Source organism: Ictalurus punctatus, chromosome 23, assembly GCF_001660625.3.
Source record: "Ictalurus punctatus breed USDA103 chromosome 23, Coco_2.0, whole genome shotgun sequence".
Lineage (NCBI taxonomy): Eukaryota > Metazoa > Chordata > Actinopteri > Siluriformes > Ictaluridae > Ictalurus > Ictalurus punctatus.
This window is the reverse complement of record NC_030438.2, coordinates 4,827,479-4,898,630: the sequence shown is the minus strand read 5'-3', so window position 1 is coordinate 4,898,630 and position 71,152 is coordinate 4,827,479. Positions and strand designations below refer to the sequence as shown.

General features: G+C 42.2%; 4 protein-coding genes across 8 annotated transcripts in view; 2 read left to right on the top strand and 2 right to left on the bottom strand.

The window, feature by feature from the left end:
- Positions 1–10,477: 10,477 nt before the first annotated feature.
- On the top strand, positions 10,478–38,704 carry boc (BOC cell adhesion associated, oncogene regulated). 4 transcript variants are annotated; one of them, XM_017453304.3, is made up of 19 exons: positions 10,478–10,764; positions 22,885–23,006; positions 23,132–23,419; positions 29,420–29,566; positions 30,714–30,857; positions 31,411–31,704; positions 32,250–32,522; positions 32,723–32,988; positions 33,294–33,459; positions 33,550–33,615; positions 33,964–34,182; positions 35,255–35,433; positions 35,682–35,781; positions 35,875–35,997; positions 36,125–36,307; positions 36,467–36,672; positions 36,858–36,946; positions 37,092–37,207; positions 37,296–38,704. In XM_017453304.3, exons 2-19 carry the CDS (start codon positions 22,901–22,903, stop codon positions 37,409–37,411), a joined length of 3,081 nt encoding a protein of 1,026 aa, XP_017308793.1. In that variant the 5' UTR covers positions 10,478–10,764; positions 22,885–22,900; the 3' UTR covers positions 37,412–38,704. The 4 variants fall into 4 exon arrangements, with proteins under 4 accessions (XP_017308793.1, XP_017308790.1, XP_017308792.1 ...); XM_017453301.3 differs by lacking the exon at positions 10,478–10,764 and adding an exon at positions 22,109–22,242; XM_017453303.3 differs by lacking the exon at positions 10,478–10,764 and adding an exon at positions 22,110–22,242 and having other exon boundaries at positions 33,294–33,453.
- A 763-nt stretch (positions 38,705–39,467) lies between these two features.
- LOC108256432 (basic helix-loop-helix domain-containing protein USF3) lies at positions 39,468–51,805 on the bottom strand. The gene is made up of 7 exons (XM_017453300.3): positions 51,663–51,805; positions 48,595–48,678; positions 48,418–48,485; positions 47,483–47,514; positions 47,124–47,206; positions 46,946–47,042; positions 39,468–46,691 (listed from the first exon to the last, which is right to left on the bottom strand). The coding sequence occupies exons 3-7, from the start codon at positions 48,465–48,467 to the stop codon at positions 39,970–39,972; spliced, it is 6,984 nt and encodes a 2,327-aa protein (XP_017308789.2). The 5' UTR covers positions 48,468–48,485; positions 48,595–48,678; positions 51,663–51,805; the 3' UTR covers positions 39,468–39,969.
- An 869-nt stretch (positions 51,806–52,674) lies between these two features.
- Positions 52,675–59,844, bottom strand: naa50 (N-alpha-acetyltransferase 50, NatE catalytic subunit). 2 transcript variants are annotated; one of them, XM_017453306.3, is made up of 5 exons: positions 59,682–59,844; positions 56,978–57,111; positions 55,943–56,062; positions 55,640–55,706; positions 52,675–54,496 (listed from the first exon to the last, which is right to left on the bottom strand). In XM_017453306.3, exons 1-5 carry the CDS (start codon positions 59,687–59,689, stop codon positions 54,319–54,321), a joined length of 507 nt encoding a protein of 168 aa, XP_017308795.1. In that variant the 5' UTR covers positions 59,690–59,844; the 3' UTR covers positions 52,675–54,318. The 2 variants fall into 2 exon arrangements, with proteins under 2 accessions (XP_017308795.1, XP_017308794.1); XM_017453305.3 differs by having other exon boundaries at positions 56,978–57,114; positions 59,682–59,842.
- A 977-nt stretch (positions 59,845–60,821) lies between these two features.
- atp6v1ab (ATPase H+ transporting V1 subunit Ab) overlaps positions 60,822–71,152 on the top strand; it is a 14,103-nt gene continuing 3,772 nt past the window's right edge. Inside the window, exons 1-9 of the mRNA XM_017453679.3 lie at positions 60,822–60,967; positions 66,948–67,044; positions 67,248–67,376; positions 67,707–67,921; positions 69,261–69,398; positions 69,499–69,650; positions 70,547–70,709; positions 70,797–70,905; positions 71,001–71,123. Coding sequence (XP_017309168.1) covers positions 66,963–67,044; positions 67,248–67,376; positions 67,707–67,921; positions 69,261–69,398; positions 69,499–69,650; positions 70,547–70,709; positions 70,797–70,905; positions 71,001–71,123 — 1,111 coding nt within the window. The 5' untranslated portion in view covers positions 60,822–60,967; positions 66,948–66,962. The remainder of the gene's footprint in view (positions 60,968–66,947; positions 67,045–67,247; positions 67,377–67,706; positions 67,922–69,260; positions 69,399–69,498; positions 69,651–70,546; positions 70,710–70,796; positions 70,906–71,000; positions 71,124–71,152) is intronic.

The window sequence follows — 71,152 nt, the reverse complement described above, 5'->3', positions numbered from 1 at the left end:
GATTAATTGCTCTTAATGCAATCTGATATCTTTTAATTTTTCCACATTTAGGAAACCCGACATTTTGATCGGGATTACTGAAGTGCATGTCATAAAACCCAGATTATTTTACGTGTGTAAAAATGGCCACTCGAGCAAGGCTTTTAATATACATTTGCTCAAGATCAAATCTACACTTTGGATTGGATTCTGCTTCACTTTACAACATGTGTTTCTGTAGATATGAGAGAGAGAGAGAGAGAGAGAGAGAGAGAGAGAGAGAGAGGAAGAAAGGGTAACAGTGTGGCTTGTGTTTGTTTATTTGTGATAATGTGCTTGTGTCGGTCCATCTGGAACCCTGCCTTTGACTCTGAGTGACAGATAGAGATCAGAGACACTCTTATCAGCTCAGCAGCTCGGGGATCGGCCTGGCTTTTCCATTCTGGGAAAGTTGTGACCAGATGCCATTAAGATGGCATGTTACAGTGGGCATACCAAGTCTTTACCAGCATACAGCATAGATATACGTCCTACTTGCAGATCTTGACCTATGATACTTTGCTATTCTATGAACTGCGCTTTAGTGCTGAAAAGTTTGTTTTGCTGTTACACACTACTGAAAAGTTTATTTCGCTGTTACACACTACTGAAAAGTTTGTTTTGCTGTTACACACTACTGAAAAGTTTGTTTTGTTACACACTACTGAAAAGTTTGTTTTGTTACACACTACTGAAAAGTTTGTTTTGTTACACACTACTGAAAAGTTTGTTTTGTTACACACTACTGAAAAGTTTATTTTGCTGTTACACACTACTGAAAAGTTTATTTTGCTGTTACACACTACTGAAAAGTTTGTTTTGCTGTTACACACTACTGAAAAGTTTATTTTGCTGTTACACACTACTGAAAAGTTTGTTTTGCTGTTACACACTACTGAAAAGTTTGTTTTGCTGTTACACACTACTGAAAAGTTTATTTTGCTGTTACACACTACTGAAAAGTTTGTTTTGCTGTTACACACTACTGAAAAGTTTGTTTTGTTACACACTACTGAAAAGTTTGTTTTGCTGTTACACAGAGCTGAAATTTTTTTTTGCTGTTACACACTACTGAAAGGTTTGTTTTGTTACACACTACTGAAAAGTTTGTTTTGTTACACACTACCGAAAAGTTTGTTTTGCTGTTACACACTACTGAAAAGTTTGTTTTGCTGTTACACACTACTGAAAAGTTTGTTTTCCTGATGTACAGAAGTGTGGCTAGCCAATCAAATCACAGCCATCAAGATTCTGCAGCTTGTGGTTACATAAAATAAAAGTGTACATACAATATCAGATATTCCCTGAGCCATGGACGGCGCGTCTGAGGCTGAGACTAGCCCAACCCTAACCTTTACCACAATAATTATAATTGAGTTACATGAGGAACCACAAGTAAGTCAGGTCATCAATCATTTCAACAGGTAACAGCACGGGAAAATAGCTCGTCTGGATGGACATAACCGTACACACACACACACACACACACACACACACACACACACACACACACACACACACACACACTTATAATACTGAATGGTGAATGTTGTTTGCGTAATTTCCTCAACTTGTATGCTTATGCATAATTAACTCATTTGTCAGAAACAGTTACCCAATCAAAACACAAGTATTTCCAGGCTTGTAGATGCATGTGGTCCATGCTGGTAGATTGAGTGTTTTGTCAAGAAGGTAATTTTCCTTGCGTGTGAGCTATTACTCCCAGGTTGTGTCTCTGTGAGAAGTCATTTTGCGAGAGTGTTATTTGTAGAGGGTGAGATCACGCTCCATTGCTGATGGCGAGAATAAAGAAGTATTGAGGAGAAAGGGAGCCTAGGCCAAGAACATAGGTATATACACATGCACTTGTACATGCACACACACACACACACACACACACACACACACACACATCCTGATGCACAAATGTGCTCTTACACACAGAGGTGCATTTACTCCTATGAATGCACACACAGGCAGTGGACAAGGAGCTTAGTGGAGAGGCAGAGGACCATTGGGACTATCGTTTTCCTTGTTAATTATGACCGTCTGGCAAGGCTCAGAGTGCAGGAAGTATGAAGAGGGGGGAGGAATGGAGGAAAATAGAGGGAAAGAGACACAGGGAGGGAGTATGACTGTAGAAAAAAAAGAGAGAGACAGGAATCAATACAGAGTGCTGAGTGTAGGAGGAGAGAGTTAGTGCGGATGATAAAACCAGGTGTGCAGATGGAACAGGACTTAGGAGCACGTCAAATCCCTGACATATTTCATTTCTTACCTTCTAAGAGCCAATACCTTTTAAAGTCCACCCTAAATCCTCCAGACTGAAGCCTCCCTTCACCCTCCACCCTACAAGCCAGACGGACCATACATCATGCAGAGAGACTGCACAGATCACCCTTTCACCCATGCTCATGGAAACATTGCTGTTTTCCTTTTATATCCATGGGAACATTATCTTTCTCCTAACCATGCAAGCATTGCTATTTTCTGATTGCATCCATGCAGAAGTCAATATTTGAATCACATATCCATGGAAATACTTCAATATATCCATAGAAAATCATTAAACATGAACTGTTCCTGAATATTATTTATTTCTAAATATATTTAAACATGACTGTTTTCCCACTATATCTGTACATTATTTCTACATTTATACAGATATTACCCGTTTCATATTCCATCCATCTTCTATACCGCTTATCCTTCAGGGTCACGGGGAACCTGGAGTCTATCCCAGGGAGCATCGGGCACAAGACGGGGTACACCCTGGACGGGGAGCCAATCCATCAAAGGGCACAATCACATACACACTCACACACCCATTCATACACTACGGACACTTTAGACACCTCAATCAGCCTACCATGCATGTCTTTGGACTGGGGGAGGAAACCGGAGTACCCGGAGGAAACCCCCGCAGCACGGGGCCACACACACAGGGCCACGGTGGGAGTCGAACTGTTACAGCTTTCTTGATTGATCTGTTATCATTTTTCGATCAAATACACAAAATAAAAATACATCTTTCTATTCTGCGTTCACAAAAGGTTATTTCCCCTGCATTTATGTAAATATGACTGTGTTATTTCCATTTAAACTCTGCATGTGTTACATAGTGTTAGATGCTGCTATATTCTTTTAAATCAATTACAATTACCCTAATATATCAATACAAACATTGTCATTTTCCCTACATTTACCTGTATGTGACCTTTTGTCATACTATTTCCACATAACTGTGACGTTTTTCCTGATTAAATGTTATGTTTTTCTGATATACCCGTTCATTAAAATCCATGAAAGCAATTTTTATTATTATATCAATGCTAATGTTACGTTTTGCCCGTTATATCTGCTATCATTTTTTCTGTGAAATATGTTAGACATTAGAATTTTCTGCTTTATAACTTTCATATCCTCTATATTTATGCAATCTTTATTTTATTTATTATTAAATTACCTCCATGAAATCATTTCCCGTGCAGATATGACTCTTTTCTTCCTCTACGGTTTTGCTCATGTATATACGAGCCATGGGTTTGTTTAAAAACTTATTGCGAGAAGTCTCACAAGATCCATTATGTTAAAGTGCAAGTCATGGAAAAAAATCTTCAAGCCCACTGTTTACAAGATAACGTATAAAAGAAAAAATGCAATATCGTCTGCTTAACTATAACACGGCACACCGAAGTGACGTTAATACGTTTTGGCGGGCGATTGCGATTGGAAACACTACCTTCCCATGAAAACCAAGAGGCATCGTTAACCTGGGCTAAGCTCGGGCCAGGCCGGGTCAGAGTCGCTCTGAACCGGGGATTTCAGAGGCTCCAGGATCAATTACCGAGTCAGACGCATCTGGAGCGAGTTACTCACGCCGACCCAATCCAACCCTGCTACGGCTGCACCGCCCCGCTCCTGACGACACAATCTCACAACAATAAAAGCATATTACACACACACACACACACACACACACACACACACACACACACACACACATAAACACACACACATTTCTTTCTGCTGTGCTGAAAAATAATAACATCAATAATACTGCAGGAAATGAAGTGTCCTGGAGTCTAAGGCCCAGGATCAAAGGACTTTTGTGTGTACATAACAGCATGACACTGGGCTTTGTTAAAAATCTGTAGACGTCAAAGTGAGATTTGTGTGTTATTGGTTTAGGAATGGGTTTTATGCTGCTTGTTTACGCAGTCTTCATAAACTTTTTGAATGTGGCAAATCAGTCATTTTCCAAGTCATGTTTTGGCATTTTGGATATGTTTCGTGCTTCTGTATTTCTGTTGTAGGACCACAATAAAAGGATGCAAAAAAGCCCAAACTCATCTGTTCTGAAGACTTTCCACTGGTGGAAAATCTATTGACCGTTACAAAGCTCTGACACTGGAGACTCCTTCCATATGACATAAAGCTCTCCTTAAAGAAAACCTCACAGTATCAATGATCACACATTTGTCTTTGCTAAATAACAACATGTTTTAATTATCAGTTCCTTATTAGGCTTTGATGATGTCTAGCGTCCCAAATACTGTTACTATGGAAAATTAATCAGCCCTTTCTGGCCAATCAGAATTTGAGAATTCAATAGCGCTGTGGTGTAATAGTGGTTGATAAAATAGTACCTACTCTAGAAAATGAGTGAAAACTGTTAGCTCATAAATCCAAAAGGGCTCATGAAAGGCCCTGATAGTGCAGATTCGTGTTGATGACATCATACATGTTCAGCGTTTTCGATTGGCTGGCGTTCATTTGTTGACCCTGGGGTTTCTCCAGAGATGTTGACCTCAGGGTAGTGGCGACTTGGTAAAATCAGGACATGCAGTTGGAGACAACGCAACTGCAACAACTTTTCTCAACTATATATTTTCCAGGTCACAAAAGGGGTGGTGTGTGTTATTTAGCTCTTTTTTTTTGTCAGTACGGAGGGAAAATTTTAGTTTTGCAGTTGTTTCATCCGTCTCGGCTGCTGTCGACCTTAATGTGGAGTTTGATTGGTGAAACGATGAGTAATGTAAAGTCTGAGCCTACAGAGATGTAAGCATGTGAAAGGTAATAAAATTAAATTCCCAACCTAAAAGCTCTGAATAAACATCCTGTCTAGTCAAAATTAAGAAGTAAATGCTAGTCTAGTTTTCATCGTAATGGAAGGAAGGACAAACAGATGATGGTGGGGAAAATAGTTTCCTATATACAACTTGTTTTTTTGTTATTACAGATTAATATACTTATAGACCACTAGTTGCGTAACACACATTTGTGGAAATGTTAGAAAGGCGTCCAATTAGATTAGACTTGTTACCAAACTACCAGACATTAGCAGAGGGAAAGAGGAAAATGAAATGAACATGTGAAGGCAGCATGAGACAGCGAGGGTGACCCATTCCCTACTTTATCACAGCGAGGAAGTGACACAGCTGCTCGGGTCACCAGGAGACACTACACACAGGGGTCGTTGTCATGGCGCTAGTGTCAAATAAAGAGGTTAAGCCTGCTGCAGAGACTCAGTGGTCTGTATATTTCTCCTAAAATCAGACCTAGGGTATATAAAACATACCCTCTTTAAACACAAACATAATGTGCACAAGACGTTTGAATGACACCATACAACATACTACACACACACACACACACACACACACACACACACACACACATACACACACAAAACTAAATAAAACTCTTCATTGACAGACTCACAGCCTGAGGGCTCGTGATTTTACCCACATTTTCCTTCCATCTTCACACTTTTGCAATCTGAGGATCTGCATAACAATCCGGTGGGAACTTAAATGATGCTGCGAGGGTGAAGGGGATACTGCTGAGAGGGAGCAGTGCATGCTGGGAATACTGCATGCTGGGCCAGAGGCATTCTGGGAGGTTGGTCCCCCTGCAGGCCCGGCCTCTGGAGCAGCAGCATGGTTAATGGCCCTTTCATGGCTCGGCCACAAAGCCTTTTGTCCGCGCCTAATTCACTCAATGGTGCGTGGAGGAGAGGGGGAAGGGGCATGGTGAAAGCTCTCTTGCGCTATTTCTCTCTCTCTCTCTCTCTCTCTCTCTCTCTCTCTCTCTCTGTCTTTCTGTCTCTCTGATTCGATTGGAGGAGTGTGATAAGTATCACAGGTATCACAGCGCTTCTGATTGTTCTGGAAACTTTATCCGCACATTATAGCATTTTCTCACAGATATAGTGTATAATTCATTCATAATAACCGATTTTCTGTTGTATAACAATTGTTATAAAATATTCAAATATTCAATTTCATATATTTATTCATTAATGACTCACGAAAGAAATCTACCTGATGTCCCTGTCTCTCTTTTCTTTTAAATATATATTTTTTATATTTGCGCTCATGAAATTGGTGCTTCTGAGCTTTTTGAGCAATATTTTGTTTCTCATATGTTTGAACATTTTGTCATTTTCCTTAAACGTTTTTGCATCCCAATTAAATCCTTATGTCTTGGGTCATGATCAAATTTTGTCGCTTATCAATCGATCTTCTTGCTCTGGGTGTATCTTAGCCGCTGGTGGAAATAAGTCAAGCCCCCTTAAAATCCCACCCAGAAATAAATACATCAACATGTTGACATCATATAACGACACTCAAGCCACTTTAAGGGACATTTTATATCCAACAGTGTGGCTTTCAGTCGTGGGAATTAAAATTCAGAACCTTCCAGACACTAGAAACTTGCAAAATACAGGTGTGTTTGTGAATGTTGTGCATGGACTGAAGCAAACAACTTGAATTATGTGGCTAATGGCTAACAGTGAATGTGGTACGTTGGGTAGCTTTACCTCATCATGACTGAGCAACGATGCTGAGCTCGAGTTACTTTCTGTGTGCGTTTCTCATCTTTTCCTTGTGTCCATGTGGATTTCCTCCGGGTTCTATGGTTTCCTCCCATAGCAGCAGGTTGCTACACTACATGTGTGAATGTGTGTGTACATGGTGTCCACCCAGAGTCTATTCCCACCTCATGTCCAGTGTTCCCGGGATAGACTCCGGCTCCGCCAAAAATATGTCAGACGTGCAATTTATCCAAATTGTCGATTCTTCCTGTAGTGTCTAGCCTTAAAGTTAGCCTCAAACTTTTGCACTCCATTCTACACTCTACACTAACGAAACTAACGTGCCTATCCGGCTCACGTTAGGCTCAGGTTGCATCGGGTTGCACCTGAAACCCCACTAAACCACATGAAGACAAGCCACACCAAGAGTTTATTAATAGAGTCTGTGTTGTGGATCTCTTCATGTGAGAACGGCGCCATAATTACGCGTAGTGCGTATGTCATCTGCAACTTCTCATTAACTCTAACCCTTAAATAAACCCTGTTAAACTGCTGTAGAGTGCACACAGGACCTGCCACTTATTACTCATGATGATGATAATGATGATGATGTACTACGATTACAATCAAGGAGTCAGAAGGTTTAAGAGTTAAACGCCGCAGCCCTAATCATGCAGAGTAACGCTCTGGTTCAAAAGTGCAAAACAGAAAACGCAACAACAAAGAGAAAAATACGACAATAAATTCCAAAACATGTCAACGTTAAGTTAAAACCAAAACGAGGGGGTGGTTATTGAACGATTTCACATACTCGTTGCTGATTGGACACTGCGTCTGACTGTCACAAAGTTACCTTATGAATGACCTGGCAAAGATATCTAAAACAACATCATATGAATACTTTTGATAAAATGAAATCAGCACAAATAAACACATCAGTAGATTCAGTTAGGTTCATATTTCCTCTGAAATTTGTAGGCGTCTTCATCGCTCCGGTCTTTTGTGCTCTCTCTCGGACTCCAGCCAGTTCGGCAACAAGCAACTGATGTGTTTCTGAATTTGCAGTTGTGTTTTTGGTTTTGTCGAAACGTGTTCTGATTTGCTGCTTGGTTTCTGGTTTGATGGTTTGTTTGTGTGAAATTAAAAATGCTTATTCGGGTAAATTGTACAGACGTCCGCTCTGTTCTCAGTCACTCGGCTATGAATTCTTATCCTGTCGTGCTTCTTTACTGTATATACTCGAACTGGTTGCATACAGTCTACACTTGGCCTTCACATAATCATCCTATTTAATTTCAATGCAATTTCAAAGAAAAAAAAATAAATTACACAAGCACAATGTAGTCCAAAACACAGACTTCTCCAAATACAGCTTACTAATTCTTAACTGTCTAGCAATTTTGCTGTCTAGTCATGACAGAGCACCTAATCAGACTGCATCAATTACTGTGTGTGTGTGTGTGTGTGTGTGTGTGTGTGTGTGTGTTCCAGTTGTTGCTGTGTCGTGCGCAGCTGTGTACACATGGGCCAAGAGCCCAAGAAGCTAATGAACATGGAAGTCTAATCCATGCTCCCCAGCAATATCGGCTCTTGTGCCAAGCAAACCAGCAAGGAAAACATGGTGGCTCTGACATGGCATGCGAGGATCAAATGCGGCCAACCACACACAGCGCCGCACAACACACTCGCACAGAAACTCTCGGCCGAGTTGAAGTGAACGCTTTCTTCAGGTGAGGTTTGGGAAGTATTTCTGTGATCTCTACCAGAATGGCTGACAAAGAAGTACTGATTGAATATCAGAAGACCCAAACTGTTGTGCTGTGGTGTGCGCTTCAGTGCTTAATCTCACCTAGATTGTGTACATTTGGACCTAAGGGCTGCTGTAATCATAGAGACTGTCTTGTTGCTCGTCCCAGAGCTCACAATCCGCTCATATTGAACATCCTTAAAACAAGCTGTAATCCTCTACACCCGTGTACTGGAATGATTTATAATCACATTATCTCGAGTCACCTAGAAGACAACATGGGGACATTTTGAAGTTGGTTCCTCTCAAGGTTTCTTCCTCATGTCGTCTCAGGGAGTTTCTTTCCTTACCAGTATCACCTCTGGCTTGTTCAATGTCTACTGTTAAAAGTACCACAGTACTAATATTATTTAAAACTGAATTTAAATTTTGTTCAGAGTACAATTTGATTTCTCTCATTGAACCCACCTGACTCAATATGTTTGACCAAACTGCTGACCAATAGAAAGTCTAATTTAAGTTTCATGCCTGAAATTGTGCTCTACTCTCTTTACTCTCTTTGTTTCCTAGAAAGGAAATCGGAGTCATTTTTGCTCTCTAAGGCACATCATTTGGCTATTATCCCTAAACAGTACAGCATGTGCACAATATTGCGCATTTATCTTTTAGACATGAGCGAAAGTCCCTAAAAAGTGCTCTCATAGTGTTCTCTGTGGTGGATATAGTGTGGTTTCTGCTGGTTCTACAAGTCACGGGCCAAATGCTACATAAAACATCATCGTGACTGGCAATATTCCTGCTTTTAGTCACACTTAGGCCTACTTGGAACATTTCTGGAAATGTTAGAGCTGTGTCTGAAACGGTGTCCAACTCCCTGTTCCCTATAAACGTTCTATGATACATCATCTGGACATGAACCCTAAGTAGTAGTGTATTGTGGGATGACCCAGAATTTTCAAACACACTCTCTGCTCTTTGGGCTTAGAACTAGTAATGGGACAAATTAGTCATAAAAGGGTGGTGGCGGATCCTGGGTCTATCCCGGGAACACTGCGCACTAGGTGGGGATGGGACGCCAGTCTGTTGTAGGGCAACATGCATACAAACACACGTTTACACCTAGGAGCAGTTAACATAAACAGTCCACCTACTCGCATGATTTGGGCAGTAAGAGGAAACCAGAGAACCCTGAGGAAACCCAGATGGACACAAGGAGAACATGCAAAGCTCTGCACAGACAGTAACTCTAGCTTAGGATCCAACAGTGTCTGTGTAGGTTTCTTCTAGGATCTCCGGTTTCCTCCCACATCCCAGAAACACACACATAAGCAGATTAGCTATGCTACGTACACCCATATGGGGTGTACTTCCCGGGACAGGATCCAGATCCACACCTAATGGAGGGTTAAAGAGAGAATTTCCAGATATAGAGAGAATACGAGAGAGGTTTGGCGTGCTCGCTGGGATCTGTGTAGTATGAGTCTGTTGCCCCAGCACAGCTGCGCCTAGGGACTGTGAGCCTCAATAACACAGGGGGCACAATGCAAACTGGGGCAAAATCCTGAGGGGACGATCGCATACCAAATCAGGGGAAAACAAGTCAGAGAGCACAGGGAGGAGGAGTGGGGGGGAGGGGGGGGGGGTGTCTCTGGAGGATTCTTAATTTCCTCCAGATAACTTTTGTGCAGTTGTGCAGTGATGGTTATGAAGGCTTAGGGCTTGTGCGCAAAAGATACCCATACATACAGTATGCGCTGAGTTTTTCCTAATAAAATTGCAGGAGGTGTAGAAAGAGACACAGGCTCCGATTTGAGATTTGGGGATCTATTGTTCAAATCCCTCCCTCTTTTTTTTTTTTTTGGGAAAGTGGGAGGAGCCGAAGCAAAGCCAAAGGGAGAATTGTGTGCGAGCTCAGTCATCCAAAAACGGCCTTTCAATGGGACAAGTTTGGGGGAGCCGAAGAAAATGTCGGTCCCACCGCAGTAAATTACTAAACTAGCTCAGCACTTTACAGGGTGGGGAAAAAAAAAGCAAAGAAACACTCTTACGTCTTTTTCTTTTTGGTTTGTTTGGGATTAAATTCAGCACGCAGTTGTTTGGGGGGGAAAAAACCCTCAGTTCCACACTCCAGAGAAAAAACAGCTTCATCTCCTCCAGTACTCGTGTGGTTTTTTTTGGGGTAAGTCTCCGAAAACATTCACGCTCATGTTTTTAAACTTAGCCCTGTGCTGCTTCATAGTTATATTTCCCCCCACCAGTGCTCACTAGAAATGTATCTAACATGTCTCGAATGATGTTTTACCGCTTTCATGTTGTATTCCTGCTAGAAATAGAAACCGAAATGAAGCTTTAAAGGTAAAAGTGTCTTCCACTCGCATGATGCGCCTGCTAAGCTACAGCTAACACTTTAACAGTTAACTTTGCAGCACTGTTTTGTTTTGTTTTCGATGTTTCCTTTTAAAACGCTTTGCAACAAGTTTTCCGGCATTGTAAAACCCCCAGTGGATATCCTATTTCGTTTTTAGACAGGATACAGGTCTAGAAAAACCTTTCAAAGCTCTTTTCTAAACCCCGCAACAGCTAGGTGAAAGTTGTTACATGAGTGAAGTGATGCTAAGCTCACTGGCTGCAATGTAACGTTCCAGCCAGATAGAAACACATTGGATAGCTTTTAAAGTGTTTCTCTGATTCATTTTCAGAGTAACGTTACATTTAGAGTTAAAAACGACTCGGATCAAGTATCGAATTCTTGAAGAGTTGAAGTGTATGCTAGTTTGGAGGATAGCACTGGTACAGTTTAGTGATGATACTTAGTATGTGTGTCAAAATAATCCTTAGTTTTCCAGGCCTCAGTCCATATAACAGGTATTCCAGAGCAAATAACACAACATTAAATAAAACTAGATGGGTTTTATTTATTGTTTGCCTGTTCCATTTTTTAAATGTGGAATAATTAGTATTATATATTTATATATATATATATATATATATATATATATATATATATATATATATATATATATATATATATATATTTCCTTCTATACCTTGTCTTTGCATCCTTATCAGCATTCAAAAAGTTTTCATGTTTGACAGTTCCAGTAGCTGATGTTGATATTTTTCATTTTTATTTGGTTATAAAGCAGGAAATAGACTTTTTTGTATGTTGAATGTTAACTATTAGATTAATAAGTATACTAGTTAAGTATATTAACCCCTTAAACCAAGGTCTGGATTTTATAATCTTCCTCCTTGTAGCTGCGTAGACTTTGTATTAGTTTACGTACAATTACTAATGAATATAGTAGGAACAGTATAATATTCAGAATACTAAACTAATTTGTTTTTACATTTAAGGGGTTAATAGCTAAAATTCATAATACCCACATGTTTTATATCTGTGACATGAGACGACTGAATCAGCTCCATGTACCTGATCATTACTGGTTATTTGGTACATGTTGTCACGTTAGGAGTTTGGCCGATACCGAGGTTTTTCATTTTCATTTGATTAAAGAGTATGAAAATCAACATTCTGGGAATGTTAACCATATATTAATACACACATGTTAATACGTATACTCATATTAACCCTGTAAACCAATGTCCAAACGTACAGTATACTCTCTTTACTCAGTATCTTCTGTATTACTTTTCCTACAGTTATTGATCAATATATAGTAGGTAAATAATAATAATAATAATAATAATAATAATAATAATAATCTGAATAATATGATGAAAGTTTTAATGGTTAATATACAAAATGCAGAATATCCACAATTGTGTGACATGAAACATGTTCATCAACACCACATCCTTGTTTAATACATATTTATCATATATACAGTATACATATTAACACATTAGGATTTGGGCCTTATTTTTGTTTGCATTATGTTATAAAGGATTAAGTACTTCTTTTTGGGAACGTTAAGCATGCATTAATACTCATATATTAATATATTTCCTGATAATGTCACCTTAAATCAACAGCTGTGACGTGAAATGAGTGATTCAGCTCCATGTCCCTTTAGATTATTTAATGCATCTTATCGCGTTAGGGTTTTTAATACACTAACTAACAATCAGTCTCATCAGGTTTCAATATCGATGAATTTTATCGCGGTATAATTTTATCAGGTATTGAATATACTTTGAGATAGAACTAAGTAATAAGCATAGATATGAAAGGATTGATATTCACTGAATCTTTCGCTTTATAGATTAGCTTTTAGGGAATTTTAGGAAGATATTATATGTGCAGGATCACTGAAGGACTCAAGTTTCAGGTATCATTTTGTCATTTGGAACTAATCCCGACCCAGACTGCTTCATCGGGTATTAAAAACATTCTTGACAGTAAAAAGGTAGCAGTAACGCCGTCAGTGGCGCAGTCGTTAAAAATTCGGCTATTGTATTACAGACATAAAGAGAAGATATTCGATCACTCCGAACTCAATTTGCGGGGAGGGATGGGGAGGAAAAAAACGACATTGGCTGCAGTGTTTTCTTTGACGATGATTGGTGGTCGGGTGGATCAAAGTTATTCCGTAATTGAATCCAGCCTGATTATGTTGTTGGCTTTCGTGGCATTCTGACCTTATTTGGTTAGGGCATTATTTGGGAACGGCCTATTAGCTGTGTGCAGATGTAGGCCCAGATTTTCACCGACATGCCCTCACAGCCCCGAAATTCTTTCGGTGTAACAGGTATCTGGGGTGAGCAAGCTGGGCCGGGGATTTTGGGGGAAGTTGATAGAGGCACATGAGAGAGAGAGAAGGATGAGGGTATTATGTTTCAGGGAGACGAAGAATGACGAGGATACTGCCAAGAACAAAGTGCATGAAAAGAGAAGCGAAAAGAGAAAAACAGCCCGCGTCAGTGTGAACGTATTTGATTGATTTACAGGGTCAGAACCTGTTTTAAAGGTCAAGGCGTTTGTCTTGGCACATCACAACTGTAATGTTAAGTGTGAAGAGACTGTAAAACTTTCCCACAGACTGTCTTATATGCTATGAAGAACCTGATAGCTCAGCACCGTAGCGAGTCTTCACCCACTTCAGGATTGTAGTAATAATAATAATAATAATAATAATAATAATAATAGTAGTAATAATAATAGTAATTATAGCTCCAGCTCCACGGAAGAGCCTTAAGGAACCGTCTTTTTCAGGAAGCCAAAAGCACTCTGTTCAGAGTTGGGGCTGTGAGGTGGGGGAGTGTGAAATCACGTTTTATAGACCTGTCCTTTCCCTCGGGTCACCTTCTGCTTCTGATTGAAAGCGCGTCGTGTTTCTGGCAGGGAGGCTTTTTTTTTTTTTTGCGGTGCTAGTACTGCCTTTGGAAAGGTTTATTGTTTTCTTAAAGGGTGTAACTTCGCTCTTAATTCACGGGGGAAAAAAAAAAAGCTTCCTCAGGGTAGACTTTTATGTCCGCTTCAGCCGGTATGCTCATGCAGTCATAACAGCCTGCAGGCAACAGCCAGCGAGTTCGCGTGTATGTGGTGGAGGAGATGCTGTCCAATCAGGATTATCTTCTCATACAGGAATGTCGAGCTTGTCACTTTGCTGTTGATGAACGCCCTCGATCATTTCTCAGGCTTATTTTCCTGATCGAACGTCAACGTGCCAAGCGCTGGGAGAAGGACCACGGTCGGATTTCATACAAGGCTGTTTCACCTTGTTAACTCTTTGAACAGATTCAGAAGGACTCTTAATAGCTACATGTCTGTTAGTTTTTTGTTGAATAATATGAATAACTGAATAATTAACCAGGAGTGTAAGTGATATGAAGTGAGTAAATGAACTCCATGTCCATATTGAGTCAATGCGTGCAACAGTTAAGAGTGTTCTAACGATGCGGCGGCGATATCATGGCGAGGCGTGACCTTTCTGAACATGTCGTGAGTACAGATTAGACGTTTAATCTATTTATTTCCTGTTCAAATCAAATATGCTGTTCATGATGTTGATTTTTAAATGTTATTTCCAGCACAGACATGAGCAAAAGTTTGAGGTTCGAATGCCAAGAACATTTCCTCCATGACCGTGCGGACCATCTGTGACCATCTATTTCCTTTAAGGAGAAGGATGCCATGGTACTGCGGCCATGTGGCAGAGCGCTTATGTTTGCTTTGATCCACTGGAGGCACTGATTGGTCCTGTACAACATGTTGCATGCACATTGGAGGAGGCGTGTCCGAGTCAGAGACTCCCCTCTGATTGGTGGAGTGAAAGACTAAGATTTTTTTATTTTTTTTTATTTTTTTTTTTTTATAACAGTTTTTGTTTTCCTCAGAGTGACCTTCTACATCTGTATAGGGATATCTGTAGCATAAAAGACATCACAAGCTCTCTCACACACACATACACACACTTTGTTGTTTGAACGAGTGTGTCTGGCACAGGGTCACAAGCCGGATGATGAACTAGTAAGCAGTGTGTGTGTGTGTGAGTATGTCGGGACAAACAGCCCAGTGTGTGTGCGTTTGTCAAGTAGATATTTGAACAGAGATTAAGGGCCGTTCGACGAGCCAAGAGAAACCGGGACACACTCCATTCACACACTCGCACTAACTCTCATTTACAGAGCAAACACTGTCAATATCGCATTCACACACAAGCTCTGAACACTCACTCACACACACACACACACACGCGCCACAAGTCTTTTTGAGTATGGGTAGAGGAAATCGTTCGCCTTCATTGTAGGAGTTTACATCTCACATTTGTATGAATTCACACAGTTTGTGTACAAAAGTTTAAAGTCAGGGTTAGGGGCGGGGCTAACGGTCGTACCTCCTATCACAACTTGATTAATATGAAACCTAACAACATCACCTCGCCTGTTTTTATTCTTACAAATTGTAAGCGTGACTATGGGTGGTACTAGTTTATATTTAAATTGATATTTTACGATCATATTGTTGCAAAAAAAAACAAAAAAAAACGTTCTGGCTTGAAGTCACTATATCTAATCACTACCTGAATCGAGCGATGCAGCGGCGCTTTAATCCTTTAGTCTGTCCAGCTCTCTCACCTCCTCATCTGCTGTATGCTCTGCGCAAACTAACCAGCTTGCAAAGCTTCACCATTCATGCTAATACGGCTGAAAACACCATCGCACTCGCAGATCGCTAACTAGCCGAGCCGCGTCTCTGAGCCGCGTTCTGCAACTTCTGAGTCCGACATTCGCATCAATGTCTCCACTTCTTCTGCGCTGGATTTTGCCATTAATGTGATGTGGAACGTCATTGGAAAATGAACTCGTCTAGTCGGAAACGAAGCTCTCGCTCTTTCGATTTAAGAGCTAGCACAGAAACCCGACACCGTTGTCCCATATTTTTGAGATCGATTGCATGTCTCTATCGGTACGAGCGCTAGCTATAACAGTGTCCCACTGTGATGATGGAACATACAGCATCAACTGACAAATTAGCGCCAGCGTCACTAAACAGATCGGACGTATTTCAGCGTAAACATCATTAAAGTGTTTCCCTTCTACATTCCTGTTTTTCTTGTCAGGATCGACGTTGGCATGACGCCATGCTGTGTTCAGAAGCTCGGGAGCCACCGTGTGATCTAGCAGCCCTAAGTGTTTGTTTGTTCAGCGGTTGGTGTTGACCTTGATGTGTCTACAAACTATGTGGTCATGGGTCCTGCAGGTGTTTACAGAAGGCCAGGAGTGTGTGCGTGCGTGTGTGCGTGCGCGTGTGCATATGTGTGTGTGTGTGTGTGTGCCAAACCTACGGGATACCCCTTACGTTCTGTTTTTAGATCACCCTTAAACGTGACCGCTGTTTGCTTTCATTTATCGCTAAAACAGCTGCACGTTATCACACCAACCGGTACTCATAAACAGTTTATTCACGTTTTATTACTATTGTATTACACACTTTCCCCTCACACATTTATTTCTCTCTCTCGCACTTTCTCTCTCTCTCTCTCTCCTTCGTTGTGAAAGACTTATTGGTGCGCAGACAGGCAGTCTGAGCGCTCCGGGTTCCTGCTGAATAATGCACAGAAATTGCTTTTGATTTAAAATCGGTTCCATTCACGGTGATGGAGGAGCTGCCAGAACAGCAGGGGCCCCTCCATCCCTCCCTCCATCCATCCATCCCTCCCTCCCTCTCTCACTCCCTGACTCCCCTCACCTGCACAGCTACACACTGCTTTCGTGTGTGTGTGTGTGTGTGTGTGTGTGTGTGTGTGTGTGTGTGTGTGTGTGTGTGTGCTGATGCAGAGAATTACATATTTATGCTTACGGGAATTTTACAGCCTTGTAAGCGGGAGTTTGGGATTTATTGCTGGAGACTTGACAACAAGCCTCAGCCTAGTTCTCTGTGTGTGTGTGTGTGTGTGTGTGTGTGTGTGTGTGTGTTTTAAATTTAATGTCAGCTTGTAACCTAGTGCCTGCGGATGTTTATTTTTTCCGTGGAGTGATCAGTGTGGTAGATTGTTTGTCCCGTAAGTTTGTAGATTCTTAAAAGATCACCAGTATACTATAATATATTTATGACTTTCTTTAAAAACGTCAACTTATCGTTAACTTAACGAAGCATTTAGTCTAGTATATTGTCTTTGCGTTCGAATTAAGCTCTGAAAGGCCACCTGTAGCCGTATTGAGGCAGGAGGTCACGTGACCACGTCGCCGCCCAGATCCTCTAATTACAGCATGCTTTGCTAATTGAAGCATGTGCTATAAATTATGCAAATGCTGTCCTTCATCATTGATTAGAAATCCTGTACTTGGCTCGATCTTTTGCTCGTTAATCCCCTGAGAACGTCTGCGTCTCATTAGTGTCACCCCCCCCCTCAGTGTGGGGGTTTGGGCTTTGCTGCTCATTAATACATAGACCAGGAGGGGGTTATCGCAGAGCGAGTATTGACTTCGTTAGTGGTGCTTTTGATGTTTCATTTTTCAAGCTTGTGAGCGATTGATGTTTGCTAGAGTCCAGACAGCACCAATGAGATTCTGCTGTGTTCCCACCTGCCGTACAGCCTCCCGGCTCCATTAGGAACATTCCAGAATTTGGGGAAGAACGGATTCGGATCGAATGATGTGCGCTTCAGTGAACAGCCTACCACGTGGTGTACTGATGCAGTCAGAGGACCGACTTATGACGAATCTTAACACTACATGATTAAAAAGAACTGTTCTTCTTCTTCTTTCTTTTTCTTTTTTTTTTTAAAATTTTTTTAGCATTTGTATTGACACATTTTCATACCGTCACCCGACACACTAACTATGAAACGTAGTTGAAAAACAGGCTAAATTAGGCGTAGACCTCTGCGGGTTAACCGTTACAGGGTTCTACGCACCATGAACCATGTGCATGTTTCCATACTGCTAAATAATTCAGACATTGTTTATTTGACATAAAGATATAAAATGGCAGCTGTGATCAGCAGCAGGTTTGTGTGAATCTTGATCATCTTATCTGAGTGGAAAGAAGCAATCAAACATGAAAAACATATCTGTTTGAAATAGATATCAAAAGCGTAGCCGTGTATCTCTGAATTTTGCTTTTAAAGGAGCATGTTTCATTTTGTCGGCCCACTGAGTCCCATCTTTAGTGCTGGAGTATCCCTGCTCTTCCGCACCTAATGTCTAACTCCTTTCTAAGGCAACATGGAGCTTAAATAGGACATTTTCCGGACAGGGACAGAGTTTGGAGCCAGAATTTGGTCTTCTGGTCTGCCTTTATGGTTACATTGTGGTCAGTTGTAGCTACCACACAGGTTTTCCCTGCAGTGACGAGCTGAAGACGAGCCGCACAGAATTCCTGTGTTTAGATGGAATGGTCAGACGTTAAGTAAATCAAAGCGGGACCTCGTTCTCGTCCGCTCTGAAACGAAAGCTCGGCGTTGAGTTTCGATGCACAACCATCCACCATATTACACACTCCACTGCGTAATGTCTGCCTTATTAAGCTGGATGTTTTTTTAACCACGTAAAATCCATTCATCTCACACCCATCCCGGCTCGCCCCAAGCCCCCCCCACCATCCACCATGACCACTGATTCCATCTCTCTAAGCACACTTGCTCATCGAGCACCAACCCCCCCCCCCCTCCCCAAACTCACTCCCCAACTCCGCCCCCCGTCGGTCCTTCCCTTTGACCATTGAGCCCATCAGCTCTTCCTCTGGCCCTTCAGAGAAGCATCTCTCTTTTCACGCTGGGGCCGTGGGGTTATTGTCCTCGCGCCGGCTCACTGCTTTACAATGACTCTCCACTCTATTAAGGTGCGTTCTGCCTGTTAGCGTCACCCCGAGCAACGGGCCTCCCGCATGGCAGCTATTCGTCCGGGCATTGTGGGCCGCGAGCCCGCGCAGCCAGTTGAACCCAGCACTCCTCACACTTGACACCGCATGTGTTTATCTAAAGGAGGGGGGGCACTTTGTGTTGTTTGGAGAATTTGCGATGGCTGTTGAAGGACATAAATGGGTAGAGAGGGAGAGAGAGAGAGAAGGGCGATAAATATTCAACAGCTCAGCTCCTGAGAAGCTAGAGCTAAGACACTAAGACGACCCCCCCCCCCCCCACACACACACACACACTTCACCCCTTCCTCATCCTATTCCCTCATCCCTCGTTCCTCTTCTCTTCTCCTCCCTCCGCACCAGAAAGCAGATGGAATGTGAACGGCGTGAGAGGCGCTCACCGAGTGCAGAGAGCCGGTTTATCCAATTAGCAGGCTTGTCAAGATGAATTTATCCACCCAGGCCGCAGGGACAATAGTGCACTGAGAGGATAAAAAGGGGGGGCTCAGTGACAGTGAAACTTTGTGAAGTGACTTCTACACTCTCTACACTCACTCATAAAAGGCTGAGGTGATATGAGTGTATTGGAATGAAGTTGTGTGTGTGTGTGTGTGTGTTAGACGTTTTGATGCTTGGGACAGGTGGTGCATCAGATTGACTCAGGACAGCTGTGTGTCCCTCGCTGGCGATTCACATCTCTGTAGGAGTTAAAGTTTTTGATGCTCGTCTACTAATGTTCATGTTAATGATGGCGTTAATAAACATGATTAAACATGAAAATATGTGTTTGAAATGAAAAAGTTTTCTAATAGACGACGGGGGAAAATTGACGAACGAATTTTTCCTTCTTTAAATTAACAGCGACTTATTTCAGTGAATCTGAAGCACTGTACAAGCTGTGGTTAATGATCTTGGACCGAAAAGAAGCTCTTATGGCACATAGTCGGTATCAGAGGATAACATTCTAATGTTGGTGATGAATAAAATAGTTTCAGAGGCTTGCGCTCCTCCGGTTACCCCGGTCCGCGGGTCGTATCATTAGAAAGAGTTTATTATTAATGAATCAATATTCGTCTGCAGTCGCTGGCCTTGTGTTTCGCCAGGATTTCAATAGCTGCATTTTGTCACTCCAGTGGAAAGAATGCTAATTGTAATCCAAGACCAGGACAGAGAGACGGGGGTGGGGAGAGAGAGCGGGAGGGAGAGCGGGAGAGAGAGAGAGAGAAGCAGAGAAGGACAGAGGGAGGGAGGGGGAAGAGAGAGAGAGAGAGACAGAGGGACAGGGGTGGGAGTTGGGGGCAGAGAGAGACAGAGATGGACAGACAGACAGAGAGAGAGAGACACCAGAGGGGAAGGGGGAGAGAGTGGTAGACAGACAGAGAGAGAGAGAGAGCGGGAGGGAGAGAGAGAGAAGCAGAGAAGGACAGAGGGAGGGAGGGGGAAGAGAGAGAGAGAGACAGAGGGACAGGGGTGGGAGTTGGGGAGCAGAGAGAGACAGAGATGGACAGACAGACAGAGAGAGAGACACAGAGGGGAGGGGGGAAAGAGTGGGAGACAGACAGAGAGAGAGAGACAGAGGGTCATAGAAGGATAGAGATGGGGCAGAGAGAGAAATAGATTGAGATGGACAGAGAGAGAGAGAGAGAGAGACAGAGAGAGAGACAGAGATAGAGATGGAGAGACAGAGGAGCAGAGAGAGAGATGGGGAGCAGAGAGAGAGAGAGAGATGGACAGAGAGTGACAAACAGACAGAGACAGAGGGGCAGAGAAGGTGAGAGAGATGGGACAGAGAGAGATAGAGATGGACAAAGAGAGACAGAGGGGCAGAGAAGGACAGAGAGAGAGATGGACAGAGAGAGAGACAGACAGAAAGGCGCAGAGAAGGACCGAGAGATAGAGATGGACAGAAAAAGACAGATATGAGAGACATAGATATAGGATATAGACAGACATGAGAGGGAAAGACGGAGACATGAATGGGAGAGATGGAGACATCGGAGCACACACACACACACACACACACACACAGTGAGAGACAGAGAAGAATAGAGACAGAGAGGGGGAGCCATGGAGAAAGACATACATAGTGAGAGACAGACAGCACGAGACAGAGAAGGACAGAGCGGGAGAGAGAGAGAGCGAGACATCGGGACACATGGCAAGACAGACAGCGAGAGAGAAGATGTGTGGGAAAGTCGAATCGCTCTAGATGAAGTAGATGAAACGCTTTTCTGTTTTTGGAACAAAGAACCGCAACAAACGAATTAATCAACAAACAGTCTGACACCTTTCACGCAGCTGTCAGGACACCGTGTGGACAAGCGCAGATGTGTGTCCTGCTGCTGAGCATGTTGATTATTTACTCAGATGCACAAGGGCTCTGCTTACTTGTTATGTCCCCCCCCCCCGGAGATGAAGTTTCAGTGTCAAGTCCTTTCCGCTCGGGTAAAGAGATACAAAAAAAGAGGTTTGTGTGTGAGGCTGGACTCCCGTAAATGAGAAAGACAAGCCTCTTGTTTAGGAAAAGCCCCAAACTGCACCGTGTCCCTGGTGAGCTTCGTTCAGTCGCTGTGACGTTCTGTTTGTTTTTTGGCATCGGGAAGGAAAACATTTGTTTAGGGCTGACCCTAAAGTCTTTAAATGCAGTGCATTCTGTTCAGTGTGAGAAACCCTGGCGAACGGCTCTGGAACCCGAACAGTTCCACAACCCGAGACACACGGGGGATTTCTTTTTCTCTTTTAGACTCCTGTTCATGTCTGCCCGGCCATGTTTGGAGCTCCGAGTCGTTCTGTGAAGTGTCATTAATCATTTACTTTGAAATTATAGACGGGTATGAGGGAGTGAAAGACAGAGAGGGAGAGAGGGAGAGAGGGGGAGAGAGAGAGAGAGAGAGAGAGAGATATTTGCAATTTGGGAGCAATGGACCACCCTCCTCATCCTGACGGGAAGTTGTTAGTTTAACCTGACAGGAAAGAATTCGGGAAACTTGGCAGCGAGAGAGAGAGCGAGAGAGAAAGAGAGAGAAAAGTTTCTTCCTGTATTAATAGACTGACCATTACACCCTCCCTCTCTCTCTCTCTCTCTCCCTCTCTCCCTCTCTCTCCCTCTCTCTCTCTCTCTCTCTCTCTCTCTCTCTCCCTCTCTCTCTCTCTCTCTCTCTCTCTCTCTCTCCCTCTCTCTCTCTCTCTCTCTCTCTCTCTCTCTCTCTCTCTGTTTGTGCTGTGGATGAATAATGCAGCCTCTGTTTGGGCATCTCTCCGGGCCTCTACCTGTATCAGTTACACCTGAACGAGGGGCGTCTCGGATTTCGTCTCCGCTATCCCGGCGCCCGCCTCAACAGCACGGCGAGGGTGTGCGGGCACAACGGATTGTATGCTCTCAAGTCGAAAGTAAATACTCTCAAATGAAAGCGCTTCAATCTCAGGCATAGTTCCTTTTTCCTTTTTCTTTTTTTCTTTTACCTTCCAAAGTGCTGGAGCACTTCTCAGAGCTGGACAAATGATAAATCCATTATCTCTCTCATCAGGCAAATCAAAGCCCCAGGGTGCTGTTATGGTCGCTCAGAAACCTAAAAGGTTTGAGCGAACAATGCAGTAACACAGCAAGAGAGTTAAAGGTTAAGTTAAAAATGGTCATGTAGTAGTAGTCCTTACCATCTTCCACGTGCCACGTCGTGTTCGTGCCCTCGACTAAGAGTCGGGTTGTGTTCTGTCGTATTCCTCGAGTCTGGCTAGCGTCTTCATTTTCTCTTGATCTGTTTCTCCATGAGGTGACTGTGTGTTCTGTTAGTAGGAGAGTTATACGGCTACTGCTTTGTAGCCGTATAACTGATAAGGAAGTGTGTCAGGGGTTGGGTTTGTGTGTTTGGTATTATTTCTGACAGAAAAGCTTCATTAGGATGCAGGTTAGATCAGCTTTTGTAAAGTGCCTGTGTTTACATCCTGCTAGTCTGTTTTGTTAACAGTTTTAGCTGATTTAGTTTCTCTCTCTCTCTCTCTCTCTCTCTCTCTCTCTGTCTATCTCTGTGGCAGACGTGGTATATGGAAGATGTCGAGAATGGCGGACCGGATATCGTGGCACGGGAGGCTTCAGGTGCTTTGTGCACTGTGCTCAGCTCTTCTGTGCTGCCTGCAGGCTGCTTCTCCTCTCAGTGGTAAGCTTCCCACTTCATATCTACAGTCACGATGTGGAATTACATTAAACCACGGACCCGAACAGTTTTGTCGGCATGATCCGTAGAGAAGTCGCACCTTTTCATTCTTTCTCCCTTCCGGCTAGACGACGACGTCCCGGTGTTCACGGAGGAGCCACTGTCCGTGGTGCAGAAACTGGGGGGCAGCGTGACGCTGCGATGCAGTGCCCGACCCGCTCAGGCCCGAATCAGCTGGCGTCTGAACGGCCGCGAGCTCTTCGCCGATGGCGACGAGGCGGAGCTGGGCGTGGCGACGCAGCCAGACGCGCTCTTTATCCCCTCCCTCTCTAACGGTACGCTCGGGCGATACCAGTGTGTGGCCAGCACCGGCGCCGGAGCGCGAGCCAGCATGCCTGCTAACGTCACCGCAGCCAGTGAGTACACAACTTCTATACACAACACACGGACGGTACACAGTTTGGAACCCAGCTCCTAGTCAGAACCCCGAAATATCAAAGATTAACAGCTGAGAAGTTTTGATCCGACCGGGTCATATTTTTTCTCTCTTTCTGTGCACACAAACACTCACATGATGATGCAGGATTGAGCATGTAGTTGTGTTTTAACAAGCTTTCTAGACTGTTACGTAACGTTGCCAGAAGACGCCTGTAGGAATTCCGATCGATAATCGACGTCTGGATAAATCACAGCGATGGCTCTTGGTCGTCGTACTGAAAAAAAATTCCGTGTACTACGCACACTTCATTTGAGTACCAGTTGTTTTACCCTTCATTATACCCGTCACATTGACCCTAACACTACCTCCATAACTTACCTAAAACCTCCGCCAGTACTCCGACACGCCATTTTAAAATATTTTTCTTGTTCAGCATTTTAAACCTGCACGATACTCGGCATCATTTCGTGTTTATAGAAAAGAGAGAGCGAGCACTTCCTGGAGCGCCTGGAGGTAATGAAATCTTTAACAACGCGTCAAGTCAAAACGAGATATAAAATGACCTGGGGTTTTCTCCTGGTCGTTTTATGGAAGATACAAGACTGTGTAATCTTTCCCGATGCATGCACACACAGTTTTGGACTGGAATAAACTCTCCGAGATCATAATTAAGTGACTCCCAACGCTTCATATATAACTTGCATTATCTCAATAGGGTTTAAGACTGCTAAAATCAAACCATGCGAGAGTGTTTAGCCGAGCGATCGCTGACGCAGTGTCGGTGTTTGAGGATGTGAGCGTTAGCAGCAGCGATGCAGTTTTAGTTCAGCGGGTTTGGCGCTGGTGCTTGTGTTGGACAGTGATGGAGTGTGTGTGGTGGTTGTGTACGGTGGTGACGTGCCAGATTGTAGTCCAGTACTCTTAGTGCTGTGTGTTTGTGTGTGTGTGTGTGGGCATGCGTGCTGTTGCCCATTCTGTGCTGGGGCCAATATAGGGAGGGGTGTGTAATGTAACCTGTGTGTGTGTGTGTGTGTGTGTGTGTGTGTGTGTGTGTGTGTGCGCGCGTAGAGACATAGGCCCATTAGTGCAGGGCCTCCTCCCTGTTCTCCACTGCATTCCTCTGGAGTGGGTGTGTGTGTGTGGGGGGGGTGGTTCTGTTTCTCTGTGAGTGTGTGAGTGTGCGAGAGTGTGTGTGCGAGTGTAGAGTTTTGTGTTTCTCTGTGAGAGTGTGTGTGAGTGTGTTTGTGTGAGTGTGTTTGTGTGAGTGTGTGTGAGAGAGTGTGTGTGTGTGTGTGTGTGTGTGTGTGTGTAGAGTTTTGTGTTTCTTTGTGAGAGTGTTTGTGTGTGTGTGAGTGTGTTTGTGTGTGAGTGTGTTTGTGTGTGCGAGAGTGTGGGTGTGTGTGTAGAGTTTTGTGTTTCTTTGTGAGAGTGTGTGTGAGTGTGTTTGTGTGAGTGTGTTTGTGTGAGTGTGTGTGAGAGAGTGTGTGTGTGTGTGTGTGTGTGTGTGTGTAGAGTTTTGTGTTTCTTTGTGAGAGTGTTTGTGTGTGTGTGAGTGTGTTTGTGTGTGAGTGTGTTTGTGTGTGCGAGAGTGTGGGTGTGTGTGTAGAGTTTTGTGTTTCTTTGTGAGAGTGTGTGTGTGAGTGTATGAGTGTGAGTGTATGAGTGTGAGTGTGAGTGTATGAGTGTGAGTGTATGAGTGTGAGTGTATGAGTGTGAGTGTATGAGTGTGAGTGTGAGTGTGTGAGTGTGAGTGTGTGAGTGTGAGTGTGAGTGTGAGTGTGTGAGTGTGAGTGTGTGAGTGTGAGTGTGTGAGTGTGAGTGTGTGAGTGTGAGTGTGTGTGTGAGTGTGTGTGTGAGTGTGTGTGTGAGTGTGTGTCTGTGAGTGTGTGTCTGTGAGTGTGTGTCTGTGAGTGTGTGTGTGTGTGAGTGTGTGTCTGTGAGTGTGTGTGAGTGTGTGTGTGTGAGTGTGAGTGTGAGTGTGAGTGTGTGTGTGAGTGTGTGTGTGAGTGTGTGTGTGAGTGTGTGTCTGTGAGTGTGTGTGAGTGTGTGTGTGTGTGTGTGAGTGAGTGGCACATGTGTGTGTATTTATGAGAAATAGGACCGTGCACACACTGTAGCTAGTTGAGACAGGAAGCAGTATGAAGATGAGGTGTGATGAGGCCTTTGTCTCCATCCAGACCTCTACAAATGAGACAAAAAACACTTTCCATCATCTCTCCTTCTCTTCTCCGCTTCTCCGCTTCTCCTCTCCAAGTATTTTATGGAGCGTTAAATTTCGCTCCACTCAAAGAGCACTTTCAGTCCCTTGTCTCCCCCCCTTCCCTGTTTTTCCTTTTTTTCCCCCTCATTCCTTTTTTTTTTTTTTCTCCCTCTACCTCACCCTCTCCTCATGCCTCCCTGGACACCTCTCCCTCTCTCTCTCCCTCTCCCTCTCCCTCTCCCTCTCTCTCTCTCTCTCTCTCCCAGACTCCCATTTCCTGAAGCATAAAAAACGAGGAGGTTGTGTGTGTGTGTGTGTGTGTGTGTGTGTGTGTGTGTGTGTGTGTGTGTGTGTGTGTATGTATCAGATGTAAGTGATAAGGCCCCTCTCCCCTATGCATCAGGCTGATGGGGCTGCAGATGTGGAATTTTAGTCGGAGCCTAATTTAATAAAGACCCCACTTCCATCATCCAGAGAGGGGAACAAGTCTTCTGGGTGTGTGTGTGTGTGTGTGTGTGTGTGTGTGTGTGTGTGTGTGTGTGTGTGTGCGCGCGTGCAATCCTGTCTCCATATTTCACTTGCACTGCTTTTTTTCTCGTTTGTCTTTGCTCTGTAAAAGAGCTTGGCTCTCCCTGGTATCTGCCGCTGTAGGAGTCCTGTCTGAGCTCACTCCCACCGGGGAGACGGCTGTGTTTTATTTCAACCTCTCCACTCGAATTCTTCTGGAGACAAGCAGGCCTCCCTCGCCTGTGAGCCAACACACACTCCTCTCACATCGTCTCACACACACAGACACACACACACACACACACACACACACACACACACCGCGTGGATATAATGTGCCACAAATTCAATCAAAGCTCTGATCACGATCACTCGCTGAGCTGCTTTCACTCTTTTGACCTACATGTACGTTCACATGCAGCACGCGACCTTTAACGTGTAACGCGCGATAAGGAGCCGCAATTTCAGCGACGAGCCACATTCAGATTGAGATTTTCTCAATCCTGGGCAAATCTGATTTGGCTCGGTAAAATCCATAAAGCACAAATCCACATGACTGGCACGATCGAACGATTCCTATGGACTTTTTTTTTTTTTTTTTTTTCCAGTTCCCAGCTCCCAATCTGCAGTTAATTCCTTTACTGTTTAATAACCGTAGTTTCATTTCATCCCGTCATATACGACCTTTCGTTACGTGTCTTTGGAGACGTTAACGAAGACAAATATAGCTGGAAAGGAAGTAGCAGACATCGCTGGTGCCTCTGGTGAGTGTAAGTAGCTAGTACAGTTTGCTGATCAAAGTGTAACTAGTACAAACAAGAGGTTTAAACACTGATTAGCGCATTTAATTTGTGTTTAATGAGTTAGCTTTAGTAGCTATATACTGTATAAATTTGCTGCTGTTTCTTTCAGGCCACACCCACAAGCGACAACAGTAGCGGTCACTAAGAGAGCTACTACAAGCAGCACAAGATTCTTGTTGCTTGCTTAGTGTATATACAGGGCTACTCAGTATCTGATTTATTTTTATCATCTCTAGATTACCTAGGAACCACACACACACACACACACACACACACACACGTCTGATGTGATACAGACTGTAGCTATTTTCAGTCAGTTTTATGTCAGAGTCAGTTTTAATGTCATATTTGAGTCTTCCCAGGAACAAGGGCGCGCGCGCACGCACACACACACACACACACACACACACACACACACGCGCACACACACACTCACACAGGCTCCACAGCTCCCCACACACAAGAATGATGAATGCTAAGAAAGCCCGCAGCGTGTATGAAACGATTGCCAAGAGGAGTTGGAAGCAAAGCAGATCCATTTTCATAAATACCATTAATCCTGAGTGACTCCCAGCATCCCTTGCTCTCTGGCTCTCCAGGACACACACATACTCAGAGTGCACCTCGCACACACAATGCATGCATTCATCCTCTACACACACACACACACACACACATACAACTTTGCCTTTGTCTGCTCTCTTAAGATAGCGACTCTGCACACCCGAGAATCGGCTTTAAAGGAATACTCCAGGTTGAAAAATGCCAGAGTATTCCTCCAATAGCAGATGTACTTTGTCTAACAAACATGCCAGTGTCCCTCCTTCTCTCTCTCTGTCTCTCCTGTTCTCTCTCTCTCTCTCAGCTCTCCTGGTTCACCTGAGACTGAGTCATGTGGGGGTACTGAGAGCAGGAATGTGTGTGTCTTGGAGCGTGGGGGTTGGTGCAGGAGGGGGTTAAAGGTGTGCTGGGTGGAATTCGGGAGGCAGGCGAGGGGGGAGCTATAAAAAGGCCCTGATTGATTTAGCAAACGGAGCGTTGCACCGCCTTTCTCCAGCTCCCCCTGTCAGCCTGCACCCAGTCTGAACACATCCTGGGATGCTCATCTCCTTTGGAATGGGATGTGTGTGTGTGTGTGTGTGTGAGTGAGTGCGTGCGTGTGTGTACAAGCACTAGCAATTTATTATAGCAAAGTTCCGGAACGCGAGTGTGTTATTTTATTTTAAACAAGCATATACAGTACATGGAGGTTCTCTCACCAATACAACTGCATATTGTAAGAACCGCTGAGGAAAGCGGCGAGAACTGTAGCCGGGCAAGCCGAGCCCTCGGCTAGTTCTGTTTCCGTTCTTCCAGTCTTGAGTTATGTTTTGGACTCGAAACCTTACACAATTCCACCCTGACTCATCATAGTTCCACATGACTGAGAGACTTCAGAATTGCCAAAGAACGCAATAAAAACCCAGTGAAAAACAAGAGTTCGTATTACATCAGAACAATGGAACCGGCCTGTTTTCATTAGAGGAGAAATCAACAATTTTGCGAAAAAAATTTTGATTGTTAGAACGGAGAAATTTTTTTTTTCTCTTCCTCTAAAGGAAAACATTCACATGCACTCAGGGTTAGTTGCATTGCATTGCAGTCCAGACTGGTTTTCTTTTGATGAAACTAAAGAAGAAGGTCACCTTTTGGCCTCTGACCTCATTTTAGCTGATGGGCAAACGAGAGGTCAGAGCAAGCAGACTTTCCGGCTCGGTGTCTTACTGCTATTGAGCGTCTGCCTATTTGATATCCTACGAAAAGCTCCAAAAGACCCGCAGTGACGCTCCGGTTTCCTCTTCAGAGAATACCATTCTCTGCTTCTTCAAGGAAGAGACTCGTACGTACGTTTTTAATCGACTGTGATTGGTGTATTTTCACTTTAGGTAACGGTTTCCTACGTCGCTCTCAGTGTTACACGCTGATAGTGCTGTAGTGGGGTTTAGCCCTGGCGTCATCTCTACCTGAAGAGAACGATGCAGCGGCACTTTAGTCCTTTGGTCCGTTCTGCCTCGTCTGTACACTGTGCTCAAACATTTCAGCTTCAACTCTCACGCGATGCCATCACGCTCGTCGTCTCCTAACTCGCCGTCGTATAGCCGCATAGCATTCTAGGACTTCCATTATGCATCTCCGAAACGATAACACTGGATTTGTCATTAGTATGATGATGGATGTCACCGGAAAATGAGTTCTGTATGGCTTCTGTCTGCTCACAAGAATAACAAAAATGCATCACCAACCAACAAAATAGCATCAGAATCCATAAACACTCGATCACATCACAACGATTTCAATGTAAACATATCTAATGAGTTTTCCTTTCAGTGCTCCTTATATTTGTCTATTTATCTTTGTGTTTATTTCTGTAGTGTGCTGGACGTAAGTTTGTTGTGTTGTTAGTTACCTGATGTGTGTGTGTGTATAGAGCTGCGAGACTTTGAGCCTGATGATCAGCAGGAGATTGAGGTGGACGAAGGGAACACAGCGGTGATTGAGTGTCACTTGCCCGAGAGCCAGCCCCAGGCGCAGGTCCGCTACAGTGTCAAGCAGGAGTGGCTTGAAACATCTAAAGGTAAAGACTTCAAAATTTCTGCAACGTTCCACCAGTTCTCTCTCATTCCTACCTCGCTATCGCTTGTCTTGTCTCGAGAACCTGATTTTGCTGGAATGCCGGCCGTTTTATCTGCGCTCTGCCATCACGTGCACGCTAGATAAGAACACTTATCAGGAATAAGTTGAAACATGGGAATACTTTTGTTTCATTTTTTTCCTCCAATTATTTATGTCATCTGTAAATCTTCCTCTCATGCCATATCTGGTATGTAACCCTCTGGCAGCTGCGGCGTCTCTGTTAGCAAGTTCTCCGTGCAGTCTGGTCTTTTACAGAATTTATGGCGCCCCCTGGTGGTCTTTACATCTTTCATGCCATGTCATTGTTACTGCTTTTAAAACAGAGACAGGAAAAGACTAATAGTGTTACAGTAGTTCATTTTGAAATTAATTTCATTTTTTAAAAAATTTTTTTTGTAGTTCTTGTTAGTGCATTTTTATGACTTGGTTTCTGTTTATATTTATTAATGTTCAAAAAATTTTAAGAATCATTTATTTATATATATATATATATATATATATATATATATATATATATATATATATATATATATATATATATATATATATATATATACATATATGTATACATATACATATGCATACATATAGTTTGTATTTTTTTATTTTTTTACCGAAGGTTTCTGTTATAGTTGCGTTAATTTTCCGTTAATTCTACTTGCATTTATTTTTTTCTGTTATAGTTATATAATTTTTTTTTTTACAGTTGACTTCTATTCTAGTTTTAGTAATTGTCATTTTTGCGACATATTTTAAATTGTGTCTGATCCAACAAGTACTTACAGATGTAAGACAGTAAAAATAGAATAGCAATCAAATATAGTAAAACAGGATAACGTAAACTGACAGTGTTATTTTATTTCTGTGAGTTTCAGAGTCGCTATTTCTAGTTTGCATTCAGTTGTACTTTTTTTTATTGTTTACACATTTTCTAGTATTAGTTTTCTAGTTTAATCAGCCCCTTAACCACTATCAGATAAAAAAAAGAAGAGACTTTGTGGTTCGAACATGGTCTTTAATGCAGTTTGTTTGCGTTCGCTGAGTGTGTTTAAGACGTGATAACCACTGCCCCCTGTCTGTCACTATAGGGAATTACCTCATCATGCCATCGGGGAACCTGCAGATCGCCAATGCCACGCAGGAGGATGAAGGGCCTTACAAATGTGCTGCCTACAATCCAGTCACCCAAGAGATCAAAACCTCCAGTTCTACGGACCGCCTGCGCATACGCCGTGAGTGCACACAAAAAAACAAACACTCCTGTTCTTACATTGTTCTACTTATCACAGTTTAACCACAACTAATGTTATAGACAAAACACAACGGTACACAATGGTAAAATTTTTTTTACCTTTTTTTAAAGCAAAGCCCTAAATCAGTATTCAGTTAAATAGTACAGGTTCATAAAATTATTTGTTTAAGCAGTTAACATGTTTAAATGGGGACAATACTTTTTAATACTTAATCATTAGTGATTTGCTTATTGCTATAAATAAGACACATCAAGTTTGTGATGAAGTGGTCAGTTGCCACAGGTGCCTAATTATTGATCAACAGCTAGACCTTTTCTAATTAAAATCCATATTGTTTACAGGGAAATAGTCATAAATGTATATTTTTAATATGTACAGATTTTAAAATGAGCCGTTGATTGTTTACCCCCAAATTCTCATCTTGAAGTAAGCATGCGCAGGTTGGAATGTTTTAATACATCCTCATTAACGCCAAAAGATTCCCACACACTCTCAGCAGCCGTGCTCATTAAGCTGTGTCTCTTTTGTGCAGGCTCGACGTCCGAGGCAGCGAGGATCATCTACCCGCCAGCGTCCCGCACCATGACGGTGCGTAAAGGCCACAGGCTGGTTCTGGAGTGTGTAGCCAGCGGCACCCCGACCCCTCAGGTCACCTGGGCGAAAGACGGTCGAGAACTAAGCCCTCAAAACAACACTCGCTTCCTGCTCAGCAACCTGCTGATCGACGCCGTGAGCGAGAGAGACTCGGGCACGTACGCCTGCCACGCCCACAATGGCATGGGCTCTCCTGGGACGGCAACCGTTCTCTATGACGTCCAAGTGATCGGTGAGTGCTCAGGTCATGCAGGGACAGCACGGGGTGTGCGTGCTGACGGGACACACCGTTCGCATTAGTTACGCATTTCTGTTGTCCACTAAGCTTGCAGAGACTATTTTGCATTTTATACTTCTCACACAGCAACACTGGCAGAAGTTGAAGGGTTTGGATAGCATGCTGTATCTGTTTAATAACTGAAGCTGGGAGCAGTGTGTGCGTGTGGGCAAACTCGGGAGTAGCTGAGACCGAGATGAGGTTGTTTTTGTGGGCTTGTCTCTTACCAGATGTGTTCGATTAAACTAGGTCTGCTCCCCTAATCAGCGCTTGCTGTTTCATTAGCAGCCAACCATCAAGTACAAGAGAGAGAGAGAGTGAGAGGAGGAGAAAGTATGGAGGAGAGAAAGCCATAGAATCACATTCACACACAATGACACAAAATCTATGAAAATAGGTCTATAGCCAACACAGTATATATAATAATTCCTGGCAAAATGCACATCCGTATACCGCAGCTCCTTCACACAGCCTGCTTACTTTCCTGTATCCTCTCTCAGAGCCCCCTCAGGTGCGGGTGGAGCTGCTGCAGCAGGAGCCAGCATGGGGCGACACAGTGAGGTTCAGCTGTCAGGTTCGGGGAAATCCGGCCCCCAGCGTGGTTTGGCTCCATAACGCACAACCAATCACTCCATCATCACGTCACCGCCTCTCCTCACACGTGCTGCGTGTCTACGGCGTGGGCCCGCAGGATGACGGAGTCTACCAGTGCATGGCTGAGAACTGGGTGGGCGGAGCCCAGGCCGCCACACGACTACTCACTGTGCCTGCTGGTATGTACAATTAAATCTGTAGTAAATAAGTAAAAGGGTGCTCTCCAAGTGTCATATGTCTTTGCGTAGATTTGTGTGTGTGTGTGTGTGTGAATAAATCAAACTCAAAATATACGGTGAACTCTTTAAAGAATTGTAGAGTTTTTCAGCGCTTCTCTGCGTCCCTCTGTTAAATCTGCTCTTATCTCGTTTGCTCTCAGCACCCTCGCGGCCGGGTCGACTGCCCCTCATTCGGCCACTGAGCCCTGACCAAGTTTTGCGAGAGCTGCCTCCTGCTCGGCCCATGCCACCCAGCACGGAGCTTCTCATCGACTGCTCAGAGATCCCCGGGAACGTGTCACCGGCTGAGGCTCCGGTCATCCTGAGCCAGCCCCGCACAGGCACGGCAGACTACTACGAGCTCGTCTGGGAGCCACGGCACGACGGCGGGGCGCCCGTACTGGAATACGTCGTCAAGTACAGAAAGGTAAAAGCACTTTTCACCGAATTTGTTTAGGCGAACCTTTGAGTTCATGAGCTATGAGAATGAAGGATCGTTGGACGTTAAAAAAATCGGGGTGCTTCCTCTCATTAAACATGACTCGCTCTTTTCCTTCTGTTGCTAAAAAAATGAACTGTTCGGTCCACTGACATACCCTAGAGTTTTTGTGGTAAAATTCTGTTTGTCTGTTAGGTTTTTTTTTTTGTTCGTGCTATCGGCAACTCTGGGATTTCCATATAGTATTATAAACATGTCCACGTCAGTTAACTCTTATTACCTGTTTTCCTCAGGCTGGCGAAACTCTCGGCGAGTGGACCATAAAGAACATATCAGGTTTGGAGCACAAGCTGATTCTAGCCAAACTGCAGCCGGCCAGCCTGTATGAAGTCGAGATGGCAGCGAGGAACTGTGCCGGGCTGGGTCAGCCTGCCATGATGACCTTCAGAACTGGTAAAGGTACTTCAGCTTAACTAATATTAGACTCAGCGGTTGCGTGAAGAAAAAAAAAGATCATATAAACGTTCAACATTTCTATTTGGTTTATAGGACGCAAGAGTGCGGTTGGAACAATAGACCGACCCAAAACGCCAGTGTCGCCACCACGTCTGTCTCGTAAGTCGTCGCACATTTTTTTTTGCATTTCGAAGTAGTGAACTTTGTCTTTTTAATAATCTCTCTGCAGTAAGCCTTTCTAACGAAAAACCAATCTACAGTATATGCTAATTGAATCCATTTGTTTTATACTAACTTTGGTTCTCTGTCTCTTGACCTCTTTTCAATCCTAACTCAAATTAAGGACAACAGTAAGTGTATTATGGTGTCTGTGTGTGTGTATGTATGTATGTATGTATATATGTATGTATGTGTGTGTGTGTGTGTGTGTGTGTGTATGCTATTTGCATGCATAAGAGCAGCGCTGAATTCATGCTTAAGTTGAACTCCCTGCTCACGTCCTTGCAGCCCCTGAAGCTCCAGACAGGCCGACGGTAACCACGGCATCAGAGACTTCAGCTTACGTGACGTGGATCCCCCGTGGGAACCGGGGCTTCCCCATCCAGTGCTTTCGAGTGGAGTTTAAGAAACTGAGGAAGGACGGAGGAGCTGGGGGCGAGTGGGAAGTAGCGGAGGACAACATCTCTCCATCACGCCTCTCTGTACAGATCAAAGGCCTGGAGAAAGGTCGGCTTCGTTATCAGCAATCTTCTGATCGTTGCAAATCCTCTACTTTTGAGAAATTCAGAGCGATTCTGAATTTGAATTAGTGCACGCATGGTGTACGCATCATTATTTGTCCATACACAGAGGCAGGACCGAGTAACAAATTGTAGATCCTGAAACTGAATTTCCTAAAAGGGATGCAGAAATCATTTTGAAGAAAAGGTTTTATTTACAGCTCTAGATCAGTGGTTCTCAATGTGGACTGTGTGGTGGCTGTGGCTCAGGTGGTAGTGCGGGTCGTCCACTAATCGTAGGGTTGGCAGTTCGATTCCCAGCCCACGTGACTCCACATGCCGAAGTGTCCTTGGGCAAGACACTGAACCCCAAGTTGCCCCTGATGGCAAGTTAGCACCTTGCATGGCAGCTCTGCTACCATTGGTGTGTGTGTGTGTGTGTGTGTGAATGGGTGAATGAGACACAGTGTAAAGCACTTTGGATAAAAGCACTATATAAGTGCAGACCTTTTACCATAAGTATAGCCAGGGGAAAGGTGTACTTTAAAAAAAGAAAAAAAAAATCGATGGAAATAAACAGTGATGGAAATCACAACCCCATCATTATGAAAAGGTATTATAGTTCTTAAAGTTATTAGTCTGTTTGACTGATCACTTAAATAGAATTTACTTCAAACCTCCAACATTACAAACGAACCAACCTATAGTTAATGTCAACTTTGGCCTAATGTGTTTTGTGAGTGGAAAGTTCAGGAATAAGAACCTCTAGAGCTCTAATAGATAATTCGGCATGTTATTATACACATTCAGATAATACGGCCAATATTTAAATATATGGATACTGCTTAATAGGAAAAAATAAATCTGTGTGTGTGTTCAATTTTACAGTTAAAGTGGTCCCTGCCTGCAAAAACTGCTCTAGACGATTTCAAATTTTAGTCCACGGTGGGCGTATAAAGTATTTCTACAAACAAAGTGTATACGTAAAGTGTAGTCTTTAAAAATAAGGTTATCATACTTTTCGTGGCTTTATAAGCATCTGATTTGAGTCTTTGCTCGGTTTTTTTTATGCATTTCAGGGACCTCGTATAAGTTCCGAGTTTTGGCGGTGAACGTGTTGGGAGCAAGTCCTCCGAGTGCACCCTCCAAGGCCTACACAGTGATGGGCAGCAACCAGACCAACCCCCGGCCCGTCGACGGGCCCTACATCACCTACTCTGAAGCCATCAATGAGACCACCATCATCCTTAAGTGGACTGTGAGTAGACTCTCATGCTGCACCATATTTCTGCCGACTATTAAAAACTCTTAAACATGTAGAATTACATTTTTTACAAATAAAAGGCCATAAGTATTAATGCTTCTGGAATTCAGGTTAATTAAGTTGTGACCTGCAGACACAGAGACATGACTATATATATATTTGTATACGATGTTTGCTTTTTCTTTTCCCCCAAAATCAGTCCCCATCAGCTACTAAAGAAACGCCCTTTTTTCTCTCCTCAGTACACACCCTTGAATAACACTCCCATCTATGGCTTCTACATCTATTACCGACCCACTGACAGTGATAATGACAGTGACTATAAGAGAGATGTCGTGGAGGGTGAGTCATCTGAATAGATTAGACACTCGGATTAGCCGGAAGCATGGCGTGTTTTTGGGGTAAATAGCTTAAACCCTGTGCCGTTTTTTTCAGGAGACCGATACTGGCACGCCATTACCGGCCTGCAGCCGGAAACAGCGTACGACATTAAGATGCAGTGTTTTAACGAGGGAGGTGTGAGCGAGTTTGGAAATGTGGTCATCTTAGAAACGAAAGGTGAGTTCCTAATGCTCGTGCTCTCGTTACTCATTACACACACACACACACGGGCTTGGTATACAATGCTACAGTACCATTATCATAGCTTGGTTTCTAAAGTTTTTTTAAAAATTTGGACTTTCAGCCCGACCCAATCAGAAGCACACGACACCAGAGACTTCGTCCCACCTACCAGACTCGGGAGGCCCTGTGCCACGCCCCAGTGATTTACCGTACCTCATAGTGGGAGTGGTGGTGCTGGGGGCCCTCGTTTTCATCATCGTAGCCTTTGTTCCATTTTGTCTGTGGAGAGCCTGGGCTAAACAGAGTGAGTGTGATACCTGCTCGATTATTCTTTAAAGCTTAACGTTAACTATTAACATCTCCGAGCAGGTTATTTTGTTTCCTTTATATCTCATTTGAAGCTTATAGGATTTTCAGATATAGCCGAGCGCTGCGGTTAATTCTCGACACGTTCGTATTTCAGAGCAAACGGCAGACATGTGCTTTCCAGCTGTTTCTGCACCGCTGTCGTCCTGCCAGTACACCATGGTGCCGATGCAAGGCATGGCTTTAGTAGGGCACTGCCCTGTAGACTCTCACCTGACCCCCAGCCACACTGTGTATGCATCCAAAGGAGAGTACACCGCCAACGGGAAACATCACACGCTCCGCCTTCCTGGACTGTGCCAGGTATTCCGCATTCAGCATGTCCAGCAGAGTGAAACATTAGTCACCTTAAAGCAGGCTGGATTAGAAACAAAATGAAACATCCGCTGAGACTAGTGTTGATTAAAAAAACATCAGACGAGATATTTCCATAATTGAATAAATACCGTACTGTTTGCCAGACATGTGAAATTCTGTCTCTATTACAGGAGGATGCAGATTGTGAAATGGAAAATGGCACATTTTTGCCTCAAAGACTCTCCAATGGACATGCCCATGCTTATCACTACACCGTGGGGTAAGAATCATTAGTGCAAACAAGTTTTAAGGGTTCTGAACCAGGCTTAGAACCGTGATTCTACCAGAAAAGTTTTTTTTTTTTTCTCAATTGCAACTGGAGGATGAGTTACTAGACGATTTAGACGTGTTTTGGCTGTCTACAGCGTTCCCGGTCACGTGGAAGAGGATGGCTGCTGCGAGCCAGACGACTCTACCGTGGAGCTCCTGAGCCCCGATCATCTTGAACACGTCCAGGAGAACCACGCTACCCAGTGTTTAGGTTCGTGAATTAACATCCTCACATTACAGCAGGACGAACGGACTGCGATTATCGATTTATCATTAACGGCCCTTCATATTTTCTCCAGCAGACTTGTCACTGTTACCAGCATCAGAGGCTGTCGGCATGACGACGTCACAACAGGAAGTTGTCAAGATCCAGCGTGAAATCCAGCTAGAGGAGCGAGTACTACATGATGGATGAAAAAAAGAGGGTGTGGAGGACATGAAAGAAAACAAAACAAAAAAAAAAACCCAACACAAAAACAGAAGAGAGACAGTATTTATTTTTGTATCAAAGATACTATATTTATATATTTATGCTCATGTAAATAGTTTTATGTTGTGTATATATGGATTGTTTATATGAGAGAAAAGTGTATTACTGTGTTTGCTTTGTCACCACCAGGATAAAGGACGTTCCAGCTGTTGAAGCTGTATTACCTGTTTTGCTATTGGAAATGTTAACACTATCATTCATGCCTTATAGTTAAAAAAAAAAGAAGAAAAAAAAAAGAAACCCTCATCATTACGCTGTAAAGAATGCTTTAACATGAAGATCTTGAGCATAAGACTTGTTTATGAAAGACTATTTAAAACAGTATTTATCAGCGTATATGTCACTCATATGTTATTCACAAAAAAGATCTGTTTCTGCCAAAAAATTCTCACTACATGGGACTTGAGAAACTCCGCGTTACTGGTGGTGCTCAGCTTCTTGGTCCGGTGTTCAAATGTTTTGTAGATGTATCACTAAAGAAATATGTATTTCATCATTAACAAAGTATTAACAAATGTATGCAACGTATAAACACTCTGCCTTCCGTAATATCGACTACGTGTTTTTAAGAAGTGAATGGGGAAACCTGGAACGAACACAACTACCTTCAAATACTGATTTTCAGATTTTCAGATTTACGGAGCTACACGTAAGCTTTTAGTTCCGATCTCGGTTTGCTGTCTGTCTGTCCAGTTTACTCTAATTGACTAATCACATTTGACCATTTTTATAAACAATAAGCTGAGTAACAGTTGACCGTAGTAGCCGAGGTGTATATACAGTACTATACAAAAGTCACGGACCACCCTTCTGCTTTTAATTAAAAGGCTATGCAGTACTTAAATATTTGGTATTGTACATTAATTCCATTTCCAGTCAAATATTATTATGCAAGTGTATATTAATGTTGCAAATAAAATCTTTTTATTGTTATACGTAAATCACAAAGGTCTTTGAAATGTTTATGTATATTTCAGTGAAAAGCATGGTCGAATCTTCTATTTAGCTCTTTCAAATCTCCCTAAATTCTGAAAACTGAAAATCGTTTCGAGTTTCTACTAGACTGTACAAAGAGACAATGCTACTGTATCAGTATTACCTTCGCACAAAAAGTGCTGAAGCCTGAAAAGAAATGAAGGAAAACTCATTTTCGAAGTGTACCTGGCTGTTACATGACCTACAGCATTACTGCATGTAAATAAAGCTGAAGAAATTACAGCGAACGCGTCATTTCATTTCATTTCTCAACAGTTGACAATGTCCTTTTGGCATTGCACAAATTTTTCATGTGTTAAAAGACAGTTATCCTCTCCAACGTCGTCATTAAAGAGATTTCGAATATTCCAGCAAGATTAGAACTACGCAGAGCGTCCTCTGAAGGCCAGGTCGTATTAAATCATTTATTGCGATAAAGAGGGCTAACTGTGATTTAGACAAATTCTTTAAGAATGACAAATACTAAACTTTCTGCAATTAAGTACTATTGTGTTCATGAAGACATTGTATTTGTCTTAGGTTTTAAATCCGAAAGCTTTCAATATCCAAATAATTTTCTTATTCCTCTATAAGTCGGTAAAAGTACTACAGCTCAATTTGTTAAAATTATGAAATGCGTTTCCACTTCTAAATTCTGTAAAAGGATAAAAGTTATGCAAATGAAAAATATAGCACCAGTAAGAAAAGCGTCCACAAATTACCCATGGCAAGTTTTTAGTATGCTTATATCCACGGCAGGTATATTACAATTAACTACTGCATTCGAATTGCTAAGAAAATGTACTAAAGTTATTTCGTTTCCTAAATCAAATATTTTAACATGCAAACAAACGTGCCAAAATAAATAAACTACACATACATACTTACTGTCTCTATGTTATTATTATTTACTGGTGCAAACAATACAATTGCATTAGCTTTGCACAAAAATATTCGCATTTGTAGAAAGGTGCACCCAAACCAATCAAACACAACACAGCACAACTTACAAAACAAAACCATTTTAATAATCACCTTTGTATATTTACAAATATCTACAAAACATTTTTTTTCATAAATAAGTAAAAATATTTGAACTTGCATTATGTTAATCAATAAGAAAAAATTTCACTCTTTAGTCTCTTTAAGAGATGGGGAAAACTTAAAGGACTCCCAAGTCCTTTAAATCCATATACCATAAATCAGTGAAGGCTTATGACCATTCACAAAAACAAAAAGGTGTATTTACTCTGGCATCATGTTGGGTAGTAACTGCTTTAGTCATGTATGAATTGTATTAACCTCAGTTGTTATTCGTGTTACTAATAAATACAGGAGCTACTCTATGCATAGGCTTTTAACAGAAATGTAGGCAAACATTTTAACGTGTCAAGCCGCGGTTAAAGCGTATTTTCCAAAGTTAAGGTAATTTCATCCAACAGGCACTACGATTTACATTTAGATCGTATAGCACCAGCCCAATATTTAATATCTTTGCTACTGCAATTTTAAACAGCAGAGGTCCCGTCGTGCCCAAGAATGTGGCTGATGTTGTGAGCTGGACGATTAGATTGTTTGTTAGAGTCTGAGGAGGAAGTATTTGCAAGCAGTAAAGGGGACATTGGCATTGAGGAACCATCAGGGGGCATCGCTGAGGCTATTTCAGGGAACAGAGAAGTCAGGTTAAAGTTGGATAAATGAGGAGTAATGCCCGAGGAGTTTGCTATGGGCATCGGTGTTATATCGGTCAGCAGCGGATAGCTCGGCTGTGCAAAGCCCACAGGCCGGGGTGGAGAAAGAATAGATCCAAAGCGGTTGTTTAACGGAGTAGTGCTACTCTTATCAGCACTTGAACTTGGAAATATCTGGTTAGAAAAATACTGTATAGGAATCTCATTTGGAATGCTTGGATGAGCAGCAGGTGAATATGAGGGGTAGAAAGAAGGGAGAGTGTTCTGAGGCTCTACAGGAAGGAGAGCAGGGGTACGTGAGGCACTGGACTGTGTGACTGGGGGAATGAAAGATGAGTTTGCATTAATCGGAGGTGGAGGGTTCATACCTCCCTCACCCATAAAGGGAAAGCCAAAGTTCTGGGTGAGATGCTGATCTGAAACCAAATTGCTGTCGCTGCCAACCTGTGAACCTTCCGGCATAAAACGCACAATACTTCTGCGCCGAGATTCACCACCTGTCTGTGGCCGTCCAAGCAGTACTCCCCCACCTGATGGAAGTGGCAATGGACTTTCAGGCTCAAATGTGTTTACAGGTCTCAAGTTGCCAGACCTTGGCCGATCTCCTGGGCGGATTTTTGAACTTTGCGGATCTGGTCCAATATGATGGGCTCTCTGACTGACAGCTGAAAGTGACCTGGAAGAGCCTTGAGCACGGCCCGTATCCGAGCTACTGTGCGGTGTTGACGGAGGATGGGGCAGAACTGATCTTACAGATCCGTGTATATTTCCACTAACCTGAGAAATGTGCCCTTTATTGTTGTCCCCAAGATGCATGGGAGGAGCTGTCTGTGTAGGGTGCAAGTTAGGGCTTGAGACTTTAGCCTGAAGTTCCCCAGGAGAAACTCCAGTCACACAGTTGTACTCTATACTCACTGGGGGACAGCCTTGTGCAGCCCTCTGGTGCCCAGTTTGTTCGGGAAGATGTGGAGCCAATAAACTTTGCATAAAGCTTTGATGGCATGAGTCCTGCTCACGTGGCAGCCCAGCTCCAGTTTGTAGCCCCTGTGCTGAAGGATGTGTCCCATATGTACCACGACTACGTCCATCACCAGAAGAACCAGCCCCCATTCTAAATCCGGTTTGTGGCTGAGGACCCCTCTGAGCTGGAGCCACAGATTTACTGGTCATATCTCCACTGCGAGACACTTGCACTTCAAAGTTGTTTACTTGAGGCCCATTACCAAGAGTCTTGAAAGGTAAACGCTCCGATATACGCTGAATGTCTGGAGCCCCAGAGTGTTCTTGGGCTAGTCTGCCTTGAGGATTATGACTAATATTTCCTTTCCCATGTGAGGAGTCAACATAACCTTGTAACTCAGACTGATCCTGTGAATTGCCCCGAGCGGTGTGCAGTGTATGAAGTCCCATACGTTGGTCACCAGCACTTGAAGTCTTCCCAATAAGAGCCTCAGCAGAATAACTAGACAGCCGATGACGCTCTTGTCGTGATGTAGTACAAGCAAGGTCTGAAGAGCGAGACACAGGATTACTAGCCTGTGAAGTTAGTTGCTGCTCTAAAGTGCGAGAGCCCATCAACCTTTGCATGGCTCCATGATCCTGTCCTGGCTGGCGGTCTTGCTGACTCAAGTGGTTGTTCTGATGAGCCCTGGGGCCTGCCTGTTGGCCCTCACAATTCTTTTCCGGTCTACTGAAGTGTTGTTGCTGAAGTTGTTGCTGAAGATGTTGATGCCTCGAGTGTGAACCTTGTTGCTGCATTTGTTGTTGCTGCTGTTGTTGTTGTTGTTGCTGCTGCTGTTGTTGTTGTTGAAGCTGCTGTGGTTTTTGTTGTTGGTGTTGTGGTTGTTGTTGATGTTGGTGCTGCTGGGACTGTTGTTGCTGCTGCTGTGGGTGCTGCTGAGCTTGCTGTTGGTGCTGCTGAGACTGCTGTGATGGTTGATGCTGTACACCATTTTTCTCCAAGTGATGCTGCTTCTGCAAATTAACAGGAGGTCCTGTCTGACCACCTCGCACGACTCTCTTTTTATGGACATTCTGATCTTGTAGCAGAGTCCTCTGTTGAATACTGTGGATCTGAGTGTCTGGTTGTATAAGGTGATGCTGAAGTTGGTAGAGGTGTCTCTGTTGCTCTTGGTGATGTTGATGTTTGAGGTAATGGCTTCCTCCCAAGATCTGTCCAGATTGTGGTGTGCCATGCTGTACGTGTCCCTGTTGTAGGTGCAGCACACTAGGTTGACTTTGTTCATGTGGTGCCAGTTGAGGAGGGCAGTGTCCTTCAGATGGGCGAAGTACAGTGGTCATAAAAGTATTTCCTGAAAACAGGGCACCTCCTCCATCAGAATGGTTCCCAGTCATTAATGATGAGGAATTTGGCGGCATTTGTCCAGACATTGCTTGGACATGTTCTGTCCCCTTAACATCTATCCGAGCAATACTACCAGATGGGCATGGTTTTGAGCGCTTGTTTATAGGAAGAACAAGGTCCTCTTGGGCAGACCGCTTTGGCATATCCTTTTGATGACGTTCAGATATCCCAGCACCTATGTGAGTTCTCATGAGTGCACTTTTCAAAGGTGTATATTCGTTAACTTGTGCTGGGCCAGAGCAGCTTTGAGTGACCTGAGATGATGTCTGAGACACTAGAATTGCTGCTCCCCCTGGTGATGGAACAGATACTTGCTGACCAAGGTTTGGAGACCCTGGGTAAGACTGGACAGAGCTTGGCCTGATGAGATTGTTAACATTTAGACTAGTGAGAGTGCTAGCTTGTGACTGAGAATAAGCTGTGTTCACTGGAAGCCGGACACCAGGTGTACTAATGCCAGAAACCTCAACTAGTGAAGGAGTCTTTGATATGGTTATGTCACCTTGATTTGCTTGCTTTAACTGTTGACTGACTCTTTCTTTGATTATGGGAGTTTGCTGTGTTTTTGAGAGATCCCATCTGGTGGCAGTTGTACTTGATGGGTTATCACCACTGCAGCTATCACTCTTCCTTCCTGGGCTTTCTTGCTCAAATATAGCTCTTGCAGCCATTGCTAATATTTCTGCCTGCTCAGAGGTGAAACTAAAAGATCCAAACGTATTAGGAGACGCAGTAATATTCTGACCTGTTGGAAGCAGCGATGCAACTGAAAAGCCTCTGTTACTTGAAGCTCCTGCTGTTGGTGAATCAGTCTGTCTATTTGCCACTAGCGAGGAATCATATGATTCATTTCCCATTGTTGATACCTCCTGTGAAAGAACAGTTTCTTTTTGCAAGAAAGACTCTGCCTCAGATATATTCTCTGCGGTAGCACTTGAATGTTCACCTCTGCTTAATTCTTTGCTTGAATTTGATTGACCAAGTTTGATACCAACAGAATGAATCTGACTAGCAGTTGTCACAGACATGTTAACTTCTGAATGTTTAAGAACCTTGTTGAAGGTGTTCAAATTCCTGGATTCCTGGTGTAGAACTGGTGATGGTGTATCTGAACAACTTGATGTGGACTGCAAAGCAAAAGGTGTCTGCATCTGAGAAGTGTCTGCAGCTTTGACTACTGCAGGCTCTGTTTGAACTTGTGGAATCTTCTCCATGAGGGATCCTGTTTCTAGACTCTTTGTTGGATCAGCACTCGTGCCTGAAGGTATGCTCTGGGGTTGGAGAAGTGCAGTTTCGACAGAGGAAACCTTCAAATTATTTTCTGAAGCACGGACACTTGTGAGTGTGGTATTGTTCTGAACTAAAGTAGGACTTGATTCTGTTCGTATGCAACTAGTAATACAATTGTTGACTGTTGATTTATCTTGAGAAATCAGTGTAGTGGAGGAGTTATCATTCGTGATTGATTTTGTTGAAGAGGTAACACCTCTGTTCAACGTGCTACACTGAGAAGAGAGAACACTAACTGTTGATTCATTCTGTTGAAGGTCATTATTATTGGCTAAAACGGGTTCACTGCTGGCATGGACTACCGAGCTATCCTCAAGGGGAGTAACAGAATTAAGGGTGCTAACTGTTTTACTGTAAGATGGGGGAATTGCAGCAACGCTTTTTCCGTGACTTTGAGCTACTTCATTGTCCACTAGGGGAGTGACACTTGTATTTGTTGCCAAATTGGCAGTACTGTGAATTAATTTACTACTTGAACTGACACAAATTGCTGTAGAATTATTGCACGTTGATGTAACTCTGGTGGCCGTGGATGTATTTATGGTACTGGTTTTGTGGCTCATGTCCTCACATGCAGAATTCATAAAGTGAATATCTGTTATAGTGGATGAATGTCCTTGTTCAATGTTTGCCTGAGATGACATACTGTTTGCTGGCTTTGCAGCAATTCGGCACATATTCCTCTTTTGATTAGGTTCTTTTCTCTTGACTGGCCTGGCCCTTTTAACTGACATCTGTTTGGGTTGGTTTACAGAAGCTACACTGGTCTTCTTTGGCAGAATGTTAACTGGACAACTTACTGATGTTGACACGGGTACGACAGGGGTTAGAACAGTCTCAGTGGATGTACTGACTCCTGAAACCAGCTTGGACAGAGAAGACTGCACTGTAGTGTCTAAAGGTGGAGTAATTTGCAGTTGTACATTGTTTTGATTGGAGACCTGTGAAATGCTTTGATTGGAGGATTGTGAAATGCTTTGGCTAAGGCTAGTGAGGGCACCCAAACAATTCAATGCAACATTGGTGTTCGGTTCCTCACAGGTGGGCTGGATGATTTGCGTAGCACTTTGACTAACCTGAGGGCTCCCCGTGTCTGCCGATTTCACCGATTGTAAGACGTAAACCTGTCCATTCACAGTGATCGTCTGGGGTGCCGACTGGTGTGCTGAAGGACGTGGAAGGATATGAACCAGCTGTTTAGCTTGAGCAGTACTGGGACAGGGGTTGCTGGAGGTGGTTATTTGATTAGCCAAAGTAGGAACTGCAGATGGCACAACGTTAGTTTGATGGTTCTGTTGAGTAGGCGGCATTGTCGGGGTCTGGATTATAACAATGTGCTGGCATGCCGCCTGATTGGTCACATCCTCTCTAATTACTTGTGGGGCTGGACATGTACTGGCCTGCTGCAAAATAACAACATTAGGATTGTTTTGAGGCAAGGATGTCCCGATTACCGGGGTTCCATCTGAATTCATTTGCACAACCTGCATTGTCTGGAGTACTGGCAATGTGGTGGCTTGACTCTGGGGAATGAGTGTTTGCTGAAGCGGAGGCACAATGGCAGACTGGGGCTGCGGTATTATAGCTGGCTGGGCTTTGGGCTGAGATGGCATAGTGGGTTGTAGTTCATGCTGAGGTGGCATGGCATGATGGATTTGAGGCTTGGGTTGTATGGCTGGATACGTGTGGGATTGAGTTGATGGAGATACAGGTTTGGGTAAAATTGTGGATGGAGCAACAACAGTTTGTGACTGAGTTAGTAACCCTGTCTGTGTTACGAGAGGTGGTTGATGAAGTACCACAGGGGTCTGGGATAAAAGTGATGCCTGAGTAACAACAGGTGTTTGAGGACAGGGAAGCACAGCTGGTAACAACTGGGGAGGGTTAGACCGAACAGGGATGCGTGTTGGTTTGGGGGTTTGCAGTTGCATAGGAACTTGCGTTTGCACTTGGACAGGAATGGGGTGGACTTGGGGATTTGCCACAACAGGACATACTGAAAGTTGTGGAATATTATGCCCAGAGTTACTGGCTTCTGTGACCAAAGCTCGACAGACAGGCTGCACCGTGTTGCCAGTAAGCTGTAGTGTTGTCCATGTAGTCTGTGTGCTGTTAGCTGCACTGGTCCGAAGATGAGCAGTGTTGCCTGGTAATGTTTGAGCAAGAGACATGCTTTCGGTATCTTGTGGCAGCATTGAAGAAGCATCAGAAACAAGGGTGTTACTGACCACGGTTTGAGGCAAGGAGGATAGACTAAATACAGGCTGAAGTTGGACAGGCATTGTGCAACTGGTAGAAGATGCAAGAGTTGGTGTAGGCTTGGCTGGCTGAGTTTCTTGAGGACTAGGAGCAGTGACTGCAAGCTTGGGACATACGCCTTGAAGAGTAACATAATTCCCAGGAGGGGGCAATTTTGGAGCAACAGGTGCCACAGCAGCATACTGCTCCACCACTGCAAGACAGGGCTTGGACACAGCAGGAATAAGAGTCGCTAGTGGAATGTGTGAAGATGTAGAAGAGGTGACCGTTATCTGTGTTCCGTTTGGGACACCAAGTGCTTGACCTGGACCCATTTGAACGTTGCAAGATGGTTGGATGGCTAAAGCGTTTACTGGCTGTTTATCCAGGTGAGAAACAGCATTTGAAGGAGCAGACATTTTACTTGCTGAACAAGCCAAATTCTCATTAGAGTACACAATTATTCCCTTTGACATCAAGTGAGTTGGTGTTATTTTGGCTACTTTAGCACAGCGTTGCTTGCCCTTCCAGTGGATAGTAGGGTCATCCAGAAAGTTGATCCCATTTACTTTGAGGAGCTCAATGTAATGAGCACTTTCCTTTCTTAAGTCCTCCACCTGCTGTCGTAAGCGTTTGATCTCTTCCGCTGTAGAGAAATGGTCAACATAGATTATAGTCGAGTAGAGCATCTATTCACAATTTAGATCAGGAGCACTCTATATCCCAATTAAGCACTGACTTACTGACTCTTGGACTTTCGGTAACAGATGGCTATGGCACTGTTGGCCTTCAAATTCATAATCCGTCAAAAACAGAACAAAAGCTATGCTATTACAGAGCCCAAATTCCTGGAAATCTAAAAGGCGCAACCGACCAACCAGAGCAGAAGAAACCTCTTACCTTGTACTTTGTCTCCTCCGTTGAGCAGCATTTCATCATTCTGTTGCTTTAGCTCGGAGATATAACGATAGGCTTCCCCTAGAATCATATTCTTACTCTAAAAATACATAAATAAATAATGAGTTTAGAGTGCAAGTTTATTGTACTATAATTCCATTCATTTTGCATGGTGCATTACCTGTTTTAAGGCTTGGGAGCAAGGCAAGAGATCTCCAATTCGTTTGATACCGGAATTGATCTTCTCTTTGCGGTGTCTTTCGACTAAATGACACATGGGTGTTTATTGTATGTTGAATGTTGCGAAACAAAGAAAAAACATCAAGATGACATGAACTGTAAGAACATTGACAGTCCCATTTCATAATATTTTCAGAATTCCAATGACTAAAGTGCCTACAAATAAATGATCCAGTATGTATTTGAAGTCACTATATTGTGTGCCGACTCAAGCATTATCCAATTAGCCATCCATAAACTATTACATTATCATATATACACTTAAGATAAACTGCAAAAATGTAATTACGGTGCTCTTACCTGCATTGTGTGTCTCTTTGTTTTTTTTCCTCCTGACGTCAAACAAAACAAATACAATTAGTACCGTACTAGAATTCAGTAATGCTCAATACATGAACGTTCTGCAGTGGTAATAAGAAAATAAGTACATGTGCATAATTCTTTTACAGACAAGTGACAAATTAAAGGAATTAACAACAAAATCTACTGTAGGTGTTCATTTGGGTTCAGATCTAGTAAATGGTCTGCAATTATATAGAGTGTATTTAACTTTAGCGGTCCTACAAAGTGCTTTACACTGGTTCTCATTCACACACACACACACGGTAGAGCTGCCATGCAAGGCACTAACTTGCCATCAGGAGCAACTTGGGGTTCAGTGTCTTGCCCAAGGACACTTCAGCATGTGGAGTCACGTGGGCCGGGAATTGAACCGCCAACCCTACGATTAGTGGACGACCCGCACTACCACCTGATCCACAGCCGCCCCAAGTGACTGAAGATTATGGCAAATATACGTAACAAATATTACTTTCAGACTCATCAAAACATTCACAGAGCCCCTGCACCCTGTGGATGGGGGCGGAGGTATTCCAGACGAGACCACGCCAATCGGACAGAAACATTTTATCACAGGATACAGGATCAGTGTATGATCAGTTAGAAGTACAGAATTGATTTGCAGTCACGATTCCCTCTAAGTGGAGCCAAAATGTGACAGCAAAATACCTTGGATAGCATAACAGAAGCATGTTTTTTTTTCTCCTTTAATATGTCACCTGTCTGCGTACATCTGTCGGCCATGACACTTTAGCAATGCAAACATCTGTTTGCCAAAATATCAATAATTGCAAAAAAAACCAAAACAAACTGTTATATAGTTTTATTTATATAGTTATATAGTTTTATTTATATAGTTTCATATCTTATGTAGGGGATTCAGAACAAATCCTTACCGTGTGAGTTTCTGGGTAGTTTCTGGCTGATTCTGTATTATTTCTGGCATTGTGGCACACACTGCAGCCTTGAGAGGAAAAAAGAAAAAAAGAAGCACACATACCTACAGAAACACATTTTAAACAACGCACAATAGTGTACTAACTATAAAGCGGTCTTTAAATAAACAAACCTACCTTCCAGCAGTGGGCAAAGAAGTATTATGTATGCCAGCTTAAACTCAGGAATCACAGAGCTCTGTTCTTCATGAAAGCATGTGTCTGTGAGTAAGAAAGAGTGAGCAAAATCTGATTATCTGTCCAAAACACGAGTCTGATTACAGTATCACAAGGAAAATGAACCAAGTATGGATCGGTGAATCCATACTCATCTCATTACAATACATCACAGGTACGACTGGCCATGTATGCAAAGTCAAACATCCCTTCTTAGAAGCACTTTGCTTGTACACAGCTGTTCAGGGTCTTTTGTACCATGCTTTCACTATATACTAAAGCGTACACCTTTAATCACATGCAATCTGTCACAGCCACAAAACATGCATCTCTTGTCCATTTTTAAGATAACATATGTCTAAATAAACTTTTTTTCCCCCTTCATTTCTTAACTTTCAGAATTTCTACAGTAATATACAGGAATATGTAGATACAGGTCAACAGCCTGAAGTTCAGATCAAACATCAGAATCTCAGTGTCTTTAAGCGTGGCATGGTTGTTGGTACCACACGGGCTGGTTTGAGCATTTCAGAAACGGCTGATCTCCTGGCATTTTCACACACACACACAACAGTCTCTAGAGTTTACACAGAATGGTGTGAAAAATCAAAAGAAGCCATGCAGTGAGCGGCAGTTCTGCAAGCGCAAACACCTTGTTGATGAGAGAGATCAGAGGAGAATGGTCAGACTGTGGTTGGAGCTGACAGTAACTCAAATAACAACACTATATAACCATGGTGAGCTGAAAAGCATCTCAGAACACACAACACCATCACTAAAATCTTAAGCCATGAACAGGAATCTGAGACTACACTACCAGTCAAAAGTTTACACACACTCATTCTTTATTTTAATCCCCCTCCACCATTTTATAATAATAATAATAATAATAATAATAATAATAATAATAATAATAATAAAGTCATCAAAACTCTGGAGTAACACAGATGGAACTATGGGATTTATCCATCCATCCATCCATCTTCTACCGCTTACTCCTTTTCAGGGTCACGGGGAACCTGGAGCCTATCCCAGGGAGCATCGGGCACAAGGCGGGATACACCTTGGACAGGGTGCCAATCCATCAAAGGGCACAATCACATACACATTCACACACCCATTCATACACTACGGACACTTTAGACACGCCAATCAGCCTACCATGCATGTCTTTGGACTGGGGGAGGAAACCGGAGTACCCGGAGGAAACCCCTGCAGCACGGGGAGAACATGCAAACTCCCTATGGGATTTATGTTGTGATAAACATAAAATAAAAATAAATCAAAATAATTTAGTATTTAGCATCTTCAAAGTAGACGCTCTTCTGGCCTAGAATTTCCAGAAACGTGTTCTTGGCATTTTCTCGACCGATTTCTTGAGGAATTTCCCTGAGATGCTTTTTAAACAGTATTAAAGGAGTTCCCACCTACGATGCACACTTATCAGCTGCTTTTCAGAATATTTCGCTCCGAGTCGTCAGTTTAAAGTTGTTTTTTTTGTGAATAAAATGTTTATTTGCTAATGAAAGAAATGAATATGTCTGCACAATTATATTTTTGTCTACAACACGGATTTCAAACCATTAAACCTTCAGATCAAAAGGTTTTTAAGATCATGAGGAACATTTAAGTCAAGTGTCTCCAAACTTTTGACCGGTTAGTGTGTATTGGGCACGGACACACCCAAATAGGACAGATGAAGATTAGAAAAACATTGCCTGTCTTTTTCCTAATAGAAAAAATGTTTAATAGGGAATGTCCTAATGGACTGTGAACGTACAGTACGCTTATGTATACATAATTAACTGATATACAATCATTAACAACTTAACTATTAATATATTAGAATTAGAAAAAAAGTAATGTTTAGAAATATGTAATCTTAAAAGGTGCAAAAGATAAGATTAGTCTTTTTTTTTTTTTTTTAATATAAATTAGATTAAAGATTACACCCCAAACGGTTAGGTGGGTTTCAACATTTGAATGATTCCCATGTTTGTGACGCTCTGACCTCAGGATCTACGCTGGCCTGTAGAGTGTCTATAAAAAGACTGACAGGAGCTGCATCCAAACATCAGAAAGCATTCGGGACCAGATATCCGTTTTTCCGGAATGGGTTTTTACTCAACAGATTCATACACTTTTACTAAGGGCATGACTTCACAAAATCCTTCGTATGCCAGGGAACTCTGCGTACAAGACACTCTGGACAAGGTCCCAACCCATCACCAGGCACAAGAACACACATTCACACACTACAGACAATTTAGAAATGTCACTCAGCATGCAATACATGTCTTTGGAGTGGGGGAGGAAACCAGAGTACCCGGAGGAAACCCAAGAAGCACAGGGAGAACATGCAAACTACGCGCGCGCGCGCGCGCACACACACACACACACACACACACACACACACACAGGGCAGAGGCGGGATTCCAACCCTCAACCCCAGAGATGCCAGGTTACTTATTTAAGTATGGAATGAAATAAATAAATGTATTTATTTATTGATTGATTGATTAATTAAGTGCTCTGTACAATTATTTACTCCTATTCTGAAATAGCTAGTAACACCTGAAGGCTATAATTATCTATAAGGTCGGGTAGAACAAATTAGTGCAAGGAAATCGTTGACAAACAACTGATTCTTAAACATTACTTAAATATTAATTAACACTGACAGCTATTCTAGCTTGCTAGCTAATACGCCAAATGTGCTCTTGCTGACTTTACGGACAAGACCGTCGGCTCCAGTCATATTTACGCGACTATGAAGCCGCTACAACGCGAAAAATAAGGCTTATAACGCCTTTATTCACTTTTATAATCAGCTACTCGGGTCATCACAGCTGCCACACGCGTAACGCTAGCTAGCATTAGAGCTAAAAACAACTAGCTACCGACTCGGAGCTAATGCTACAGCTACTAGCTTCATAGCTAGCTTATCGGGTTATTGCTTCACAACCAAAATGATCGCCTGCCTAATTATCTCCATTTCTCGATATCGATCATAAAATAATAAAACCTACCGATAACTTCAGCATTTTTGCACCGCAGAAAACTGTCCCGGTAAAAACTTTGTTGATCCTTTTCGATTTACTTCATTTTCCTAATGCCAGGTACAAACTTGGTGGGCGGGGGCGAATTAAAACATCCACCAATCACATCGAAGGAGCCGATATTGCCCAATAACGAGCAGGAAGATGACCAATGGGCGTGTCTTTACCTAAACTCGTATGTAAGAACATGTACCCTTCCTTTTCGTTCATTGTTTGTTATTGTGATATTAATAAACTATGCGATAATAAAAAAATCTTAATGAACGTTTGTGGGCGGGGCGGATTAAAACATCCACCAATCACACCGAAGGAACCGATATTGACCAATAACGAGCAGGATGATGACCAAGAGGCGTGTCTTTTTTTCTCTAAAATAATGCTTATATGTAAGACGCTGATCGTCCGTTAATGAGATATTAATAAACCATGAGGCGATTAAAAAAAAGGTTAATGAACGCTTGCATTAAAATATCTCTATATCTCTATATCTATATCTCTATCTATATCTATACACACACACACACACACACATACACACACACACACACACACAAACACACAAACAAAGGAAAAACTCCATACAAAATTAAATCAGGGTGGACGCTATGTCAAAAAATGTCATATAATATGTGAAAACACTATGTGTATCACGATAGATACTTTTATACTGTCTAACAAAATAAATTTACTCAAAAGGAGGACGGCAAATATTCTGTAAAAATATTCATAGTTTACAATTCTAAAGATGCAAAGCAATAAAAAGCTAAAATCAAAACAAGCATTTCAGATCAAGAGATAAGAATTGTAATTAAAAAAAAAAAAATTTAAATGAAAAGTAACACAACCTCACATGGGTAAAAAAAAAAGGTATACTGTTTGTATATCATTTATCACGATATTGAAATTGTATTGTCATATCACCCACCCCCAACCCACACATCTCTCTATTTTGTGCAGCATGATAAGAGCATGTTCTGGAAAATAATGCAAATAGTATTTTATTTAGAGGTTTTAAAAGTTTTACAATATAGAGCTCCAGAAAAGATTCTCCAAAGAAAGAAAGAAAACATGCTTGTACTACAATGGAGAGGGCGCATCCCTCTTGGCATGCAGTGTCAAGGCTTCCCCTGGGGTCTGGCCTGTGAATCCAAGTTCAGCATAAGGAACCTCTATAACCAAACCACGCCAATCCCACAGTGCGTTAAAAAACAGATTTGTTTTTTGTTTTGGTCAGTGAACATCACTGAAATGATAGCGACATGTTGTGGGTCGGTTTTTAGCTGCCAGTTTGCCGAAGAGGAGACTGCTGAAATTAACATCAATGAACGCTTAGGAATATTATGAAATGCAATTTGTGTGTCGTCACATAGAGGACAAAAATTCAGACTGAAACCATTCAAGTAAAATAACTGTTGCAGTTTTCCTTTGCTTTACCCCAATATTTTACAATCACCTGGTTAACTGAACCATGTTAACGCTTACATTCTGTGTGAACTCACAGCGATGTGGTTTGTTAAATTGACAAAAGTATATTTCAGGTTGTCGTGGTTGAGTTTTCCCCCCTGTTTCTGAAATCAATTTGTTCTTGGGGGAAAATCTCAAAAATAAATTAAAATCAATTTCTTGCACGTGGAATGTGAGTGTGTGTAGAAAAAGGCACGTGCTACGTTAAAAGTGTCTCATATTCTGGGGTAACTGTAACAACAGCACACCTCCTCTCCATAACTGGCACTTTACAGTTTTTTCTCCAATCTGAAGCACCAACAGCACCCCAGGAAAAGCCATGAACCAACCAGCAATTATGCAAAACAAAATAAAAACAAAAACAAAATTAGGGGGACTTTAAATAATGGGCAGAGAAGTAAAGACATTCAGAAACGGGAGTGGAGTCTCCTCCCACACTCAATTTCTCACTCTCAAACCGTTTGATCATGTTCGCGCCGGCTCGAGGGGGCGGCGAGATGATCCTGTGCGAAACAGATCGGAGAGACTCGCACCTATAGAAAGAGACACTGCATCACGTGCAATACTCCTCCCCAGCATTCTGCCTGTAAAAAAAAAACCGAACACATCTGTGTCCCCGGGCTCAGGTGGCGAGGTGACGGGAGGTCCGGAGGTCACCGAGACTTTCTGTAGCGTGACGTCCAATGCTGCCAAGGCAGGACCACCTTTTCGCCAAAAACAACAGTCCTATTTTTTTAAAAAGGTCTATCGCCTTGTTCAAGCAACAACGTTGTGTCCCCTTGCCATTAATGATTTAAAACAAAATGCAAACGGTATGCTTACATAGTTAACCTTCACCATGTCTACTCTGTAACAAGTAAGCAGCTTTTAGGAGCACTTATGTATTCTGCCTGGAGAAAAAAAAAAGACAAAAAAAAAAAACCTTGTGTCTAATTTCAACTCTCTAATTGAGGAAAGAAAAAAAAAAAAAGAGAGAGAATGCAAACTGATGGGGACAGTTTTGTTTTTGAAAAATAAAAATTCAGCAATTTTGTCATGGACTCGTTTTTCTCTTTAAATTGCCCTCCAAAAAAAGTGGTGTATCTACAGGCCCTGGGGCATCGGTCACAGTTCCACTTCGTGAATACGGGCCGAGATCCATCTCTCCAGCGTGCTCCGGCTCCTACTCGGCCTTCTGCAGGTCTCCTGCTGGGGGCTCGCACGGGCTCCGCAGGCTCTTCTGGAGAACATGGGCGTCTGCAGGCTCTATCCTCTTGTAATAGTTCTTTTTCGTTTCGATGATCTCAAAACCAAACTTCTGGTAGAAGTCGATCGCAGACTCGTTACTGATCTGAACGTGACTGAGGGAGAAAGGGGTTGAAAGAAAGGATTATTACTGGACAGAGGTGTATACTATGTTTATCACTCAACTGTATCGACAAATAACGTCCGTACAGTATAATTATATCCACGGCAACAAGCAATAAATCACCATTTATTCTGTATTCAAGTGATCAAAACAGAGCGGTTCAAGCGGTCATTGAATCCGAAGTTATGATGTGGTGAAATCATAAACGGCTCCAGTAAATTCCTCAGAACAACGCTACAGCTAAATTCTCCATTCTCACAGTTTCACTTCCTTCTTGGCTTGTTAAGTGACTTCCAACTTTTATTCTAATTTTTCAAAGCCAACTTAATTTGCAGTCTTGGGTAATCAGATGAGTTTATAGCCTGTACGACCCTCCTGTAATATGGAATTAAATTCGTGCCAATAAGTATTGAACATAAATTTTCAAGAACAAAAATATACAATGAGAAAGAAGATAAAACAGTCTGAAACTGAAAACCGTCAAATCAGTGCCACAAACGTAACGCGGTCTTCAAATAAACAGAGTTATTTGTTAACAGTTTTCTAAGCTTCCTTTTCGCTAATCAAGGTTTATGAACCCTGATTTTTCGTGTACACTTTCAAACTTTTCATTTACGCTGTTCTGGCGCAAATCTCTCGTGTGGGCGGGGCTTAACAGCGGTTTACTTTGGTTGTCTAGTGAGACTTGGATCGACAGCTCGAGTGTTCAGCTGAGGAGGTACGAGGAGGATGATTATGACGACGCTCTGTGCCGGACATTTGATGGAAAATGTCCAAAAGTCTGAGACAAACACTGAAAATCTGGGATTTGTTTCTGTTTAAAATTGGAAACAAAAGTTTTTGAAAAATAAATGACAAGAAATGTTCCATCTTGAATTTGCAATATTTAAATGTAAGCAAATCTGTGATATTGACCGTGCTAATGCCTTCGTACAAAAAAGTCAGATCAGGTCCCAGAAAGGTCTTATCGCTTCCATTGAAGCACATACTGGATCGAATCTGGATCGTTAGGTTTACTCAAACTTCTGGAGGCTGTGCCTGCTCGAGCGCAGGCTGTAATTAAGTAAGGAATAAAAAACACCATGCACTGTGCGGTTACACGGAAATAATGTTATTGTTTTATGTCAGAACTTACAGGTAAATGTTGTCAAAAGTGCCATCCTTCTCACAGATGTTCAGCACGTGGTTCAGCATCTTTGTTCCTTTTAACAAAAAAAAAACAAAAACAAAAAACAATGAAGAAATTTCAAAAATCAAAACACATTGAAAATTTTCCTTCAAATGTTAACTGATGAGTTGATGAATTGTTTTTAGTATTTCACTAAAAACAAGGTAATAAAACAACAAAAAATCTGCGTTTCTGAAGTATAATGACTCCTACTATGGCTCAAGGCTTTTAAAGTTCAATCTTGTCCTGCTTTGTGTGGAAAAACTGTACCAATGCCCAGTCTGCGGTAGGGTGCGAGGCAGCCCAGTGTCATGATGTACAATCTCTTCTGGTTCTGGGAGTGATCCACCCGACAGCACACGGCTCCCACGGCGATGTCATTGAAGTACGCTGCAAAATAAAAAGAAGCATGACTAATGGTGCATCTGATCCAAAAGCACGTGTGTGAAATAAAACCCTGCGTCATTCAGCTAAAGGAAAATAATTGACGACTGTTTGGTGTGATGAAGCGGCATCACTCAAACTTGATTATTTTCCCATAACATCACATCTCAAAGTGCTTTGTTGCCAACGATTACGATTTTTAACACTGCATATCGCATATTAATGTGTTGCACAGCTTTTAGATTTCAGTCTGTCTGAAAATGAGACATCAAAAAACGAGTGGAGAAAAACAGATGCACAAAATGTTCAGGTGTAAACGAGATCTAAGCGATCAGCGTAACAGATGTAGTTTTAAAATCAAACAAACTCAGAAACCATTCTTAAGCTACGTCTATATTAATCTGGATCAATTTGATCTGAAAACGCATGTTTTTCCTCTGAGGCGAAGCTTTTTGAAAATGCACTCCCAAGTGGATAAATCTGAAAACGTCGTTTTCGCATTGTAGCGTGGACTGAGAAAACGGAGATATTCAAAAACGATGACGCGTTTTTAGTTGTGTGACCCATTCGACTCAAAACAAACAACATGGTGGACGACGCTGTACCGCAGTCGCTGCGCCTACGATCCAGTTTGATAGCGTTGGTAAAGATTAATGTCACTTTGTACAACCTTCAGATTGTGTTTTTAAATAAACGCCTGGCGGAAACGACTCTTTAGGTTTTAACACGTGCACAGTATAGAGGGGTAAGTGGAGTGATGTGGACTTCTTTTAAAAGTGAGTCTGGAAACCTTTTCCCAGTACGGGGAAAACGTGTCAAAACTCTCGTTTGTAATACTCCCACTTACACCACAAACGTAGCAGGTACGGATTCGTTTGAAAAATCTAAACATGTCTGTGGCCTGTTAGCTCGGTGCCTTACCTAGCTTGGCGAGCTCTCCTACTTCCAGTACATCTTTGTAGAACTTGTCGTTGTAACTGACAGGGAAGATGACTTGGTTGAGACGCTTCAGCTGTTTAATGTTGTGGGGGGTGACGTCCCCCAGCTCGATCCGGCTACTGGAACAAAAGCAGAATGCTCAACGGGGTAGTTTGCTCGTCATTACAGAACAACGCTGTTGAAGACGATGCTTCAAAAAGTACTGGGGAAGATATTAGCACCAAAACAGTCAGACACAGTATTTAAATTTGGTGCATTTGGTTATTACCTTATGTGTGCTGCCCAACAAAACCAAGCATTGCTTCATCATAGCCATAAGGTTTATTTGTTGCCTTCACTTGACACCAGTTGGGGAATGACAGCGGTATTTATAGGGCGACTGCGTGCTTAAAACGACACAGCTGCAGTTTTAGGTCGCTGCTACAGCTGGGGGTATAGATAGAGTAACGAGAGAGCAACAAGTATACTGTCTCTTTCTCTCTCTCAAACGCTGAGAAGCAAAACCTTCCGCGAAAACCTGGTGTATGTACAGGATTTCATTTCACACAAATAGGAGCCAAACATATCGAGTCAAATAAAGACCAAGATCAATTGATTAAACATGTGGAGTCAGGCGTGGCTCCTGCTTTAATGGAATGAAAGCCTACAGCCACGGCGGCCTTTTATATCCAGAGCTTCATTTGTCCTTACGCAAGGCAGAACCAGCAGACACTTGTCTTGCCACCCTAGAGCCGGTTTCAGCGTTCGTTTAAGATTAGTACTCGTCACACTGTCCGAGATACTAATAACATCTTGCCTGAATTCTGAGCAATAGCAATAGTGTTCTCCGTGTCAGATTATACAAGGCTGGGCGATTTAACCAAAATATCGTATCACGATTGAGGACGTTTCTACGATACGGGATGCGTATCACGATATAGAAGCAAAAACAGTAGTATAATAAACAAAAAAAATAACATGTTAAACTGAGTTGGACTATACTTTTATTTAACGTCTACAAAGACAAAGAAGATTAAGGTAAAAAAAAAAAAAAAAAAGTCAAATCAACAGCATCCATTCGGTACCATATAAATTGTAATGATTAAGATCTTAAACAATAAATCGCCATACCAACGATATCTCAGAAAAGTGTATGTATCGCGTAATTGTTTATCGCGATATCGATATTATATGGATATATTGCCCAGCCCCAAGACGATACGCATGCTGAAGATCCTCTAACGAAAGACCTTAAAAGAAAATGACTACATTCTGTTTGTGTCATCGATCCAGAAAATCAGCTCACGCAGAAGACACAGTTGTGTAAACGAGAACGTGAATCAGAGCGAGCTTGACGTAATAAGGAGAATTTTCCCCCTTCCATCGGCATGTTTCGTTTACGCATCGGTATCGCAACTAGAGAGCGTCTAGCCGTCCCACGAGTTCTGCACGATCCTGTCCCTTCCTTCTCTTGGTGGCTTTTCAGACGATCGTCGTAGCAGTGCTTATGCTCTGCCAGAACTTTATAATCGACTGTCTTCAGACATGACGGCTCTACGTCAGCTACCGGCAAGCTTAACTTGCATCCAAAGAACTCTTTTTTTTAACGATCCAAGACTGCAAAATTGTAGTATAACTTCCTCGTTTTAAAATCAGACAGATGTAACACGTTATCGATACAGTCTGCTATAAAGTTCATGACGATTTTGTCGGGATCATCTTGTACAATCTGGCAGGGAACAATCTTTAAAGATCGCTGTGACTGTGATCGCAGTGTAAAGAAACAGCTTTAGTTAGTTTATCCCATACAGACTGACGCAAATTTGCATATATTTGCATAAACACTAAATAACAAATAAGCTCTAGTGGCCTCACAGCCAATCAGAACAGAGAAGCGCTTTTACTAAATTTGGCAATGAAAAACAGACACGCCCTTTTCCCCTTCAAGTGTACGTTTAAAGTAAAATTAGGCTTGCACAAGGTTAACCTAATCAAACAAATATTAGTTCTTATTGATTTGGGTTTAGAGCTCGCTAAATGTTTCATCTTTCATCCACGGATTTGTGTGTCAGTGAGTTTAAAAAGCGCGTACCTCATTAACATATATGTTAATTTAACCTGTTAACTACCCAGTTAGCCAACTAACACACACACACACACACACATCACTGACCGAATAATGAGTATTTAGCGTTAGCTTCACACTCGGATAGCCATCTCAGTTACGTTATTATGTACATTATGTGCTAGCTGTTTTGCTTATTATTAATCATAATAAACACATTTAAACCTCTGTGAAGTTTAAAATCACTGCTAAACAACTGCCATGGTTAGGAAATGTGCCATGCTAACCGCTAGCTTTTCATAGTCTGACTCAACATTTTTCACATTTACTTTCGACACTAAGCTAAGCTAATTTTAATACTGTACGACCTCCGACTTACACCAAGTGTGTAAGTTGTTTATTTATGTGACTTAAATTGATTAGTGTTGAGTCTGACAGTGCGTCCGGTTTTAAATCAAGCTGCGGTTAGCGCTCTCGGGTTGGCAAATTCTTTCGCAGGTAAGTTAGCGTTAGCATTAGCGTTAGCATTAGCATCGCTAGCAACTCCCCCGCCCTCCCCTGCTGAAAAAAAATAGACGAAGAGAGAAAAACTTTTTTTCTGTGACGGCTTAAAGGTGGATAAATCCACACGCCGTTACTCACCCTTTCATCTTTATCTCAACTTATCTGTGGCTTAAAAATTCACCGAGGTCGTCGTAATGTTGTCCCAATACAAAAGAAAGAGAAATTGGTGCTAACTTTGGGGTGCGAGCAACTCTCGCTGCTGTTCCCTCCACATGTAGGTTGCTAACAGACTAGCAAAAGCTGCTGCTGTCAATTCGCTCACCACTGTGTTTTTTCCCACACCCATATTCTGACAAACTCCGCCTCCTTTGATACGATTGGCTTGATGTGCCTTATTTTCTGAGCTACTATTGGCTATAAACTCAACAGCCCTTGTGGTATGATTTGGTAACCAATCCCAATACAAGAGGCGGGGTTTAATGAAAACGGTTAGGAGAAATAACGCAGCTCCGAGGAGCAGCAACAACAAGCAAAGACAGGGTATGGGTGCCGGAAGTGACGCAAACTGCTTTAACCTAACAGATTAAGAGTCCCAACCGACTTTCTGTCATTAAAGGTGACTTCTATGGAATTTTACATTTCTATGTGTTTCTGTGGACTCCAGTGGTTTCCTTTCTAATTTATTTGACTTGTTTGAGGCTAAAATGCTTGAACTAAGAAACATTAAAACACTAAAAAGTTTAGTGTCGAAAATAACTGTCATTGGGTTTGATCATGGATGAAAACCTACATCGGAAGAGTAATTAAGTTTTGTTTTCTCTTCTATGTTTTTGATATATGTATACGATATTTGATATATATGTATGTATGTATGTGTGTGTACTCTTTTGTAATATTATAGTTATTTTGAATTTTTTAACAGTTTTGAGCATGTATATACACCCACTCACACTAGAAGGAGCTGCATACATCCATTTTCACATTTGTCTCACTGTGTATAACCGTATTTACTGTCGGTTACACTAGAGGGCGCTGTGTATCTCAGTATTTACTCTTGGTTACACCAGAGGGCGCTGTGTATCTCAGTATTTACTCTCGTTTACACCAGAGGGCGCTGTGGATATCAGTATTTACTCTTGGTTACACTAGAGGGCGCTGTGTATCTCAGTATTTACTCTCGTTTACACCAGAGGGCGCTGTGTATATCAGTATTTACTCTCACTTACACCAGAGGGCGCTGTGTATCTCAGTATTTACTCTCGCTTACACTAGAGGGCGCTGTGGATGCCGGTTCCTGTTTCTCCAGAACCGTCGAGTGAATGAAGTCAGCTGATCTGTTCTCCTAGTCGCGTTATTTCTCATCCCTTTTTCCCCCCAGCACAGCCCGAATCTGAAACTCTCTCCGATTCTTCACATCATTTCAGGTAATTTCATATTCATATTCCATCCATGTTCAAGCGGCGACAGATTTTTATTTTAAATGTATTTAAAAGTCGTGTTGTTATTTTGGCCTGTCATTAGATCCCAGGTAGCTAGCCTAGGTGGCTAAGCTAAATTCATTACATTTTCATCCGATTCACCAAGAAGGGCGACATTACCATAGTAAATAATGACAGTTTAGATTATTTACACGTTTTACAATGTAGAAGTGTTTATTCTCTTTATATTTTGTATTCTGCCTGGTTGTTTACGTGATGCTCGTTTGTCCCGTCTGTAACCTTGGGGAATGTACAGAGGCTGCGCGTGGAACGACGCCATTTCATTTCTAAAATTTCTCTTCGTCAATTTTATCATCTATTTAAATATTTTTAATTTGTGCAACAATTTAAAAACAAACAATCAATCCCACCCGTGTAAGGAGTCCATCCAAGCAAACCAGAATGAATCGGATGCCTAAGAAGTGCAAGTGTAAAAATCAAAATAAATACATGTAAACGCTCATATTATATTATATTATATTACATTATAGTAAACTGCTAATAAAATGAATAAATAATTGCATTAAAATGTGTTTTGTTGTATGAAATTCATGCACATCCTGCAGACTGTGTGATGGTCACGTGACTGCAGATCCCCGAGACACTTGAGCTCTGTGCACACATTACACGTTTATTACACGTTTATTACACGTTTATTACACGTTTATTACACGTTTATTACACACATTTATAATACATTTTTTCAATTTCCATGTTTCTAACTCCATCTCTGAGCTCAGTCTTTCACATCACGTGATGTTCTCCACCTTCCTCCTTTTATGATTTCATATTTACTCTGACAGTGATTTATTTATTTATTTGTTTGTTTATTTATTTATTGAGATTGATTAACATTTTACTTGGTTTTCCAAAGCAGGTGCAGTATAATAGTGTTTATATATATATATATATATATATATATATATATATATATATATATATATATATATATATATATATATATAAAATATGTGTGTATATGTATGTGTGTGTAAGATGAGGAGCTTCAAGTGAAGTAGTTTATAGTAGCACTCTATAAAATCTCTCTGGGTGTAAATATACAAAATAAATATATTTCAGAATAAATCATAAATCTGATAATCAGTCTGTACAGGATTTCACTGAGTGTTTTTTTTTGTTGTTGATTGTTGCGGCCAAAAAGGCTTGATATTTTGCTACGATTATTATTATTATTATTATTATTATTATTTTATTTAAATTTTTTTCTACAAAGTTTTTCGTTGCAATTTGCGGAGTGTTTTGCAGAAAGCTACTTGAATTGGTGAAATCGCAATCACGGTCTTTCGCAGTGATGTTTGTTGGTAAACGAGACTTTTTAGTCGTGCTCTTGTTTGACGCACGTGTATCGAAGAGGGATTTGGCTGAATGCACGTTGTGATGACGTCACGTGAGACGCCTTGGCCTAAATCTGCGGAAAAGCTGCGGACATTTAGAAAAATTGCAAGCTATTACGGTCCAGTAATGATTTTAATGGTTAACAGCTGATGGTTTGTTATGGTAGTAGAAAGCGATAGAATTTCTGTCATGGTTTGTACTGTTTTGTTTTGTTTTTCAGCAGGGAAGAGACCTCTCTCTATAGAATTATTCAGAACTCTACCCGTGCCAGAGGAGTTACCTCAGAAATGGCGTTGTATCATAAAGCAGGAATATTAGAAATAATGATGGCGTTTATTAAAGAATAAAGCTGCTGTTGTCAGGATCAGTCGTACGGACTGTATATACACACGGTAATAAACTGTTTGTAAGTGCTGTAATACATTACTTTATCGCAGTCTACCACAGGAGTCACGCGCCTGCTGGCGAGCTCGACGTGTTCCTGTTTTTGAGCTGTTCACTACAGCAGTGTCTATGGTTTAAGTATCTCTGCTGTCTCTTTCTTCTTTTTTTTTTTAAACTGTGAAATTAAGATCAAAGTCCCCATTTGGTCGCGTTTGTTTTGAGAAGTCAGAGATTATTCTTAGTAAATGTTAGCAGGATCAGAGAGTGGATTAGACTAACCAGGATTAGATTAAAGAGAATTTAGATTTTGGTCCATTTTGTTGATCTGTATAGATATTTGTAAGTTTAATACATATATATATATATATATATATATATAAGAGTTGTCTTGCAATGCTTAGTTTTGACTGTAGTTAAACAAACCAGCAATTTAAGCATTGACCTTCTTATCAGCAGATTAATTCATTGATAAACTCTGGGATTCATTATTCATGTCCACAAATGATCGTTTCACAAGATAAACAAGACAAACATTCCTGTTCGGATTCATCAGGAGTCATCTGATTATCAAAATCTTCCCTTACTATATATATATATTTTTTTTAAAAACCCTTTCTTTTAATTTGAGGAGCTCTCTTTCTTTCAGCAACCCATCGAATGTAGCCTGCAGTTTTTGGAAACGTAAACCACCTCCGAAACTAAAATGAATCCGAAATACACTTATAAATCTGAGTCAGAAATAATGGAGCAATAGGATTAAATGAAGTCGAATTTAAAACCAAAATGCGGATTATTTACTAATTTAAATACAGGGCAGTTCTTTTAGAGCAAGGTTTTCAGCTTGTCGCAACTCTAATAATACACGGTGTCTAAAAGTCTCCACACAGAGGGGGCTATGTACACTAGCACCACGTCGGTCACACCTTTGTCAGTGGATGTCGGTGGACGTCCACTTCTCGCTTGGTCCGCAGCACTTCCGGTCTTTTTGGATTTGCTAATAAGTTTGGCAACAGTGTCGTGTGTGTGTGTGTGTGTGTGTGTGTGTGTGTGTGTGTGTGTGTGTTATTTGCTTGCCATGTTTCCTGTTAAAGTCCATCGGAGACCTTGCGACAGCTTCCCGATCCAGCCATGAGAACGATTTCAATACGTTCTTCTTTGCCAAAGGCGTCTTTGAAAGGCTGTCTGAAAAAGAAAAATGTATAGCGTACATGAAACATTTCGGAAGACATTTTTGCTGAAAAGTGTTCATTTTCTCTATGTACGGAGACTTTTGGGACACCCTGTAGGTATGATTTGACCTGGAGTAAATTAACAGTGCGGGGGAATCTTTCTGTCCAGTTTATTCATCGGTATTTGTCTGAGAATTTGCTTTTGCATGTCGGGAATTGCTCAATCGAGTAACGCACATGTTCGTGCACCGTCATTACTCAGGGTCACATCTGTTTGAAACGTTCCTGAACGTCTCGGGTTTGTAATACTGGAAATTCCTTCACGCGTCTCCAAAAAATAATCTATATCTCAATTTAGAGATCAAATTAATAAGTAAATCTGCGCAAGTGAATCAATCAGCGTGTGTGTTCACAGGCTGTAGTTATGCCTCTTTTTGGATCCTGAGGAAAGATACGTTTCCGGGCAGGCTAGATTAAAATGAATTTGTTGTCGGTCGAAGAACGACGGAGAAACGATATCGGAAAACGTCAGCGTTAATCCGTTTCGGAGACGCCGAAACGGCGAAGAATGTTCTGGATAATGCTTTGGAGATTGGAGGCGGAGAAGAGAGGGCTAATTAAAAGTTGTAGCAGAAAAGGAATCGGCTAATTTGTTTTCAAGAACGGATTTCGGACTTTCCCGACAGAGCTGCCCGAGTGAACATACAAGACGACGGGGAACTCAGACGTGCTCGACCCAAACGTACAAGACGTTATACGTAGTCCTGTAGTACCGTTTCTCCTTCCAGCCTCTCGTGCTGAAGTGGCACATCCACACAGACTTGCCAGAATTACTCAAGCGTCTATTTTACACCCCGTTCCTCTTTTCCGTAGTCAGTCACAAGCTGTGCTCATGTGACCCTGCTTGATAACCGTTCTGTACATATGATCTAAATCTTAACTGTCACGAAAATCCTCCCTGATGAATTCTGATACCAAACTGTAGGTCAAAACCTGTAGGTCTCAAATCCAGCTGCATTCGTAAAGTCTGTGGATATTTTATTATTACATAATACTGTATTTACGGGAAATAAATACTTGTAGGTTTGGTCTGTAGGTTTAGCAACGACTATATCGGTTCGTCGTGCTGAAGCGGCTCAGCATTGCGAAATCAATGAATTTTTACAAAAAATTTTTTACTCTGGAATGTGGTTTTTGTTTTCCAGGTCTGAGCAACCATGTATTTATTATACACTTTCATACCACGGTCGTGTTCTCGATCCTGATTGGTCAGAAGGTGTTGATTGATTTTCTCTAACAGCGACTCTGACAGTAGTTCTCAGGTTGATATCAGTGCACTCTTTCTAATACGTTATCATAATAGTAATGTATACGTATGTTCTACATCCGACGTTTTACATAATCTAGGACTGATAATGAGCAGATTCAAAAAAGAAAGAAAGTGTTATTCAACAAATAAAAATGTCTAATTGTTGATGTGGTGAAGTTTTTAGTAAGGAGTCTCCAGTGTCAGCGCTTTGTAACAATCCGGACAGAGGACTTTTCGTTAATCATCTTTTATTCAGTAAAATGCTAACTGTGAGGGTATATGAGGAATAAAACCCTCCAGGACGCGCTTCCTATAGGAAAATAGTCCATTTTGGACTGGTAAGAGGAACCCCGCTTACTGATTTTATTTCTTTGAGGCCATGTTTGTGGATGTTCCTGTAACACACACAGTTGAGAGACAGGAAGAACTCCGGCTGCTCACATGAACATGACTAACGTGCAATCCAGAGCCGACTCTTAAAATATCTGGCAGTGTGGTGTTAATGGAAAGAATAAAAAAAAAGGAAATCCCAGTGCATCTCTACTGATGATCCTGTGAGGTCCAGCTGTTTGTGTTTAACAGCTACACAATTCATTTTATACTGAAAAGCTTCAGTGAGAAGGGCGAGAGAATGGAATCAGTATTGTGATATTGAAGTTAATGAGTTAAACCGGTCACTAAATTGTTGTATATTGCGAACAGGCTGAATGTTCCCAATGGGGGTTTGTTTTCTGGGTGAATCATGATGTTAAAAAAAAATCAGTTAAAACAAAGTCATATTAAGGCTATATGTTTTGCACAAAAATGTTCTGTCATTATACTTAAAGACGTTTTCATATTGCATAATATACATCACTATGTTCAGTTTTGTTTACACAGTGCCAGCATTCAGGCTTCTCACAGAAAAATGTTCGACTTATCGTCAATCGCGAGTTCAAATCCATCCATGCCACAGCCGTCCATGGCCGGGACTCCGAGAGAGCAAATCAGCCGTGCTGTCTGTGTGGGAGGGGCTTACTCTTTCTTCCTGTCAATCACAGTGACACTAGCCAATCATGAGCATCTGTGAGCTCATGTACGTGGAAGAGGGCGGATAGCGCTTTCCTCAGTGTGTTGCGCTGCTCGTTGGCTTCACGTGTCTCAGAGGAAGCATGTGTTCGCATTGACCCTCACTGTTTGTTAGCTGTCGGGGGTGGGGGGTATGGGGGGCGCTGCCGGCTGGCTGGTGGGAGGGAACTGGCAGGTGACTGAAAATTTACAGCATCACAATATCATAATATCAACCAAGTTCAGCATGAATATCTGGGACGAGTCTTCAGTAACAGGAGTAAAAAAAAAATTTTTTACAACGCATCTTTTCTTACTTGTTTTGCTATCGCATCCATACTAAACTTTATTTCCGTTTCTAAAGTAAATCCATCCATCCATTGTGTAAGGAATCATGTCTTATACTGATATTATCAAAACAAATGAAAATGGTGAATGGGATTTAAAGGTCATGGGTCGTTGTCGTTTTCATAGGAAACATTTGGCCTGAAAAGAAAATCTGGTAACACATAACGGTGTTTTCGAAACGATGTGTGTCAGTAACAGAGTGGCTCACGTGGCAAAGGAAATAATGACAAAATTTGGCAGATTTGTCACCGTATCACGCAGTACAGAAAGTTCTCCTTCTAGTGTGTAGTCTGATCTCACTCTCCGTCTTCAGACACACACCTCTAACATGGACTTTTCCAAGCTGCCCAAGATCCAAGATGAGGAGCAAGAGGGACAGTTTGGATACGTACACGGCGTCTCCGGACCTGGTTAGTAAATAAAACATTTTACTTTGCCTCGCTTTTAATCTTCCATCTGCAAAAAGTATTTTAAAAAATGTTATATTGACACGCCCCCCCAACCCTTTCTTGTATATTCAAGTAAATTTATCTCACCATCAGGATTTACACTAAGAGTCTGCATGTAGCTTCACCGTGTAAACGTCTCATGTGTATGTGCGTCCGTCCCTCAGTGGTGACTGCTTCCAGCATGGCCGGGGCGGCGATGTATGAGCTGGTGCGTGTGGGTCACTGTGAGCTTGTGGGAGAAATCATCCGGCTAGAGGGAGACATGGCCACCATTCAGGTGTATGAAGAAACCTGTATCCTTCACTCACCGTCGATTAGGAACTGTTTATTTAGTGGTCTTGTAGGTACCTCAGACCTCCATTTTACAGGAATCAATCTCTGTTTTCTTCTTCGCATGATGTTTAAGAAATAAAGTGTGACCAAAATTTACCAAAGTGTCTATAGTTCTGTGCATATGGTTTATTGGACAGTGCGCTCTTCATTTTTGTTCCAGGATGCATGACTTCTCCTTATGATGATTGGTGGAACCTCATAACCAACTGACAATCACTGAACCTTAAAGAACGTGTCTCAAATCAATAAGTTCTTCAGCATGCCAAATAGTTTTCCTGAGCTATGTTCAGCTGGCGTGTCTGTCGGTGACCCGGTCCTGCGTACAGGGAAGCCCCTCTCCGTCGAACTGGGACCCGGCATCATGGGCTCCATTTTTGACGGTATCCAACGTCCACTGAAGGACATCAATGACCTGACCAAGAGCATTTACATCCCCCGAGGAGTGAACATCGGCGCCCTCAACCGCGACATCAAATGGGAGTTCTCGCCCTGCAAGAGCTTACGGGTATGTATTCCGGAAAAGCGAATGAAAGAGTGGATTTTCAGAAAAAAAGAAAAAAAAAGGTTAAACAACTCGCAATCCATCTTTTTTTTGGTTGATAGTCACTCAAAAAATGTATCATAAATTGCTTGACGTGACTGTTCCACAGAAGAGCTTATCTCTCTACCCTCATCAAGAGATCCGTATATATGAATATGCAAATTCGGGCACACCCCCAGCATCACACATCGCCGCTTACTTCCCCTCGTAAACCGTGTAATAATGTTTCGTTTAATTCGTGCATTTGCATATTAGAAGATAATACACTATGAAATTTATGACTGAATAATAAATTAATAAACAGATTCCTCCAAAAGAATTTTGTAAAGTTTAGGGTCATTTTTAAAAAAATTTTTAAAGCATACTGCCAGTTTAATTAAAAAAAAACAAAAAAAAAACATTAATACGTTTTGATTATACTTCAAGAAATTGGTTAAATAATGTAATGTTAGAAAATCCAAAAAAAAATTTAATTGATGTGATTTTTTTTGTTTTATTAGATCTAACATAACTAAAAATGCCAGTCAGGATCACTCCACTTTGGGCCGCATTCAGATTTGCTTATCAATATTTACTCAATGGAAGTTCAGCATATTCCGAGTTGTGTCACGCACCCACTTAAGCTGATTTGCACCTGCCTTTAACGGAGTCCGGTTAGAAGTTCAGTACGAGAGAACGAGGACACTTGTTTAATATTCGTACTTGTTTCAATGCCAATACACGAACAAAATGTAAAATAAATAAATAAATAAACTCTTGGCTGCCGTTTTGTATGTGGTGGTGTAATTATTTACCTGTAAGAACTGAAGGTCGTATTTATGTAGCCGGAGGGTCTATTTCTTATCCAAAAACATCAAGACTTAACGATCACATATCAAAGACAATAGAAGAATAAACTCTTCATTTTTTTTTCTTATTAATTCTCGGGGTAGAAGTTGCCTTTTACACTGAGCTATAGGGAGCCTGTGGTTAGTTACGCTGCCTCCTAAATCGTTAGCTGATAAACACGGTCGAACTTGTCTGCCCTACTTATGAAATGAAAGGGTTTTAGCGCACAGAAATCATCATTTCATCATGGTGCTGATCTTAACTTGATGATAATTTCAGGAAACGCAGCTCAGATCAGGTTGAAATATGGCATATGGGGAGTGAAAACAGTATAATACATATTTGGTACACTTCGTGTTACTACAATGATCTATGATTTGATCTGCTATGATGATTTGCCTCAATTTAGCTTAGGATTCAAAAGAAAACGTTTGCTGGCAGTGTAACAAATTCCTTCCTCACTTTTCTGTGTCAGGTTGGGAGTCACATAACCGGAGGAGACATCTATGGTCTTGTGTACGAGAACTCTCTCATTAAACACAAAACCATGCTGCCACCCAAAAACCGTGGTACCGTCACCTATGTGGCACCACCTGGCAACTATGACGTCTCGGTGAGCTGTGTGGCTATTTTGTTTAGACCGTAAAGCAAATATTCTAATAAATATAAAAGTGTGGAGTATATACATGACGCAGAAGTGTGTGTGTTTATAGGATGTGGTGTTGGAGCTGGAGTTTGAGGGGGTGAAGGAGAAGTTCACCATGGTGCAGGTTTGGCCTGTGCGCCAGGTCCGACCCGTTACTGAGAAGCTGCCTGCTAATCATCCTCTGCTAACCGGCCAGCGAGTGTTGGACGCCCTGTTCCCGTCAGTGGCTTTATTTTGTTCATAGACGCAGCGCCTGACATCAACATTCACCTCCTGAAACTTTTCCAAAAAAACAAACCCTCTTTGCATTAAGGAGCCCATTTTGAGAATCACTGATCTGCATGGTCTGATCTACCTACATCTATATCTATATTAGGGATGTAACGAAATGTATTATTTGGAACGAAAAGATAAACAAATAGGATGTACACAATTTATTTAATAATAAGAAAAATTCTCAGCAAGCTTGACGGAAAGGTTCACAGGGCGTCCATGTAGAGGCGTGCGTTGGGCTTTGGGGCAGGGATCCTGCAGGACGCATCAGATCTGCACGAATGGGAGGTTTTAACTTTTAGGCGAGCGATGAGATAGGGAGCTCGTGTGACGTAGAAAGACCACGTTCATTAGCATTAACATGAGGCTTTTACACTGATCATTTGTTCATCCTTAGTAACTGCCTGGTCAGGGTCATTGTTTTAAACGAGTCTACTAGTTTGTTTATATTTTGGGAAATTGAGCCAACTAAATTTGTTAGCAGATATCGTGGGCAGGTAGAAACTAAAATGATAAATATGCGATTGGGAGTAAAAAACAAAAACAAACAAACAAAAAAACAGTCCTACCCACATCTGTAGTTGAGACCAGAACTGGAGGGATGTAGCTGAGGCTGAGGAACTGTCAGAGCCAGAATTCGCACTCCCTGCTGACATTTCTATGGCTCCTTTTTTTGCCCCTAGTGTTTTTTTTCAGTGGGGTTCATATTTAATTAAAAAAATCTCAGATAAGTCTCTCTGGATCACTAAACGGATACAGGTTGCATTAGACCTCTGTACATCAGCGATTGGATTTTTGTGTGTGCTTTCCAAGCTGATGCTTTATTTCTATTATATTGACAGGTGTGTACAAGGAGGGACTACAGCCATCCCAGGGGCTTTTGGCTGTGGAAAAACCGTGATCTCTCAGTCCTTGTCCAAATACTCCAACAGTGACGTCATCATCTACGTGGGCTGTGGAGAGCGAGGTAACGAGATGTCCGAAGTACTGCGAGATTTCCCTGAGGTGAGAAACGGCACACCATAACCTCACTCTGGATGTGATTATGAGTGGAGTTCAGTATGATGGACGGCGCTCTGGTTTGTCCTACAGCTTACCATGGAGGTGGACGGGAAGGTGGAAAGCATCATGAAGAGAACGGCTCTGGTGGCCAACACCTCCAACATGCCCGTGGCTGCTCGAGAGGCGTCCATTTACACAGGTACCGGCCCAGCAGGCGTGTCTTCAAAGCTTTGGTTTAGCATGTCACTTTTGTTTTGTCTTCGCCTTTGAGTGTTTTATTCGTCCGTGCTTCAGGAATCACTCTGTCCGAGTACTTCAGGGATATGGGTTACAACGTGAGCATGATGGCTGACTCCACTTCTCGATGGGCCGAGGCTCTCAGGGAGATCTCCGGGCGTCTGGCCGAGATGCCTGCTGGTGAGATGATGATGATGATGATGATGATG

What these genes read in the sequence shown, in the direction of transcription:
- naa50 (XM_017453305.3), bottom strand. An exon ending in CTACCGCAGACTGGGCATTG is followed by an intron (nt 55,707 to 55,942) that starts GTACAGTTTTTC and finishes TTTTGTTAAAAG; the next exon opens with GAACAAAGATGCTGAACCAC. An exon ending in ACTTTTGACAACATTTACCT is followed by an intron (nt 54,497 to 55,639) that starts GTAAGTTCTGAC and finishes TTTCTCCCTCAG; the next exon opens with TCACGTTCAGATCAGTAACG.
- boc (XM_017453301.3), top strand. An exon ending in GTCGCCACCACGTCTGTCTC is followed by an intron (nt 33,616 to 33,963) that starts GTAAGTCGTCGC and finishes ACGTCCTTGCAG; the next exon opens with CCCCTGAAGCTCCAGACAGG. An exon ending in TAAGAGAGATGTCGTGGAGG is followed by an intron (nt 35,782 to 35,874) that starts GTGAGTCATCTG and finishes CGTTTTTTTCAG; the next exon opens with GAGACCGATACTGGCACGCC.
- LOC108256432 (XM_017453300.3), bottom strand. Translation starts at nt 48,467, where the DNA reads ATGCCAGAAATAATACAGAATCAGCCAGAAACTACCCAGAAACTCACA. An exon ending in ACTACCCAGAAACTCACACG is followed by an intron (nt 47,515 to 48,417) that starts GTAAGGATTTGT and finishes GTTTGACGTCAG; the next exon opens with GAGGAAAAAAAACAAAGAGA. An exon ending in CGGAGGAGACAAAGTACAAG is followed by an intron (nt 46,692 to 46,945) that starts GTAAGAGGTTTC and finishes ATTTCTCTACAG; the next exon opens with CGGAAGAGATCAAACGCTTA.